The sequence below is a fragment of the Dermacentor silvarum genome, chromosome 1 (genome assembly GCF_013339745.2).
Source record: "Dermacentor silvarum isolate Dsil-2018 chromosome 1, BIME_Dsil_1.4, whole genome shotgun sequence".
Lineage (NCBI taxonomy): Eukaryota > Metazoa > Arthropoda > Arachnida > Ixodida > Ixodidae > Dermacentor > Dermacentor silvarum.
In genome coordinates, this window is record NC_051154.1 from 217,407,527 (window position 1) to 217,473,191 (window position 65,665).

Genomic DNA, 65,665 nt, shown 5'->3' on the forward strand with positions numbered 1-65,665 from the left:
ACCCCGACCCTATGTTATTGCTCTCCCTTCCTGAGTATGTTAGTACTGTGAAAAACTCACTGCTCCCAGGTTCATCCCGATGCCCGGAGATCGGGTGTATAACGGTCGAGCGGGGTGTAAGTTTAAGTGCATCAAAGATCAAAGCCACCGGCTCAGACAACGGCGCAGAGAGGGAAGGGGAGGGAGGGACATTTAGCGCACGCACACATGCATAGCCACGAGGCCGGCTCAGCCAGCCAACACATGGACTTCGAGATTTGCTTCTACTCGATCAGAACCAAATCTAGAGCGTGGATTAGGGCGCCACTTACAGCCCAAACAAAGCCAAGTCGCAGATTTTCAGTAGCCCAAATATAGCCACATAGCCAACTCGTCCAAGTCGACGCCAAAAATTTTTTTTTTCCTGTAGCCCAATTTGGCTATATATAGCCAAACCTGGCAACACTGTGTGCGCGCCGGAGACGGGGTTAACGGGGTCACGGTGCTTTCCTCCTCCCCTGTTTGTGCACAGTGATGTGCGTGAGTTTGGGACAAAGCTCTCTACGGAGAGATAGGGCTACCAACCGTCGGATTAGTGGGAGATGGTGACATCCCTCTCCTGTCGTCGTATTGGAGGAGGTATTGGAGGAGACAACGAAGGTGTTAAAAGGGGGTACAGACGCTTGGTGAAGGTCGTCGACAGCTTGAACTTGAACGCGAACCTCTTATGTTCCGTATTTCTTGAGAAACTCACGTAAATAATGCAATATAAACTTGTGTGTAAACGTCTCGGGTGTCGGGACTAGCCCCCCGTTCCCTTACTCCGCCTGCTGAATGGATAGCGCACATCTTCAGACCCCTGTCGCAACAGCGCCCAGACTCTACCCACCGCAGATCGCTTTCAAGATAAGGCGGGCGCGGCCGTGCTCAGCCGGAGCGCCGCCGGAGAAGAAGACCCCCTGCGCCTTGCGCGCGATCGAGCCACCATCCTTCACGGCTCCCTCTCTCACGCTTTCACTCGCACCTACAGCATACGGCGCACGGCCGCGATGTTATTGCACTTGAACATTATACGGAACATCACGGCGACGGCAGCGACGACGACAACGGCGGCACATCGCCTGGAGTGTCCATAAATTTGCTATCGCAATAAAATCCTTCTTTGCTCAGTCGAAACTAAAACGAACTTCTATAGAGATGAAATTAACTCCATATCGCTACTGGCAGACCTGTCCTACTGTTTATTTTGCAATAGAACTGACGAAGTTATTGAGGTACAATCATAGAAGGGGGGGGGGGGGGGGGGGGGGGGGGGACTTCTCTCATACCTGGCAAGCCGCTTTTATGCAGCACGTATCGAGCAACAGAAAGTTGCACCGGGAGTTTTTTCATGTTGCTCTACAATTTTCTCATTGCCACTTCTAATCTAATTCTGTTATTTGAGAAGTTGATTAATTAAGACTAATTATGTTATTAGGTGGAATGCAAAAAATTCTTTTACTATTTCCAAGCGACGGCAGAAAAACATTACCTTGGTTCTGTCCCAGCTACGTGGCATTTGCATATTTTCAAGTTTGGCTCAAGTTACGTGGGACACCCTCTATAGAGGCCATGTTGTGGGTGATGCACGATTGACGTTTAAACTGTGTTGGCTAACTGCAATTCCTGCTGAAAATTATCTAAGCGTTCCAGGGCATTAAAAACGTTATGAACCATGTACGAAGCTTGCTCAATGTCTTGAAATAACTGAACGCGCTGCATAGTTAACGTTTCGGAGGAATAAGTGGCATCTTACAGGCGATTTTCTGGAGAAGTTTCGAGAGTGTCAGTTAATTACACGATTCGTGAAAAGAAAATTACGCAAGTGCTCAAAAGTTCGCTCACTATAAACAGATAGCACTTGCACCGCGATTAGTCTCTTGGGTCTAGCGTGCCTCGATGAGTGTAGGGTCTAATGTGCCCGTAATGCGTCAGTGGAGGGGTTTTAGGCTATAGGGTGGCCTCGATGACCACCTCACTCGCTGCGGGGGAGGATGTATGCATTGACGCCTACTAGCCTAATCTAGTGTCCCTGTATAGGCCCTTTTCGCGGAGTAGTTTGCTCTAGAGGAACGAGATGGCGTTTGCGGTGGCGCACCCCACGCTTTATGTTAAGGGCATGGATGGATGGAAACAACTTTATTAAAATCCGGCGAAGTTTACGACCCGGGCTCAGGTCTCCCATGAGGGGACTTCGAGGCCTTGCCTCCTCGCCGCCTCCCGGGCCCGCTGGACTGCCCACTCTTGCGTCTTGAGGTTGGAGCTGCGCAGAGCGGCGGCCATGCACTTCGACGCAAGAGCCTCCGGAGCTACTGCCATTTTCGCTGCTATAACGGGACACTCCCACAACATGTGTGAGAGTGTCGCTCTAGTTGCCTGACATAACTTGCAAAGTTAGTCATTATTATCCACTGCCAATAATGACAAGCACGCGTCGTGAAGAACCCCGTTACCAACAAGTAATCTCCCTGCCATTGGCTCTCTCCCTGGGATTTTTTTTTTTCTGTTTGCTCTCTCGATCTCTCCTTTCTCACTTTTTTTGGCGTCTTCTTTCTCTACCTGAGGATATAAAAAGACTGTTGCGAGAATTCCCTGTATACCTTGAAAAAGGTCGGTCCACCGACCGAAACTGTTGGGTAAATAAACCTAAGATAACCGCGAAGTTGTGCTTCTGATTTCTCTCTCTCTTCTCTCTCTCTCTCTCTCTCTCTCTCTCTCTCTCTATATATATATATATATATATATATATATATATATATATATATATATATACATATATATTTATCAGTGAATAGTTTAATCACACACAGGATCCGACAGTGCAACAGGTCAAAGAATAGAAATACCTAGGAAAAGTTGAATTTAGTGCCGATTCAATCAAGCACTTAAACGAAATGGGCATTTTGGAAAAGTTTTTTTTTTCAAAAATAAATCGGGAAGTAAAGGATTAAATATATGTTAGCTCAGAGCAAATAAGTCTAGCTGCAACACAGAACATTAGTTGCCTTGCTTCATTGACAACCTCAGGCACTACAACAATATATTTTATGGTTCCACACCTACTTACCTACAAAAGTTGACAAAATTCATGCGTCTTTGGTATAACACAGCACTCATAATGCACAACTAAGCGAATGAAAATTAACTGGTACCCTAAAAAAACAAGGTTAACCTTCACTAACTCACCTGAGCATGAAGCTCAGGTGAAATACTAAAGGTTCACCTGAGGTTCATACTGTTTTATGAGCCACCTGAGCACCACCCTTGTTCGACTAAGATTCTTGGCACAGCATACTGTTTTATGAGCCACCTGAGCTCAGGTGGCTCATAAAAGAGTATGCTGTGCCAAGAATCTTAGTCGAACAAGGGTGGTGACCGTCATGTGTGGTTCCTCGGGGTAATGCATGCAGCAGTACAACAATACCTGTTTTCCTGTCTTTGCTCATGCCACATCTACCGATTAATCATGATTAAATTATTAATCGCAGAACTTGAGAATTAGAATTGCCCCGCACAAAGCACTTCTGGTAATAAAATCCCCTCCAGTGCTTGTCGAAGGGATGTCGCAGTGCTACAGTTGACCTGCCAAGGTCAACAGTTGAGCCCCTCCTTAACAAATGGAAGGGAGGCCGGGCCCCCCTGAGCCCCCCCTGACTTTAAGCACTTGGTAAGGTACACCTTCCAGAAGCGCTTGGATTTAAAGTGGATGGAAGCATCAACCGGTCAGCAGTCAAGATAAGCATGAGACATTTAGACAATTGGTGGAGAAAAAGCAGGGAAGAGATAGATACGACCAGATCCGTTACAGGCATAGGTGGCCGTACAAGGTTAGTGAAGTTTTGAGGAAAATAGATCAAGGAGATGTATATAAAAATGCTAGAATGTAAAGCATGCAGTATAGCATACGTGATTAACTCAAGCAGGCTAGGTGACTATTTGTCACCGCCCCGATTCAAAGGGGATGCCAAAAATCATCATCATCATCATCGCATGTTGCATCAGTGAAAGCGCACGGATATGAAACCATTACCGCTCCTGCTGCTACTGTGCGATCAGCTGTCGTAAATGCAGCTGGGTGTTCGCTAACGAACTTTTCGATGGGGTTGAAATGCAAAAAACGCCCGTGTACCATGCACTGCGTGCCTGTTAAAGAACTCCAGGTGGTCAAAATTAATCCAGAGTCCCTGACTACGGCGTGCCTCATATCAAATCGTGATTTTGGCACGTCGAACCCCAGAATCTAATTTTTTTTTTTTTTTTTGCTAATGGACTGTGTTTTATTCATGCAGCAAAATGTGGAACGGTAGAGGCAAGACGTGTATACAGTAGTTGGCTGTAAAAATAGGTACTGGTATATTAAGGAATGGAAAGAATCTGTGTGATCAAGTCCGCGGACCGCTGCTACTTAAGGACTGTCTGTGTTGCCGGTTCTTCACTATGCACGGCTTTTCTCGAGGATTAAAGAATTCACTCATCCGCCAGCTTTGTATCGCTAACTTCAAAAGACTTAACCCCGGAACACCGGAGTAGTGCCGCTGGCTGGCATATAGTAAGTTTTTCGCACGTTATGAACACACATCCACTCTAATTCACACGCAAACTTACACTCACTCTATCGCCAACGTATCACTATAAGAAGTGAATGGGTGCACAATTCAATCAATGCGCCGAAGTATGCATGGGTGACGGCGATTACACCGACACCACACGAATTTGATCGAAGCTGAACGTTTCGTGGCGGCCCACAGAGCAAGCGAGTGACTAGCTATAATACGTCTTTGCTACAAGCTATCACAAAGTACAGAACGTCTACGTCCCAAGCCCTATGCGCAGCAAGAACAAATCTATCGGATCTGAGCACACCCGGGAGCGATTAGGCAGAAAATAAACAATCAGATAGTGACCGCACCGAGGAACTTTACTGACTCAGAAACATGACAAGCCGCTGCGTCAAAGTGTTTGTCAAATAAAGAACGAAGAGCAAAACACACTGACACTGATGAATTTCATCAGCACAGAGTTTAGACAGTTTGGAATACATTTCTAGCGCCGCTTTTAGCACAAGCACATATACACGCTGCTCGGGACAATTGGACAAGGCGCAATGAGCTCCGCAAGCGTCTACATATCCTATGAAGCTGTGGCCAAAGCTTTGTGTCGTTCACCCAGTCACCATCCGCGATATCCGCCAAACCAGTTTGCTGAGCCACACCGGGCGTCATGCACATCCAGCGCTTAAGCACTCCCTTCAGTGTGGAAGAGGGGATATATATATATATATATATATATATATATATATATATATATATCCGCGCGCACACTCCACACACTTATATATATATATATATATATATATATATATATATAAACGAGAAGAAAGGGAACCGAGGGGCCCGATTTTTATTAATCATATCATAAGAAGCCAACAAACATTGACACCAAGAACAACATAGGGGAAATTACTTGCACACACTAATTGAATTAAAGAAATGATAAATTAATGGAAAATGAAAACGGATGAAAAAACAACTGTCCGCAGGTGGGGAACGAACCCAAGTCTTCGCATTACGCGTGCGATGCTCTCACCATTGAGGTACCGCGGAACCGTTTTCCCATCCGCTTTCTGGGGTATTTATGTTTTACAACTAGAACTCTGGGAGTGTTAGCCAGCGGTGACACGACGCTCAGTGGATGACACGCGGTATACCGCGTGTCATCCACTGAGCGTCGTGTCATTACTGAGAAAGTTGCGGACATGGTTGAACGTGGTGTTATCAGACCTTCATGTAGTCCTTGGTCGTCTCCCATGGTGCTAGTTAAGAAAAAAGATGGCTCGATTCGTTTCTGTGTGGACTACCGTCGCCTTAACAAGATTACACGCAAAGATGTCTACCCTCTACCGCGTATAGATGACGCCCTGGATTGTCTACATGGTGCCGAATTCTTTTCTTCTTTGGACTTGCGATCGGGTTATTGGCAAGTCCCAATGGATGAGTCCGACCGCTCGACGACAGCTTTCATTACGCCTGACGGCCTGTATGAATTTACGGTGATGCCATTCGGCCTATGCAATGCACCCGCGACATTCGAAAGAATGATGGACAATCTTTTGCAAGACCTCAAATGGAAGACGTGTTTGTGTTACTTAGACGACGTAGTAGTTTTCTCCCCTGATTTCACCACTCACCTCACTCGTCTACGCGAAGTTCTGACTTGCCTTGCCACCGCCGGCCTTCAACTTAACTTGAAAAAGTGCCGCTTCGCAGCCCGCCAGTTGACCACAGTGGCGCACCGACGGGGGGGGGGGGGGGGGGGGGGGGGATTCGGGGGTTGTAACCCCCCCTGAGGCCGACTTACCCCCCCCCCCTTTTTAATTAAGCCCTTTTCTTTCCTTACGCATTTGAGTACTGCAACTAAGATGTAAGACGCGCAATCGTCTGCACACTCGCAAAAAGCGCATTTTTTTTGACAATTTCCCGTTAAGCAATCGAAATTAGTGCTGTTTAGATGGTATTGGCAAACTGTCAACCCCCCCCCCCCCCCCCCCTGGCAGAGATCCTGGGTGCGCTACTGGTTGACCATACTTGGTCTCGTCGTTTCCAAAGACGGCGTCCGTCCCGACCCTGACAAGCTTCGTGCTGTCGCAGAATTTCCGCGGCCGACTACAGTGAAAGAGCTTAGAAGTTTTGTCGGTCTCTGCTCTTATTTTCGTCGCTTTGTGCGCAATTTCGCCTGCATCGTCGCACCTCTGACGAAGCTCCAGGCTGGGCCTGGTGACCTTCGTGATTGGACTCCGGCATGTGAACAAGCCTTCATCACTCTGCGTCGTCTACTTACCTCACCGCCCATTCTCCGTCACTACGACCCGAGTGCTCCGACCGAAGTTCACACGGACGCCAGCGGCGTTGGTCTTGGAGCCGTCCTTGCGCAACGCAAGCCTGGCTTCCCGGAATATGTGGTTGCCTACGCTAGTCGTGCCCTCACAAAGGCAGAAACCAATTACTCTGTCACAGAAAAAATGTCACAGTTTCGCCCTAACGGCGAAGCAATGAATGCGATAGCAACACAGCAATGTCATACGAAGTAAGGTGAGCGGCTTTGGTAACAATATGAATTGTAGTAAACATGAGCTGATTAAGTAAGCAGGTGTGCTGCGGCGTAAGTAGACCGACATGAAGAGAGACTCGATGACCACGAGAAGGCGCGTGTGAAACGGTGGTGTTGATGAGAAGCGCTTCCCGTGGGCAGCGCGCATGCGAAGGGACACACCTGTAGCGCTGCACTGCCGATCCGGGCAGCATTACATGTGTAGCGTGCGTTGGAAAATGTGACCCGACTATTACTAACTGAATGAACAAGCGTGGTGTGAGCGCGCACAAACAAACATGAAGAGATCACACTGAATGACTGCAGACAACGCCTGTCAAAACGCTGGCAGCAAGCATACGCCGCTGCGGGCGAAGGTACGTGCGGTCTATCGCTTCAACAGGAACTGAGCCGCGAATGCAAGGCTCATAAAGGTCAGAGCCGTGGTGGAGTAGTTGAAGATCAGATGGCGAAGCGAAGAGCGAAAACTTCTCGCGTCCTTTGCCATACCCAGATTTACAGCCGGGAACAAAACACTGTCCTGTTGCTCAGTCTCTTCACGCACAAGTATCAAGATACCTTGTTGCGTCAGACATGAATAAACATACTGCAGACATGGTAAACAAAGCGAGGAAGACGAAAATTTCCCACCTTCGCTTCCGTGCAGACGTAGAGGAGTGAAAAACAAGTACGTCTGTGTTGTGTCTTTTTGTACAGCATCATTTATCGTCTGTTCCCTCTAAAGACATCTAAAAATGTTTCGTATGCGTGCATAAAAGCGCTACCGCGTGTTTACTTGCGCTTTATTATTTGTGCGCATATATTTTTTGTGTTTGATTGCTGTCAAATTGAGACGGCCGACGGTCCACGTTTGCAGCAGACGACACGCTCAGCGGGTGCCGCGCTGCCCGTTCTGCGCCGCCGTCGCCGCCGGTCTCCGCCACTCGGCGCATGCGCACATGGAAGCAAGCTGATGAGTGTTTTCCACGCGCCTCGACAGATGGCGCTACGAGATGTATAATTTGCGTTGCACGTTTTGTCCCGAGCGAATGCGTTGCGCGGCGGCGGAGTCGGCGCTCCTGTCTATCTTACTCCGTGTCTTGGAGCCGTCCTTGCGCAACGCAAGCCTGGCTTCCCGGAATATGTGGTTGCCTACGCTAGTCGTGCCCTCACAAAGGCAGAAACCAATTACTCTGTCACAGAAAAAGAGTGTTTGGCTATAGTTTGGGCTTTAAGCAAATTTCGTCCTTACTTGTATGGCCATCCCTTTTACGTTGTGACAGACCACCACGCGCTGTGCTGGCTTGCGTCACTGAAAGACCCGTCGGGGCGTCTTGGACGTTGGGCTCTTCGACTCCAGGAATTTGACATTCGCGTCATCTATCGCTCCGGGCGTCAACATTCTGACGCGGATGCCCTCTCCCGGTCAACCATGCGATCCGACGACACGCCAATATATATATTGTAATGAGATTGAATTCAATATTTATCAGGCTACTCTAGGAGCAGCCTAGAAGCAGAGCGTACAGCCCGCGGACTCTCTGTCAATCACAGAACGGGTCGTTGTCGTCGTCTTCGAGCTGCTACCGAAAACACGAGGTGCGTCTGCTTCATTACACTGGCCCCGGTGTGAAACGGAGCTATCCTGGCGATTCAGGGAGCAGACAAGATGAGGGGGTCGTAATATGGCTTCAGCCGTTAACATGCATGCCGTCTCGCGACCCCGACAACGAAGGTCCGGCGATGGTGTGACGGGCTCAACGATATACGTAATTCACAGGTGACGAGGCGTCGATGATCCGGTACGGACCGTGGTATCGCCCAAGTAGTTTAGAATAAAGGCCAGGAGTGTGAGGCGGTATCCACAGCCAAACGAAGGAACCGGCAGGAAAGGTGGGCGTGGCCTCATGACTGTCACGGCTTGTCTTCTTACGCCCCTGATCCTCGCCGGTCAGCGAACCAGCCAGCTGGCGGCAACATTCAGCGTATATCGGGTGACTTCTAAAATAGTTGTGCACTCGGGAGGTGTCAGGTCGGTAGGGCAGGACTGTATCCAGAGGACACGAAGGCTCACGTCCATACAAGAGAAAAAAAGTGAAAAACCGGTGGATGCTTGCGTCGCGGTGTTATAAAAAAGTTAAATTATGGGGTTTTACGTGCCAAAACCAGTGCTGATTATGAGGCACGCCGTAGTGGGGGACTCCGGAATTTTGGACCACCTGGGGTTCTTTAACGTGCACCTAAATCTAAGTACACGGGTGTTTTCGCATTGCGGTGTTATAGGCGAAAGTAACGAACTCCCCGGGGAGTATGGTGTCCCAATTGGTGTTGTCGGACGAGACGTATACAGTCGGGCGCGATATGAAGGTGATCGCGCGAGCGTCGACCGGCCAAGCGTACCAGGGCCCTAGCGGCACGTTTAGGAAATATAAAAATCAAGATTTCACGCTCTTCTCTCCTTCGTTAGCTGTTCCATGCTGCGACAATCACTCCCATGGCGAACTCACCGCTCTTTCTCTCTATTTTTACCTTCCCAGTTGTTGCGATCAATCATAACTTGGTGGGCTCTTATCTTTCAGGATGATAACAACGTTGGTGGGAAAGTTCTACTAAAGGCGATCCTTGGCTTCGCTTCATTTATTTGATGTGCGATGTTTTACAAAAAATAGGCATTGCGTCATTTCACTGATTTCTACAACCAATGAAATTTCGTAAAGGGTTTACGCTGAAGAGTATAACTGCTGCGATGCTGATGCGACCCCGAATCTCATTTCGCAAGAAAATGGTCCCCGCCTTTGCTTGAAGCCAGTAAAGAAAAAAATGTCACAGTTTCGCCCTAACGGCGAAGCAATGAATGCGATAGCAACACAGCAATGTCATACGAAGTAAGGTGAGCGGCTTTGGTAACAATATGAATTGTAGTAAACATGAGCTGATTAAGTAAGCAGGTGTGCTGCGGCGTAAGTAGACCGACATGAAGAGAGACTCGATGACCACGAGAAGGCGCGTGTGAAACGGTGGTGTTGATGAGAAGCGCTTCCCGTGGGCAGCGCGCATGCGAAGGGACACACCTGTAGCGCTGCACTGCCGATCCGGGCAGCATTACATGTGTAGCGTGCGTTGGAAAATGTGACCCGACTATTACTAACTGAATGAACAAGCGTGGTGTGAGCGCGCACAAACAAACATGAAGAGATCACACTGAATGACTGCAGACAACGCCTGTCAAAACGCTGGCAGCAAGCATACGCCGCTGCGGGCGAAGGTACGTGCGGTCTATCGCTTCAACAGGAACTGAGCCGCGAATGCAAGGCTCATAAAGGTCAGAGCCGTGTGGAGATAAGAGACGGTGCGGCGAGCGACGAGCGCGGTTGTTGGCAAAAGAAAAGTGCGCCCCCCCCCCCCCCCCCCCCCCCCCCGCTGTAAGCGTATAAGTGCCTGCGAATTTGTGATGCGACCCCGAATAATCATTTCGCAAGAAAATGGTCCCCGCCTTTGCCTTGGAAGCCAGTAAAGAAAAAAAATCACTGAAAAAAGCACTTTCTCGGGCGGGAGTGACCGCTGCTAAGGAACAGCAAACAAGAGTGAGGGAGACATCCCTCTCCTCAAAACTGAATTCTGGGCCTTGGCGCTGTTCTCGCTCTTGGTCGACGCTCGCGCGATCACCTTCATATCGCGCCCGACTGTACATCCTGTCGTCTCGTCCCGTGTGTTCGGTTGAAGCGCTCCGTGAGACCGTTCGTTTGGGGGTGATACGCGGACGATTTCCGGTGAATGATCTGGCACTCGCGAAGGAGGAATTATATCGCTTCTGACAAGAAGACACGACCCTATCGCTGAGTAGCTCTCTAGGAGCACCGTGGCGAAGGACGAAGTTGCGAGAAATGAACATCGCAACATCGCAACGTCGCGGCGGGGAGAGCCGCGGTTTCGGAGTAGCGCGTCAGGTGATTGAACGCCAACAACAATCCAGCGGTTTCCACATCCGCTGTATGGGAACGGGCCATAGAGGTCGATGCCTACGCAGTCGAACGGGCGAGCAGGACACGGTAGCGGCTGTAGTGGGCCAGTAGGGCGCAGTGGGAGAGTTTTGCTTTGTTGGCAGGTGGTGCATGATCGAACGTACTGCTGGACAAACCGATACATTCCCCGCCAGTAATATCGTTGACGCAGCCTTGTGAAGGTTTTATTGCGATAGCAATTATATGGACACTTCAACCGGATTTCTGCCGTCGGCGTCGCCGTCGCCGTCGCCGTCGCCGTAGCCGTCGCCGTCGCCGTCGCCGTCGTCGTCGCCGTCGCCGTGAGGTTCCGTATAGATAAAATCTTCACCGCGCGCCGTATGCCCGAGCGCAAGCGTGCTGGGACGCACGCACTCAATCCCCCACGCGCAAGCAACGAAGCGGGAAGCCAGCGCCGGAGGGAGCGGGGGGGGGGGGGGGGGGGGGGAGCACTTCTACTGTGCCAACAACCGCGCTCGTCGCTCGGCCGCACGGTCTCTTATCTCTCCCGCGCGCAAGCAAGGAAGCGGGAAGCCAGCGCCGGAGGAAGCGGGGGGGGGGGGGGGGGGGCGCACTTTTCTTTTGCCAACAACCGCGCTCGTCGCTCGCCGCACCGTCTCTTATCTCCACACGGCTCTGACCTTTATGAGCCTTGCATTCGCGGCTCAGTTCCTGTTGAAGCGATAGACCGCACGTACCTTCGCCCGCAGCGGCGTATGCTTGCTGCCAGCGTTTTGACAGGCGTTGTCTGCAGTCATTCAGTGTGATCTCTTCATGTTTGTTTGTGCGCGCTCACACCACGCTTGTTCATTCAGTTAGTAATAGTCGGGTCACATTTTCCAACGCACGCTACACATGTAATGCTGCCCGGATCGGCAGTGCAGCGCTACAGGTGTGTCCCTTCGCATGCGCGCTGCCCACGGGAAGCGCTTCTCATCAACACCACCGTTTCACACGCGCCTTCTCGTGGTCATCGAGTCTCTCTTCATGTCGGTCTACTTACGCCGCAGCACACCTGCTTACTTAATCAGCTCATGTTTACTACAATTCATATTGTTACCAAAGCCGCTCACCTTACTTCGTATGACATTGCTGTGTTGCTATCGCATTCATTGCTTCGCCGTTAGGGCGAAACTGTGACATTTTTTAGGACGCCGGCGTGGGCGCTTCGAGGGTCGGCATGTAAATACGCGCAGATATCGGAGCGCATGTGACGAGGAATAGTCAGAAGCCATTTACGACCGTCAGGCCTATAATTGCGGCGGTAGAGGGTGTTGTCTCGCACGCTTGACGGCGTAGCGTCCGCGTTGAATGAACGACCGATGAAGCGGTAAGGTAGTCGAGCAGCAGGGCAAGTGATGGGTCCTTGCGTTGCTCGGAGGGCATATCAATAGGGGCCAGTAGTGACGGGTCTGAGGTCGTAGAGAGAACGAAAAGAGAAGCCACATCAGGTGTCATCGGTGTGCGGGAGAGCGCGTCAACGTCGGAATGCTTTCGACCAGAGCGGTATACGACACGAATGTCATATTCCTGCAAGCGAAGCGCCCAACGGCCCAGGCGACCCGACTGGTCTTTCAAGAAGGAGAGCCAACACAGGGCGTGATTATCAGTGATGAGGCTGAAAGGACGACCGTACAGGTAATGAGGAAACTTGCTCAACGCCCATCATATGGCTAAGCATTCCTTCTCGGTAACGGTGTAATTCAACTCAGCTTTCTTAAGGGTACGGCTCGCATAAGCCACGACGTATTCTTCATTCGTGGCTTTCCGTTGCATCAAGACCGCACCAAGGCCGACACCACTGTCGTCGGTGTGTGAACCTCTGTCGGCGCAGTTGGGTCGTAATGGCGAAGAATAGGCGGTGAAGTCAGCAGCCGGCGCAACTTTTCAAGGGCTTCATCGCATGCTGATGACCTATCGGAAATGCCTTTGCTTGTGATAAGTAGCTTCGTCAAGGATGTGATGATAAAGGCGAAGTATAGGAGCACAGGCCTAGCTATGAAACTTCGCAGGGCCTTAATATAGATGTGGGCTTTCGAAACTGGAAGACTGCGCGAAGCTTTTGGGGATCAGGAAGGATGCCGTCTTTCGAGACAACGTGACCCAAAACAGTTAATTTACGGACAGCGAAACGGCACTTCTTGAGGTTGAGCTGTAGGCAAGCTGAAGTGAGACAGGTCAGGATGTCATGCAGACGCGCGAGATCTGTCGGAAAATCCTTTGAGAAAACAACAATGCCATCCAGGTAACATAAACAACTCTTCCACTTGTGTCCGCGAAGGATGGTATCAATCATGCGTTCGAAGGTAGCGGGAGCATTGCAGAGCCCGAACGGCATAACGTTAAACTCGTACAGGCCATCGGGAGTGATGAAAGCTGTCTTTAAGTGGTCATCCTCAGCCATGGGCACCTGCCAATAGCCAGAGCGGAGATCAAAAGACGAGAAGTATTCGGCACCTTGCAGACAATCAACAGCATCGTCGATCCGAAGCAGCGCGGGTAGACGTCTTTTCTCGTAATCCTGTTTAGGCGGCAATAATCGATACAAAACCGGATGGAGCCATATTTTTTGCACACTAGAACGACAGGTGACTACCAAGGGCTTTGAGAAGGCTGAATGGCACCGCACTGCAGCATGTCGTCCACTTGTTCCGTGATAACTCGGCGCTCTTCTGCGGAAACGCGATACGCACGCTGTCGCAAGGGTGCATGGGAACCGGTGTCGATGGTATGAGAGATACTTGTGCGACCCAAGCCCCTCCTTAAACATTTATTGAGTACTTAGTTATGACAGGAATTTTGTTTTACATGGAGCATCAATCTTGTTATTTGGTGTCAACATTTTCATATAAATCAGTATGTTAGAATAGGATACTGCCTGCAAAGCTTTCATTGGGATTCTTATTGCTCCTGTGAGTTGTTCTACTCAAATGTGGGCACTGCAATAATGCGCAAAAGGAAGAGTTGCACACATTTTGTATGAACAAATTTGCTAATACTTTCACCGTTCTTGCAAATAGCCACACAGAAAAAAGCATTATTCATGGCTGCTAACACGCCTGCGCGTCATGTATGTATAGCAATCAACTGAAAGAAAGGTTTCGTGGTTAAGATCAAGAGCCAAACCATTACAAGCGATAGAATGTTTCATAGTGGCCTGCAGCGGCCTTTATCAACAACATGACAGACACCTCCGCTTATAGGCTGCCTGGAAGAGGAAAATCTAACTAGCGTCTGCACCATGATGTCTCGAATTACACTGGTGTTTAATTATACGAACTGCGAACTATTCGCTTCGTCAATACATAAAGTAGAGTCTCGTATACCCGCCTCATAAAGAAGACACTACATGCAAGCCTCATATGAATTTGCTTGATTTTTTACGTCCTTCGGTGGATGCTGATATCTTCAATGTGTCTCTTACCACTAATGAATGAAGTTTCGGCTTCTTGCTGGCTGCAGCCATGTGGTCTAAAAGGCATATTTCGCACAAAAAGTTGCCCCGAGCAGCTGTGTCAGTTTCGCAAAGCAGTTCCGTCGCAACGATTCCCCAATTAACAAGCACCCGTAAATTGCTGCACTGAGCAGAGCCTGTAACATTGAAAAGAGAATAAATATTGGTCCATGCCTTTTCGTCCGTGGCAAACAGCTTAAAGCCTCAATTAGCTTTACTTGAAATTGCCACCGCTTAAAAATTATCCGATGAAGAACGGCTTAATATTGAGGAGTAGTTCAAAAAGCAAACGGCACCGGCAGAATCTAGACTGTAGTTTTGTTTAGTCATCGTGTTACAGCCGAACGTTTCTGTGAATAAATGCGAAGCATCGATATTTCACCATGAACCACTCATCGTGAACAAACAAGTTCTAACGGGTTAAAATCAAGGTAAATGTATGAAAAAGTAGCGTCCATGCTTTTATCATACACGTGAGCTACCGCTGCAGGGTGTAGAACTGCGTATGAAAAACCCACACCGCTCTAAACTGAGCTCTGTCGGTCAACACTGTAAGTTGCCTTTGAGAACTATATGGTTGTCTAGGAAATGAGCTCTTTGAATAAATTTTGACGAAAGAAGACACCATAATAATATTTGAGAGAACCGCCGTAAGTGTACCAGCATAGGGAACGAGAGCGAACAGAACAAACTGCAGAACGCGCCTGGACACCGCCCGAACTGTAGCAGACGACAGGAGCGTCTCCTTGCCCTGACGTCATGCGAGCGGCGCTCAAAGCACCCCTGTAGGTCGTCCTGAGGCCCAATAAAGAAATGAAACTTATGGTAGAAACCTCGACTAGTTGGATTTCTGATAACTGATGCATCTCCAGCACTTCGGAAGTAACAGAAAAATTCAGAGAGTAAATGAGAACAGGACAGGGACGATGCGCAAGAAAGTGCCGCCTGCAGCGCCGTATTATAACCCACCGCTAGTAGCCGATCCTGTAGCCGATCGATTCGCCCACGTGAACATTGTCGTGACGTCGCCTATGACGCGTTACTTATATCCCACGTGATCACTGCGGTAGTTTCATTGGTGGCTTGTTTGGGTAGCTAGATGGGTAGGTAGGTATGCCGACCGGCGTAGTTCATTGCTTCCGCGCGTCATGACAGCACGAGTGGCGCTGCGGTCAGAGGCCTGGCGCGAAGCGCGCGTCGTCTGCTACTGGGTATATTGTTATTGCACGCATGTTATATTTAAAATAATTGCTTTCGCAGTAAAACATGAACGAAAATGGTTAAATTATGTTGAGGGAGTGCATAAAAGTGTGATGTTTCATGCTGCAATGAGTAATTTTCAAAAGCGCCTGTTAACACGCTGACGGCACGGTGCGCTGTGCTCGCAGTCACGATAGTTCTCCGAGTTCCTGCAATTTACTTAGAAATTTAAGGAGCCAAGTGAATACTGTGAGTCATGTTGGAGAATAATAAGTTTTTTAGGCTTCGATAAAGAGTGAAAGTGTTCCTGCATATAATAAAATTAGCCAGAGGGGCACCACTTACTTTGCGTCGAATCGTAAGTTCGGCTACAAACATGCAAGCCACGGGCTAGAATATCACTGATTTTGGCGCCACGAGACCCAGAACTTTCCGAGAAACGTGAGCTTGCACATGGCCGTGCTGAGAAAATGTTTCAACCGCATTAGTCGTGCGCGAGCGCCACTTCGAGAAGCATTTCATTGAGCGTATACTGTGCAGATTCCGAGGGTGCATCTGCAGCCAATGAGTGACACTGTTCCTTTGATGTTACGACGCTCCAGCTGAAGAAAACTCCCGCAGAAAGAACAAACAAGACTTCAACAGGATGCCGGTCGCGAAAATAATCCTGAAGAGACAGTGAGCCAAACTTGCACACCCCGCTTCAAGCAAGGAGGATGCGAATTAGAATAACGCCTCTTGAACAAGCGAAGAATGAGTATTTGTACACAAGTGAGGAAGTGAACCTGTCGAAAGACGGTCGACAAAATGATTCTGTGTGAGACGCTAGATGACGTTTTGGCAAGTTCGACGACACATATCAACAGCCACATTGCAGAATAAAATTCAGCTTCAAGTGCAGCGGCCGCAATTCACAAGAAAACGACTGCTGCAGCCATGCACTGCAGCTGGCGGATTTTAACGCGATAGCGTTAAGGACCCCGTGTCGCATAAAATCCGGCGTCGGCGTCGGCGCTGGCGCCCGCGGCCGAGAAAACCATCCCCAACCACGCAGGCCCTCCAAATATATTTACGTATTCTATCATTAATGTTGCTCACGCCTTGTCTTGCATTCTTGGCAAAGCTATTCCTCGGAATTTTGAGAATGACCAAAAAAAATTAAATTATGGGGTTTTACGTGCCAAAACCAGTTCTGATTATGAGGCACGCCGTAGTGGGGGACTCCGGAAATTTTGACCACCTGGGGTTCTTTAACGTGCACCTAAATCTAAGTACACGGGTGTTTTCGCATTTCGCCCCCATCGAAATGCGGCCGCCGTGGCCGGGATGACAATCCACACACAAATGTCATGAAACAAAACGTCCTGTTTAAGGAAATTATTTGCACTAATGATTTCAACGACCTCAGTACTAGTCTGGGTAATATACATGAATGGTGTAAACAATGGGGAATGTCACTAAACATAAGCAAATGCGTCTGCCTTCCAGTTACTCGGAAAAAGAATCCACTTTCATATACTTACTTCTTAGGGTCTTTACCATTACAGCAAGTAGCTACAAATATCTCGGTGTGATACTGACTTTTAACCTACATTGGAATCTTCATATTGATAATGTTTGCTCATCTGCCTTTCGCAAGCTATGTGTCCTGAAACATAAACTTAGAACTGCTACTACTAATGTTAAACTTCTCTGTTACACCGCTCTTGTCCGACCAAAACTAGAATATGCGTGCATTACATGGGATCCTTACACTAAACATAACATTGATAGTCTTGAGCGTATTCAGAGAAAGGCTGTAAGGTTTATATATAACAAATTTTCCGCGTCAGACTCGCCCTCTAATTTAATGGAAGCTAATGGCATATCACTTTTACAGGCACGAAGGCAAACATTTAGATTACAATTTCTTTTCGAACTTCTGAATAACAAGCTAGCTCTAGATCTATCACCGTATTTATCACCCTTAACTAGCATGCCCACCCGACACCACCAACAAATGCGCTGACGCCATGTTTTGCTCGCACTGACCTGTTTTAATTTTCTTATTTTCCAAGGACCATACATGATTGGAATTGCCTTACTGAGGCAAGTGATTGAGAGTTACCATTTTTTCCTGCATCGGTATTGGTCTTTTGTTGCTATTTGTTTTGGCTTTTGCTGCTTTGTTTGTATTTGTATTGTCCACCCTGCTTGGACCTTGAGTCCGCAGTATTGAATAAAAAAACAAGACAAAAAAAAAACACCCACAGCGCATGCCTTTTATGTTAAATCTTCTCAGACTGAAATATTAAAAGTACGAAACAAAAACGGAAACCTGAAAATTATGCAATTTTTTGGCGCGACTGCGCAATATCTCCGGGACAAGGAGGTTGCTCCGGGATCGCCCCACGCAAGAGGCCGCGTTTCTACCAGAAAGCTCGCCTTCGTGCAGCGTTCGCTGCCAGTGTTTCCCGGTAACTATTACGGTTGTCGGGAAGCGTGAGAAGCAGTCAGGGATCTTTGAATGCTATCGGGTTTCACTCTTAAAAGCGAAACTTAAGCGTCCTCCCATTTTTTTCTTCCTTTTTCCAGCTCAGGGCTTCTGGACTCTTCGCTTGTGAGCAGCACAAACTTGAACTTCTGAATAGCATTATAAAGCTAATCCATTGCTCGCCTGCACTTACTTGTGACAAGCAAGAGCTTGGCTCCTCAGCATACTCCAGAAAGGGAAAAGCACCTTGCGCTACGCTACATGTATTGTGAGCGCTGTGATGCAGTGCCGTGTTTCATTTAAGGCTATATGTTCCTGTAAAAGTTTGGCGTTGCTGGTTTAGGCGGGCGACCTAAGAATTACCCTATTGCATTCATTACATTCAAATATACGTATACGACTATAAAGAGTGCAAACTATTATTTTGCATGCTACAAGCTATTACTCTCATCATAGATAATATAGTTAATCGTAGACCATTGAACAAGGTAAGGGAGGAGGAGGAGGAGGAGGAGGAGGAGGAGGAGGAGGAGGAGGAGGAGGAGGAGGAGGAGGAGGAATAAACATTTATTGCGGAACCAGCACTTTAAGATGGCCGGGCCTAAGCCTCCCATGAGGGGACGTCGAGGGCTTGCCTCGCCGCTGCCTCACGGGCGTGCTGGGTCGCCCAGGTTTGGTCGTCGAGGGCGGAGCTCCGCAGAGCCTCACGCAACCTCGACGAGGGGGTCGCGGTGTTAATGTGTGTGTACTGTGCTGGGCACTACCACACCATATGCGGAAGCGTAGCCGGGTGAGTGCCACAGCACCGGCAGTTGGGGGTACTGTAAACTTCAGGGAATATAAGGTGGAGGCGGGCGGGTGAAGGGTACGTATTTGTTTGTAGCAGACGCAGGGTGGTAGCCTGCGCCCGGCTGAACTTGGGGTGAGGTGGGGGGAAGGTTCGGCGACTAAGGTAAAATGCCTTAACGAGATCGTTATAAGTAGTCAGATTGTCCCTGGTGTCCAACTCGTCTCCAGTGTCTCCGGCGCGGTTGACTATTCCCTGGACTGAACTATCCCTGGACATGAACAAGGTAAGAAATATTTTCTCTTTTTTTTTAGAAAGACGAGCTTATTTCTATTGGCAAGAATGATTCTTGATTTATATTGCAAACGTGTACAGCTCTACCCAAATTACCATACATATCTCGCTTAAAATAGCCCCCATACGAATAAGGAAATAGAGCCAGGGAGTTTAGTCGTGTGAATATCAATATTTATTCGATTCTATTTTACATTCCTTCAGACCAAGCCATTTTCATTACGCATTTAATGGTAAAAGAAAACTCCCTGCGCGAATTTCATTTGCAAACAGCACCTGCATACTGATTCGTAAAAAAAAAATGCTACTCTAGTTTAGAAGAACTGATGAAGGGCTATTTCGCTATGCAGAATTCGTGCGGCTCTTCGTTATAGGCGCCGACTACGGGGGGCCTCCGGGGCGTGAGCCCCCTCCGATGTTTTCCGGGGGGTGAGTAGAGCCTACCTCCCCTCCTAAAGTGTCCTTACGAGAGTTCTGTTGCCCACATCATTTAAGGTTTATTTCGAGTTGCCTCTACCTTTTCACTTAAAATGTTATTGTGACTAAAAGCTTACTGCATCATTGTTGGCGCGGACGTGCACGGCTTTTATTCATACTTCCGCTTTATTTCAGCAAATCGTGACACTATAGGAAGACAAGCGCATTAGAAGCCCCAGCCTACCTCATCCATATTTTTTCACTTCAACATTTTTTTTTTAATTTCCACTTTGAACACCATCCACAGACACAATATATTAACAGCGGAGCTGTTTATGCCGAGCGTAATCTGTCTGTCGTAGACAGAAAACTGTGGGCCGATCCTGGAGGTAGTGCAGAAAGGGTCCAAGCGCAATGGCACATACCCCTGTGAACTAGCGAAGCTGAGCCTAAGTCTAGCTAAGCATGGTTGGGACTACTTAAGCTTGGTCAGTTATCGATAGCCAATCAATAGCTAATCAATAATTAATCAATAATCAATAAATTCCGAGAAATGCTGGGGATGACTTGGTACTGCTTAGCCTAGCCCAAATACGCGGCCAATACCTTGTGATACCCAATCGATAACCAATCAATAGCTAATTAATAATTAATCAATAATCAATAAATTCCGGGAAATGCTGGGGATGATTTGGTAGTGCTTAGCTTAGCCCAAAAGCCAGGACTAGCTAGGTGCCCATCAGCTCTGCTGTCTCTTTAGCATTGCGCCTCCAGTGCAAGCTACGCAAAAATTTTTTTTTCAATCTATATACACAGGGCAAAGTTTATTATATTTTTAAAGAGAAGGAGGTAGCCATTAACAAATATTTCTAATGGTAGGGATAGCCTATGCCTAGGGAATGAATTTGTTGCTGTATGTTCACCTCGCTTCAAATTGCTTGGCGCGCTTTTGACACTGAAAAAAACCTGCAGACTTCAGGGACCCCTTCGGCAGAGTCTTTTATCAATGGCGTGTGAAATGCACGTGAATGATATGTGTCTCAGTATTGCTTCTTCCAGTAGGCAATGCTAACGACTCATGAAAGAAAAACTTTTTTTAATAATTTACAACATTTATTAGGGATGTAAATTTCGCCACTTGCACGTATAGGTCATAAGTATACATAAATCACTCAGTAACCGACATGAGGCCAAGCTGGATTCACTCGAAATCAGAAACAATAGCACTCATGCGCAGCAGCGCTTATACTCGGACTCACAATAATAATAATAATAATAATAATAATAATAATAATAATAATAATAATAATAATAATAATAATAATAATAATAAAGACGCTGCACTTTTGCCGGAAAGGCGAAGCGGTATAGTGATAACGAAGCATAGGACAATTACACGAAGAACGATTCTTACCATATGAGTCCGCGTAAAAGCCGCACCCCAAACTTGACGGTCAATATTTAAAAAAATCCAACCTATAGAAGCAATCCCGTTCGTTGCGCTGATTCTGACCGCACTCGATCAACAGAGAATTTTCCCGCGCAGCGTACTTTCGCGCGTCGCTACTAGATGGCGAGAGGAGGTGATCGCGGAGGTTTACGGCAGATTTCGTACTCGTAGTTCGAAAAATTATATAAATTGGTCCAGTCCCATGTAAGGCTTGCCAAGTCGCGACAAAAAAGTGCGGCCCTTACACGCGTCTGTACGTTAGTTATATCGCTCATATGAATAGTAAATTGTAGCAAACATTTACTTACTAATTAAAGGAACAAGCATCGTGTGATGCACGGACCATGTAAACCTGTAAATATCGCAGTAGATGACCACGAGCACTCGCTGTCACAATGCTGGAATTATGAAGAACAGCGGGGGCGAACGGTTCGTACCGCCGCGCAATTCACCACGACTCCGAAAATTAGATTCATCATCATCCTCTGCCTATTTGTATGTACACTACAGGACGGCCTCTGTCAGTGATCTCCAATTACCCCTGTCTCTCAGACTACGCGATCTGGGACACTATATACAGGGGCGCGGAAAGACTTCCCGGGAAGGAAGACAGCGCGCATGAAGCTATAGCAGCCATCCCTGCTCACCCGTTATCATTGCACCCACCAATGATTACCAACAATCAGATACAGCACGCGGGCCGCGTAAGCGTCAGCCGCGCAGTCATTCGCAGCTATACGGCAGGGCTAGAGGAGAAGACGCGCACTCTCCTTCCCAAGCCCGCGTTTGATCACGTGACCTCCAACCAACCCGAATATTGAGTGCGTGGGAAGATAATGCCCATCAAGCCGCCATCCTTTTCGATTCCCTGTTACGTGCTTTTCCTCTCACCCACAGGGTATGGGTCGCTCATTCATATGGCGTTTGAACTTTATATGGGACATCACGGCGACGGCGACAGCGAAAATTTGCCTGGAGTGTCTATACAAATACTATCGCAATAAAACGAGAAATAGAAACCATACGTCGAGTTCGCTTCTACCGCGGCTGCGGACGCCGCAATGTGCACCGGCGACAAGCACAGCATGAGCACGTACGACAAAGCCAGCAGCGGGCACGTCGCCAGAACCAGTCTGACGCTGAGAAGGAAGCGTATACTTTCCACCATATGTACGAGCGGAAACATAACACTAGGCGCGCGGGGAGACAGCGCACGCGAAGATATTGCCCAAGCTTGAATCCCGCGCAGATTACCTCCAAAATAGAGCGGACGACCCGCGTAAATGTATGGCAGAGGCAGGAAAAGTAGGAGTTGAGGACCAATGAGTTCCAGCTGCTAGGCGAAATAAAACTCCACGCCGCTATCAGGAAAGTTCCTCAGCTCACATGTTCCCATCAGCGAAGGACATGTACTGCCAGAGGTTCTACGAAGCATACACTCGACACCGTGCTGCCTTCGTAAAGCAACAGACATCCACCTGATATCTGACTGCATATGTCACACATTGAGCAGCTTGCCATATGGAGGGAAGACGAAGCACATATAACAAAGTTCTGCGGTGACGACCTTGAACCAGGACGCCTGATTTTGTACAGAGATATGCTGATCAACATTGTAAGCCAGCAAAAGACGGCACCATTATACACATTCGAGGACATCGTGCACATGTTTTCGGGGGGAAAAGGCGAACACCTGCGAAACCTTTTGCCGGAAATAGCCAAGCTAAATAAATTGCGTTGAACATACCGGTCTCGTCGAGAACATCCGAGAGGTCCTTTTCTTGTCTTCGGCGACTGAAAACGTACTTGCGGTCGACGAATGGACAAGCCCGTTTGAACCATCTGGCAATTTTGCAATTTTGCACGCCCACAGAGAACTCTCCCACAGAATCAATTTGAATAAGATTTCCGACGACTTCATTTCCAGATCAAGTGCCCGAATGAACACTTTTTCATTGATAGTGAAACCATCACATCAGACAACGAACTGATGTCTTTAATAGGAAAGAGAAAGGCGCCAACTTACAAGTCAAAGCAAACCACCTGGCTTATAAAACAATGCAAAAAGTTATACAAAGGAACGAAAATGGGCTACATAACAGCGTAAGCAGGGTGAGGCCTTTTGGGTACGCAAACACGCTTGGTAGCGCTAAATACGCTTGGTAGCGCTATTTGTAAAACTCCCTAGTCTATGCTGTGCATTTTCCTTATTAATTTTTATTCGTCATATGCTGTATTAGCTGCTCAATAACGCAATCCCCTTGCTCTCAAGTCCTTTCGCGCTATTGAGGTATCGCTGTGTGTTTTTTTTTTTTTTTTATTAATATGGTTGTTTATTTGAGCGCCTGATAATGTATTACTTATAATCCTTTATTCCGCCGCCGGCAAATAAATGAAACCAGTGACATATGGCATGTTTCGACAAGTAAATAAGCTAATGCGTTGTGGAGTCACATTGCTTTATGCCAATAATTATGGTCATAAGTTGCGTTCAAAAATTGTTATATATTGTGTAATTTTTATATATGTTATGTCTTGTCTTCACAACCGACCTTTCGTCAGGAAAGGATTTCTTGATTGTATCTTTGTGTATTAAAACGTTCGCAAGGCGTTACGTGGCTTTTTTCATTAATGTGCATTTGCGCGACTTGATACGCTCTAAACACATATATCTCCTTAATGTGTTTAACTGAAACCGCTTGTCGCATGGCTCATCCGAGAGACGCCAGTCTCTTGGTGGTGCGAAGGGACTCAGGCTGTGGAATTCGCAAGGCGAATGTGTGGTGTTTATGTGGTGAAAAGGCGTTTATGTGGTGTTAGGCGTTAGTTTGTTGTTTGCGTGGACACATCCACTGATCACGCATTCATGTCTGAGGACTTCGTGTGGGCAGCGGAAAAACCGATACAAACTGTTGTTTTGTGCTGTTGTTTTGAACTGAGATCGCTAAGACAGAACCGTGCAGTCTCTACTGGGCAATGATGCACTGGTCGCCCCTGTCCCTGAGCGAGAATTAAATTTTCTTTACAACTGCTTCCTCATGGTGCATGTAACCCGCAAACTGAGACCCCAGGAGTGCACCTGAGACTAATAAAGCGGGCGACGCACATTTCACAACTCAAAGCATCGCTGCTCAAAGGAACTGCGCGGCAGCGAAGCTGCACCGCTCGCTCTCTGTGTAGCAGACGACCCCTCTCTGTCAAGAAAGTTGCGACTGCAGCGCCACTAGTTCTATCGACCACCGCTCGAGACAGGTTTTCCGGTGTAGCTGTGAAACTGAGCTGCTTCTGTAACGTTTGGAGTTAGGATTAACCAGCAAAAACAGCGTCCCCCACGCATAGAGTTGTATGTAGGTGTTCTCTGGTACAACCGTACAACTCTGCCCCCACGTGACAGTGGGCCACCGCGTCTATAAAGGGAGCGTCGGCGGCGCGACGAGGCTCACTCACTGGTGTCACTCGCGTCAGTGAGAAAGCACGTTTTGTTTAGTGGGGAGTAAGAACTGCTCTGCTACCACCGCTACCAGACATGGTGAGTCCTAGCTGCGGGGCTGCGGCGCGAGCGATGCTTTTACGTTGCGGGCGTCGCATAGAGGCATCGGCTTCACCACTGCAGGGCGTGGGGTTCGGATCTGTGTACGCGGTCGTGTGAAATTTCCGCTGTCTCTTTTCCGTCGGCAACGCGGCGCGGGAGCGTATACTTCTTCATTCTTGTTTTCCTCCCTGAAGGAGGCAGATACGGTGAAATTTTCGAGCCATGATCGTTACTACCGCTAGCACTCATTCGTGTTAGATGGGCAGCTGTCATTCTGCGCGGGAGCCATAGCTTTCTTTTCAGGTTAACTTAGTACAGCCACAAGTTGCGGGGCTTATGTGATGCTGCATGCGGGAACTGCCAGTTTCAACGATGAAAGCGGCCGCCTCGCCCAGTCTGTCCGCCAGGCCGCATTGACTATCCGCAAGCACAAATAAGCCGAAATGGGCTCCCTCGCTTAAGGGGGGGATGAAAAAAAGGCGGGAGAACCTCGATACAGGTCCCCTTCACGTAAACGGTTTTTGTGTGTGTGGATATTGTACCGGCCGCCGCCATTTTACTGTCGCCAGATATTTTGCCGGCAGCCGAACCGTGCTTGTAATAACGTTGCAGCAACGTGTCCGTGGGTTAGGTCTCGCCGATACCTGCGCGTGTTAGGGGTGTAGTACAAGATTGGCTGTTGGTATGCGAACACTCCTTGGCACGCTCCGGCCTCGGCAGGCCACACCCACGGACCTGGGCCGGTGTTTTGTAGCGATGCGTTATGCTTTATTCTATACTAGTCTTATCATCCACCGCTCACGGCCGGCTGATCCCGTTGATAACGTGAGCGGACCGTCGCTCTGACCACTGACCAAGCGCGAAAAGGCATTAGCATCGGAAAGGCATCGCTACAAAATACCGGCCCTGTATGGGTTCCAGCTTTGTCCCCTTCGATGCCCCGGAGATCCTGCGCAGGTGCTCTGGACGTGCCAGCGGAATATCCGGCGACAGTAATAAAAGCCACTTTTTCGTTTTTTAAACTTTATATGCCTCGAACACAGCAGTGAGAATACACCTAGCTATGCGAAAAGTAAACAATCAATGAGATTTTGTCGCAATACTAATATATTTCGCGCAAAAGTGGACGCTTTCCAGGGTGCTTATGCAATTTTTAAACGCACTAATGCAATTTGTTCGTCCTGTCGTGCCGCAAGAACGCCGCCGGCAGCTCACTTTGCACCTTTGTACGCGGTCAGTGCAAGACGTATAACACAGAATAGCCTCGGTTCTGTTTGTTTTTCGTCAACTGAAACCGAAACTGAATGCGAAACGCCGGTGCTGTCGTCGGCACTGGTGACGGCACCCGTTTTGTTCGTTTTTTTTTTGTGTGTGTGTGTGTGTGTGTGTGTGTGCGTGTTTGCGCGTGTGTTTGCAAGAGAATTAGGGCGACTGTAGAAGAGTTCCTGATGGCGGCAGTTATTGCTATTGCCGCGAATACTCTGGCAGCTTCTTACCGCATCAAGCCTGCGCTGGTCCGCGCGAGCAAGGCGGGGATCGGCCGCCGCGGAGCCCTCGCCTTTTCGGGATGTAGTTGCCCGCCGTGCTCGGTGTGTGGGTGCGCAAGGTGGGCTTCTCGCGGCATTGTCCGGCGCGCCACGACATGCCAGCGCCATGTAGATTCTCGCCTACAGTAACTCAAGCCTCGCCCGGCGGAGCGCCCTGCTTCGACAACGGCTTTGGAAAATGTACGCTTCGGATTGCCACTTGCACAAATTGTTTTGTTGTTCTTACGCGTGGCTGTGGCTGTTTGTCCCCAAGAAAAATTCCAATAGAGAAATTTTATTGGGTTCATCTTACTGGGGCCGTATTCTGAAACGTTCGCCTAGGCGAAATCAGCATGCGCGCTGATTGGCTGGTTGAGCAAATTGAATGACGTCGGGCTCAACCACCCAATCAGCTCATCCAATTTTGCTGAAACAGCCAATCGGCGCACGCCTGAAAGCGAAAAAAGAAATTTCGCCTAGGCGAACGTTTCAGAATACGGCCCCTGGATTATGAAATAGACCTGATGCACTGGTCAAACTGATTGCCTGTATTGGTCTATTAGCTTACAAGTGTATTGGTGTAGCTATTACTGTGTACCCAAAGCAGTTTGTTCTACGAAGGTACATTAACTGTTCAGTTTAAAGCAAGGCTTTCTCTAGGTCAATCCTCCCGGTGTTTGTTGATCGGGGTTTCTGCTGCCGTCTTGTCAAATAGCTCGTACACAGGACTGCACTCGTATAACGAATCGTGGCCTATATATAGGCCCATCTGTACAACTGCTGCAGATGTGATGACAACCAGCTCTGTTCTCTACAAAATTACGCATTGAAACAACAAATGGCACCTAAATATCCTCAACGCAACAGATATACAGCTTAACATACATAATTCCTTTTATTTATTAAAGCGAAGCCTTCTGTGCCTTCATTCTCGATATTTGGTATCTGCTTGGTTGGCTTCTTGTCGAGCAATACTACCAGTACAAGTTGCATCATGATCACTACTTCTATTACATCTACTGAAACCTGTAAAGCTTTTGTCCAATACAACTTTATATCACTAATTCTCTTGCTGCAATAGGGACCAATAAAGTATTTTATTTCTCTATTAAACATTGTATCGTCCTGTACAAGCTACAGGACTGGCAGAAATTTTTGTTGGGATAATCTCTGTTTTGCTATCGGACCTATCATCCTTGTATAGTACCAATAGAACTTTCTATTGGAATTTTCTCTAGGGTGTGTACTGTGTGGACCCAATGCGCTATGCATGTAATGCTTGGGACTACGGTGTACTAGACTCGGTGTACTAGGCTCGAGCCCATATCGGTTCGTTGCAACATAGTATCCCCCTCAGATTGCTTTGCCTTGCGCCCTAAAGTAGCCTCCTGCCATCACTCGTGCATATAGGAGGATACAGAGCCCTTCAGCAGGACACATGGTAGCTTACATTTCACATCATAAATCATAGGTTTGATAGTGTCCCACCATATTGATAAAGGCCTTTGCATTGGCCTTCAGGCCACCTGGGAAGATGTAGGGCAGTCTGGATAGCATTAAATGAGCCTTGTTGTTCACAACTACCAAGACCATCATGAACAGCCTGATGTTGCCATGCCTTTTGGTGTATGTGAAGCCCTTGTCTAACTGTTCAGCCCCCTAATCAGATAAAATGGCACATACTATTGTATATACTACTATGGCTGCAGACTGCACCATGTATTAATGAAATAGCAACTTAATGCATTATAAGCCTTGAAGGATATTTCTTCCATTCAAGCAAGCTCGCTTAATGTGCACATACTAGGCACAATTATATATATTTGTGGCTGTATAATGCTTTAGTCTCCTCACCTGTAGGGGTGTCTGGTCACATCTATCAGCTCCAAAAGGAGCATGTGGCTTATCATAACATGGTTGAGAAACACTGCAATGTGTTTATAATGTTTTATTAAAATTTATATTGTCATAGTTAGATTGGAGACCATAACCAACTGTCATGGCTACACTGAGCTTAAAACTGCAACTGGGTTAGTATTTCATATTTTTAGCTAGACATTCAAATCACGGAGCCACTGTGGTTTCATTCATGCATTACTTGTCCGTGTGCTTTATGATGTTTGTAAAACATGTTGGCCACAGATCTCCTGAAGAACAGCATAGGGATATACTGCATTCATGCAGACTGTATGCAAATACATGTTCTGAATGTGATCACTTGACAGGTATATATTAATGCTGTAATGCATTTTCTAGTAAAGCAGTCGGCGAACTTCACACATAAAAATGAATCTGATAGCTTCAGCTGTACAAAACTATTTGTTAGGAATATGCAATGTTCAGAAAGATAAACTTGCAATCATAGTAAGTAGCTTCAGTCACAAACCTCACAGCATAACAGGAACTTAATAGGGCTCCAAATTTCGAGTGAGCAATCGCAGCATGTAAAGGACAAAACTGTAATGTTATCGCTAAGTGCTGTGTTGCGGGGAGCGCATAAAATTAAAGAAAAAATAAAAGGGACATCTTCAGAATCTTAATCTTCGACGTTGGCACCATTATCCTTAGTCGCTCAGGTGATGCCAGATCTGTTTCCGAACGCTGCAGTTTTCCGCGCTCCCATTGACCAATTGTGCCATAGTAGCATATATACAGTTAATTAAGCAAACTTTCATCGAAGCAGCGCAAATAGTCTTTAAAAGTGCAGCTTATGTCTTGCACCGTGCAGGCTCTTTCTGCAATGGAAAACTGCCTTCCTCCATTCTCCTCAAGACAGTTGGTGCCACCCGTACCACTACTAAGAATGAACAGTGCGTACTTGCCAGTGTTTTCAAAAGCTACTGCACAGCAGCTGTATACACGATTGCATGACAGTTTGTGCGCCCAGCTTGCGCTAGGGCTAGCCAAGGCCCATACGAAATTTCAGCCTGTGATCTTTTTAATATGGTAGCCACGGTACATTTTCAGTGCAGGGAAGCTTTACTAATGCTGATCGCACACTCATTTCCACCACGAGTGGCGACCGCGTGTGACAGCAAGCATAATAAAATTATACATCAGCGAGGCGCCTGAAGACCAGGAGTGGGCCGTCCAACGGCCCAGGGCCATTGCCGGGGACTTCGGAAGATTTTCCTCCAGTGATGGACCCCTGGCAGCCTAGCCCCGGGCACCAACAGCAATAACCGTTGGACAAATAGTTTATTCCTATACTATCCTAGAAATGAGCTGTGAAGCTTCATTTGTAGTTGCACTGTGTTCTTAACTACTGTCCTTGTGTCCCATGTTTGTGCTCCATTTTATACTTGTCTTGAGCATATTACAAGTCAACATTAGGATTAACAAGCCGCATTACCTTTTTTTTTATTTTCCATTTTGTTGTCAGAGCTGCATGTATGGCCAGTTTAACGCAAAATTATTCCCATCTTTTTTTATTCCAAATCGGCCACTAGCCCTCCGTGATAGGTCAGAATGGTTTGGGTCCAGCCTATATAGGTGGGCACCACATCCATACAGGCCTAGACTGCTCTGTACTGTAGTTCGTACCTGATTATTCCGGCTCTTTTTCTTTCTTTCTGCCGTTTTTATAATAGAGATTAGTGGTTTCAACTGATTCCAGCAGCTGGAAATGTGTAAATTGCTAATGCAAAGAGAACACACAACGGACTTTTTTTTTTTTTTTTGCCAAATATCTTGGACAGAATGCAACATTCTGAAAAGGAATAGGTTTTAATTAGGTTAAAAATAAAAAAAGCACTTAAATCGTGCAAATTTAGAGCGATAAGTTGGAGCATCCACATGTAAATGCCTTTAGATGGCACCGCGAGGACTAGCGCCGACACAAATTTATTTGTGTGCAGGAAACCGTGGCATATTTTGGAGGTGCACAGCATGTACTAGCATCTTGCTGCTCTCAAGGCGCTGTGATTTGCTGAAAAATGGAATCGCTTTGGTGCTTCGTATGTATCTTTAATGCCTGCACATGAAGGCAATGATAAACAGCGCAATCTGTCCTGTAATGTTGGAGGCCAACCACGAAGAGTCGCTGCCTGCTGCCATCGGGAAAAAGAGTTTGGTAAGCTTCTTTCCTTTATTTTATTTGTTTGCTGTGTCTGTTGCAAGTAGAGCAATCTGGTTCACTAACCGATTCGCCGTTAGCTTACATTTGTTTATGTAATTTTTTAAAACTAAGTTCAGCCAACTAAGGGTGGAGGGGGGGAATATGGTGGGGGGATAGATGGATGGATGCTATGAGCGTCCCCTTTGGAACAAGGCAGTGGGTTGGGTTTTTTTTTTTTTTTTTTTAAACTAGTGCTAGTTAGATTGCAAATATATATATATATATATATATATATATATATATATATATAATTTTCCCCATTATACCAATAGTTTCGAGTCGGTGTTTGTCTGTCTGCCTTTCTCACGTCCTTTATTCTTGCAGGTCAAACCACAAGCAAACACCGGCCAACTAGCCCAATTTGCTGCATTACTGCATATGCAGGGACTCTTGTGCTGGTTGGGCGGAGGATGACTACGTGGGTCGCAGCAGCCATATAGCTGTAAGTCATTATTTTGGTTAGCATGTAGACGTATGCTATAGGAGGGAGCCGTAAAGTCAGCCTTGTAAGAGCAGTATTGACACATTCATTGTAAAACTAACAGCAACAATTGTTGCGTGACCTTGTACACTCCATTTTAGACTTAAGTTGGTCAAAGCATAATTAAAATTTAGGGTAAAACATTCATAACAGTCTGTGCTTCATATAGCAGCCATCATACAAAGGAACCTCAAAAAGTAAAATTGCCTGCATGTGGCCTTGTTTTTGCGTAATAAATATTTTATACAGTTGAGTGCTATAATCAAGATGCCGTTACGTTGCTTAAATATACCCTGTGAAATGCCCTCAGCCGATTTTCCTGCACAAGTAGTCCTTCCTCGGCTGCCGCAGCTAACAAAGTGAAACATTAGGTTCAGCACTGCCTTGTTTTCGAATACCCCTGCTGGTTAATCTTCACGTAAAGGAACTTGATGAAATGGCACATCCTTCTGCCTAAGTAGTGCTTCCTTATTCACAAAGTGGCTTTGGGACGGCCTGTTCCACATTTTCATATGCTGATTACAGCACACTCAGTAGCAGAAAAGCAAGTTTCACTGGGTGGATAGAATTTTCATCAGCAAGTTGATCTGGTTGTTCATAAGAGTTAGTTTCTCACGCAGCCCCTTGATCTAAGTTCTTGCTTGATAATGAGCTGCACTATCACAATGAATAAGATTTTCTCGTGGTAGAAAAGAAGAAAGAAGAAGTTCAAAAGGGCAATGAATTGGACTAGTTGGGGGCTGTTCAGTTTCTTCTTGCACAGTGTACCTAATGACGAAGATTGGAACAAAAACAATGGCTGTCCTCTTTGTTCCCGTCCTCGTCATTAAGTACACAGCGCAAGAGAAAACTGTGAAAGGAAAACAGAAGAAAGGCACTTTTAGAAATTGGTCCAGGCAATTTGCTTTTGACTTCAATTGCTTTTATCTTCGTTACTACTTTGCCCTTTAAAAAAGTTTTGTGGGAGAACTTTCTGGACAGTGCCTACAACTGCCAGTGAATAATATTTTGGGTGGGTTGGGTGAAGGGGGCCTTTAACAATTATATTCCTTAGTGCATTGGATGCTACTATGCCATGATATAATCTCGACCGAGTGAGGTGGGTCGTCACCGCAAGAATCGGGAGACGGTGGTGAAGGCGGGCATCGAGATGGTGAAAAATACAAAAGGTTGTATTCACTTCATTGGTACATGGTTTTGACTCTCTCCGAGTCTCGAGCGGTTCTGCCTAACATGGAAGCCAGGACATCCTTAAATAACCACTCGCGGTCTTGTAGTAGCCGATGTCCCCCTTGTGGACGTGAGCTTGTGGAATCGGTGCCTTTGACAGGTTATCAAGTCGATGACCTCTTCCCCTTCATGCCTTCTCCCTTGTGTGTTCGCCTTTGCGTCTGCTCTGAGCGTAAAAGGGGCGACGCTTTCTTAGGGATGAAAGCAATATCTCGTCGCGGGAAAACGCGTGGGCATGGTTTCCACACTTGCGGGAGCCGAGTTTCCAGGAAGACGATAGCGCGCGGCGATGTTTCCCACACTTACGGGAGCCGAGTTTCCAGGAAGACAATAACCGCCTCTCGTCATGAATGCGCGTGGCGATGTTTTCCCCACTTGACCTGTCGAATTCCTTGCCGATCATAACAGCCATCAGCTATACCAATTGGCCAGGCAGCCCTGCGGCCAAGTTGCTTGGATTGCTTGTAGAACTGAAACATAAATTCTTAGATCTGCTGAAACATTTGTTTTCGTTAACAGTATTTGCTTGTAGGAAAAATGTGCTTTTCTTTATAGCAAATTGCTTAAAAACTGAAATGTTGATTTGCTGATGCCGAAATGGCTCTATTGTTTTAACTAAAGAATAGTTTGCTCGGTTAGTTGGTATTCTATTCTTGAGTAGAGCAGCACAAAAATAAAAAACATACAAAAAAAAAGGGGGAGACAGCCACAAATCAAGGGATTGTTTGTTTTTCCATACTGCTTTTCTCAAGACTCTTTTAGCTAATTTATTAGAGCTTTTCATTCTTTACAGAACTACAACCTCTCTGTGTGCACAGCACTGCAGAGGCCATGCATGGATGGATGCCATTGGCTCCTGATGGTGGGCTCGTGACAGTACAAACAGTCCTCAACACTACCAGACATTGATGCCCTTCATCTTTGCAGCAGATGTATTGGTATGCTCTATCAATATCTCATATACTGTGAATCGCCCCATTCCTTCAAGTGTCCCAGATTTAGCACAGGTCTGCTCCAGATGACAGCCACACCCAAGTCATGAGTGCCATCTTACCAAGGGATGCTAAATGTGTCTTTAAGAGACGGGAAGATGTCGGTATGGATTAGAAAGCAAATGGGTGTAGCTGACATTGTAGTTGTCATTAAGAGAAGCTTAGCTTGGGCCCCGCAGGGGCGTCTGCGTAAGCAGGCATTTGTTGTGTTGCGACACCACAAACCCAAGCACGTGGGCGTTGGACCTTCCTGTATGTAGCCGTGCACGCATTAACCATGTCTGGGGGAAAGGGGGATATTGATGCCAGGTGGGGGGTTCAGACCTTTATGGCCTCTCGACGGAGGTAACGCACGTCTTTGGCCTCCGCTTCACGTAGACAGCACCCCCGGACTGACCCACCTGGGGGAAATCGGTAGTAGTTGCCTTTTCTTGCACTTCTCTCCAATCTTCGTCTTTCTCCCTCACTTTCAATCTTACCTGTCCTCTCTTTATTTCCTTTTACTTCCAATTTCCCAGGCAGCAAAGATTAACCTTGTATGAGTAGCCAACCTCGGGTATGCCTTATTTGGTTATAGTAGTGTCGTACAGCTGGCGTATGCAGGGCCTGTCCTATTAAGGTCCTGCAGCATAGCCTCGTTGGGCTTCATGGTGGGTGGCTGGCGCGGCTGCCGAAAATTCGATGTGTATCTATGGCAAGTCTTTTTCCTTCCACTTCATGATCGCTCTCGGAAACGAGGGCGCACCGAAGAAGTCTGCTTTTTTTGTTGTCTAAATGAGAATTTTCCTCGATTTCATGTCATACATTCCAAGAAAACGGAAAAGTTAGCGAGAATGATCCCTCCTTTTCTGGTTTCGAAATTGCTAACTGAAGCTCTTGGCACAGGTTATAAAATTTCCAAGTTAACAAGCGGAGATCTCCTTCTGGAACTTCGCAATAAGAAGCAATATGAAAGGCTGCCTAACCTTATCTTTCAAGGATGTTCTAGTGAATGTGACCCCGCATCGTACCATGAACACCACCCGTGGTGTCGTATCCGATCGTGATTTGATCGATCTAACAGAGTGTAACGAATTAGGTTCGTGTCTTATTTAACCGGCCGAGGTGTTGCCCCGGGGCAGAAAGAAACAAAGCCAGCTGCAAATTAACAAGCACAAAAACCACACTTTATATAAAAAACAACATCAAACAATACAGAGCAGGGACAAGATATTAATTCACTGAATCTCAACGTGAGTTGGCTGATACTATGATAACCAACCTAAAGTGCAACCCTGTGCACGCAACAAACAGCGCGAGGTTCAGCACAATGCTCTCAAGCTGAACGCGGTGGACGCGAAGGCTATGCAAAGTCCAGTTCTGCTCACTCAAGTCGTGAAAGAAAGTTCACCGGTGTTAAGTTCCTGCTCGAAATGGTCTGGCTGACAAGGTATAGGAGCGACACTCACAGACGCTCGAGGACGGCCGAGCCGTGCAGCTGTCTGGTCGTAGCAACGCCGCCCCGTCTTCGCAAACCAAGAGAGACGCCACAGGTCACCGGGAAAGCGCTTTGCGTCTGGGTGGAGGCCTCTGTGAGCCCGGGTCCAGGAGCCCGTCAAGCCCGTACCTCCGCACCCCAGCAGCCTTCCTCGAACCGTCCCTGCTTAAGACGTGCCCGGTAGACACCAGGCCATCGGGGAAACATCGATGCGGTTGGGTGAAGGCCTCGTACGCTCGGGTCCTTCTGGCCCTACGCGCGTACACCTCCGCACCCCAGCAGCCATTCTCGAACCGCCCCGCTGACGTGTCTCTTCCGGACTTTTTCTTCTTCAGATTCCTTTTTTTTTCTTGCGCCGCTCAGCGCGCTTGCGCCAAAGCCACATCGCAAGTCGTCGTCGTCGTCTTCATTGCACACACAGCTCGCGCGGCGCCGTAAATTTGCAACTCCTTGATCATCTGTCGATGACGACTAAGCGCACATCATGACACAGAGGCTGAATTACTAGAGGGCTGGAGTGAGCAGAATGTGATCAGTGTAAAACGAATCAAAATGAGTCGTGATGGTAAAAAAAAAATGCAAACCAAGCATCTTCTGACATTTGGTTAAGGTGTGCTGCTCGGGACAATCAAGGCAGGCTATGTGAAGATCAGGGTCGGGCCATGTATTCCAAATCCCCTCCCATGCTTGAAATGCCAAAGGTTCGGCCACAGTTCCCAGAACTGCCAAGGCCGACTAACCTGTGCCAAATGTAGCAACCATGAACATACATCTGAATCGTGAGAGAATGCTACACACTGTGTGAATTGTTATGGGGGCCACGCCAAGTGCGCGCAGACGTGCCCATCACGGAAAAAAAAAGAAATAGTGGCAATCAAAGTCAAGAGAATATTTTAAGGAGGCATGAAGGCGGGAATGCTTCCTGACAAATAGCTTTGCCAAAGTGGGGTGCCAGGGGGCAGAGTCGCAACGGCCTGCGGCAGCTGTCCGGCCTACACGCAGCGAGCCAACGGTGACGCCATCTGCCCCCTGAGTGGCAGCCACTGCTGCTTTGCCGACCCAGAAGGGGCCTTCCTCTAGCCCCTTCTGGCTGCTGTCCTCGAGGGTCTCGTTCCTTGAGATGAGGCCCTCTCGTCAAACAAACCGCTTGCAAGAGTTGGCGCCCAGCGCCTAAGGAGCGGCGAGAGTCTTTCGACCGCTACCAATAAAATGAAACCCCGCATTGCAGGGCCCGAAAAGGCTCTGTAAGCTAACTTCTCTTAAGCACACAGCCCAACTTTTTAAAAATGTGCACTCAAGTAGCTCAATGGAATGTCAGATGTCTTCACAATCTTGATGACGTTGAACTCTTTTGCAAATTTAGTCTGATGAGCTGTGTCCAAAAAAAAAAAAAAAAACACCTCGAAGGTACGCAAATTTTCTCCAACAATATGCCATTTTTCGTGAAGATCGCAATGATACTATCGCGTCATCCAGTGGTGTGGCTATCATAGTCAACAGAGGCATTGCTTGTCGGGAACTAAAACTGTGTGCGCCCCTAGAGCCACTTGCTGTCTGAGGGATGTTGTTTGATTAGCTAGTCGCTATTAGCTCTATATACATCGCTCCCAATTATCAATTCCATAAAACCAAATTTCAAAACTACATTGATGAACTTTCGGAGCAATACATAGTTGTTGGAGATTTAAAAGCATGTATCACTTTGCAGGGAGGCTACCGTTGCGATGGAAGAGGGCATTTAATAGAAAATATTTTTTTACCTCTGGTGCATGCTTACTCAATGAAAAGGAGCTGACATACTATAGCGTTGCAAACAAAACCTATTCCTCAATGGACTTGAGTATAGTATCCAACACACTCATGCCATACCTCGATTGGAATGTTATTAAGAACCCCTACAGAAGTGACCACTTCCCACATGTTCCCCTATGGAAGGTTGAATCAGTGAACTGGGTATTTTCGGGAAATAGCATGTTTATGGGGGGATGACATTGCTGGTCCTATATAGACGATGCTGTGGCTTACCTAACAGGTTTCATAATAGAGGCTGCCACAAAATGCATCCAACAAACTAATGGGCTAGCCAATAAACGTTGCATCTCATGGTGGAATGACGAATGTAAAAAAGCACGGAAAAGAGAAAACGGATTGCTTTGCGACTCACCAACTGCCGAAAATGTCATTAATTTTAAACAAGCAAAGTCTCAATGCAGAACACGTAGACGTGCTTAGAGAGATACCGTATAGACTCGTGTTAGGGCTGCACTTCTTTTTCACAATTTTGACAAGGTGCAGCCCTTGCACGGGACTGAACCAAAAGGTTTGGTCCCATGTAAGGGCGTTCAGTCTTGTGTAAGGGTCGCTACTAGATTGCTTTCCAGTATCGGCACGCAGAAGTACGCAGCTAGCAAAACTTCCCTGATGCACGCGCGCAGCATGGGGCTCCGAACGCGATTGTTTTGTCGTTGGAAACTTTTTTTTCCCAAATTTTCGCCTGCCAAGTTGGGGGTGCAGCCCTTACCCGAGTTTATAACCAAGAAAGAACGGAGCAAAAGAACAGGGATGAGACAGAAAACAGCCAACAAGCACAGTGTCTATACGGCAGTTGGGAGAAGTACCTTTGTAGTATAAATTCTTGGAGACAATACAAAAATGTGGAACAGAGTAAATAAATTAAAGCCATCGCACACACCCTTTGCCCTTAGTAAATACACAAGGTGATAGCTTGTAAGATCAGGCAGACTTTCTGGGCGAATATTTTGAATATATATCTCTAGTGCATCGCACTACACAAAACCCTTCAAGTTTAAAAAACGCGCAGAGCGACAGCCCCTTGAACACAAATGTATGCGAAATACGGCGTACAATTGACCATTTAGTCTCGCTGAACTTCAGGCATCTCTAAACTGTTGCAACAACTCGGCACCGGGTGGCGACCGTGTCGTGTCGCATACAAAATTATTGCACATACACTCTGAAACTGTAAAAACTCTATTAATCTTTTCAATGCCATGTGGGTGGCTGATTGTATTCCATCCTCTTTCTTGGAAGGAAAGTACTATCATCCCCATACATAAAAAAAAAAAAGACAAGTACCCATCTTTAGCCAGTAGTAATAGGCCAATAGCATTGACAAGGTGTCGGCAAATTATTAGGAAAAAAAAATTATAAACCGGCACTTGATTTGTGTTCTGGAAAGCAACAAAATCCTAGACCCCTCCAGTGTGGTTTCAAGGAAGGTATGTCCACAATAGACCACCTTGTTCGCATTGAGGCATATGTTGGAGATGATTTTATACATAAGCAGTTCTGTCTGTCAGCATTTCTAGACCTAGAGAAAGCTTACGATATGACATGGTGTTTCGGAATTCTCTGAGATCTTTAGGCGATGGTTGTCCATGGCAACATCGTAAACACAACTTGGTTATCTCTCTAATCGCGCATTGTGCGAAAGAGTGGGTAGAGCTTTGTCCGGGCCATACGCCCAAGAGACTGGTGTGCCGCAAGGGGGTGTGTTTAGGTGCACACTACTTATTGTAAAAATGAATTCTCTGCATACAGTCATTCCACACGCAATGTTTTATTGTTTCTGTCGATGATGTGCGGATAGGCTTCAAATCATGCACATCTGGGGGCAGGGACGTAGCCAGAAATGTTTTGCGGGGGGGGGGGGCCAAGCTTCTGCTTTCCGCTACGTCACGTGATCGATAATAAATATTGGTAGTTGAAGCAGACTCTATACATGTATATCAAAGACATGGGACCGCCCCCCCCCCCCCTCGCGTGTGCGTGTGCTTGTGAAAAAATTAAGTCAAAAGTAAAGTAAGCTCAGTAAATACAGTAAGTACGACAGGTACAGTGGGCGTTTGGAGCAACGGTCTCTCATCGCGCCACTGAATCGACCAGTCTTCGAAAACGCATCATTGAGACGACCCATGCGATCGAAGCGTAGATGGCGTCGTCCTCGTCGGGGCGAAGTTCGTTTCAAAAGTCAAGGACGGCTATACGCGTGAAAATGCACGTGTGACCAGGCTTTACCTACTCCCATAGCAATAGCTTGTTCGCTGCGTCTTTGCGCTAGAAAACTTAAATGCATGCAAAAACTCGCAAGACTTTTTTTTTTTTTTTCGAAGCTTTCGTCGCCCTGCTCCCTCATACGAGAGGGTTGCATTTCCTGCGGCAAGTGCATGGGCCGCTGTGTCTTCCGCTGTGTGCGAGCGTGCAGCCGTCATTTGCCTTTACGTCAACAGATTCAGAATTGTACAGAATATTTCACCGCACAGCATAGATATGGCATATGTACGCATTTTAAGTAGTGCGTGCAACTCATTTCTCCTTCACTTATGCCGGTGTAAACAGGAAGTGGCCTTGTACCTCACAGAATCTCGACTGATTGGTGTACTAGTGATGCAGGAATGAACTCCGGTCTTGTTCAGTGCATAGTGCGCATAATCAATTTCTCAGGTCGCTTGAACTCCGACGAGAACTCTCAGCGCCTGCAACAAGAGTTTACTTACGCTGTACTGCGCACAGCAGTAATTCATGCTTGTCGGCTGTCTGTTTCGTGCATTCTGTTGCGAGTCTGTGGAATTTCGCTGCTGTCATCAACCCCTTCGTGTCTACATTGCTGGTTTGGGATTCCACAACAAAACAGCAACTACCAGCCTTCCGTAATTGCTGGTTTGGCATTCAACAACACAACATTAACTGCCAGCCTTCCGTAGGGGCGCAATCGCAAACAAGAGACGTTTCTCGCGCAGACTAGATCCTGCGCGAGTGCGGCCTAACCAGCACCTGAAGCGGCGGAAATGTATACCGGAGATTTCGACCACCTCGGGTCTTTAATGTGTACCTAAATCTAAGTAAACGGGCCTCGAGCGTTTTTGCCATCATCTAAAATGCGGCTGCCACATTTGTTGTGCATTTGTTGCTTCAGAATGCGGCCCGCCACATTCTCGCCCAAAACTTCACAGAGTGTCAAAGCCTTGACAAACACCGTGACAGTGTTTTTCCATATGCAGACATGATTCGCTGTAAATTACCAACCCAAACGGAAGCGCCCAGGAATGAAATTGTGATAGTAGCACCAGTTTCATGAATTAAGTCAGCGCGAAGCGACGAGAACAAAGGGTGGGTAAGTGGGGGGGGGGGGGGTTGCAGGAAAAATTTAGGGGGGGGTGAACCCCCCCCCGGCTACGCCCCTGTCTGGGGGTAGTGATCGGAAATGCCATCTGAACTTGCACAGAAGCCTTGTCCACTCTCGCCTTGACTATGGTGCTATAATATATCATTCTACCATGCCAAGTGCACTAAAAATCCTAGACCCTGTTAACCATTTATGTATCTGCCTCGTAACTGGTGCTTTTTCAGGACAAGCATTGTGGAAAGCTTTCACGTAGAATCAAACGAGTGGGGACTCCATCTGCAGAGGTCACATTTCAGCTTCACATATTATCTAAAGGTACATTTGAATCCTGGACATCCTTGTTACAAAATTGTAAATGATGTGTTGCGTGTAAGGAAGCTTAGTGCAGAAATGAGTCCTAAAAAAGCCCACTTCTAAAACATCATCTAATGCCTCCAGCAAAGCTAGTACCAGTGTGGCAGTTGCAGCTGGTAGAATGTGACACGTTGTTATCAAGGTCACAAAGCACGCACCAGAGGCGCACATTCGAATGCACTTTCTTGAACTTCAGACGAAGTATACATGGCCAGAGTTATTACACTGGCACATCAAGGTCACAGGCCAGTGTGTCCTCTGCATCACTCGGACCATCCTTTTCTGAATCCGATGTGCTGCACCTGGAAATGAGTATATTTACTGCTGAAGCACACGCAGTACTATTGGCTGTTAAACATATTGGGAACACAAATATACAAAGAGCCATTATAATCACCGACTCTAAGTATTGTAAGATCTTTAAAGTGTTTCTGTAAAAGTAAAAATGCCGTACTAAATTCTCTTTATTCCTTTCTGTGTACAGTATACATGTCTAGCCAGCATGTCACAATGTGCTAGGTTCCTGGGCATAGAGGCATCGAGGGTAATATGCTGGCAGATAAAGCCACATCAGTAGCAACAAAAGCCTCCAACTCTATAGCTGTTCTTGCTGTAGACTTGAAGCTTTTCTTATGAAAAACGCTTAAAAGCTATTGGCAGCGCTCATGGGACACTGAAACATATAATACGCTTCATCTTATTAAGCCATAGTAAAGGGAATTGGTCACCCATAACAAAAACGTGAATTGAGGTGACGATGTGTTGACTAAGAATCAGGCACACATATAGCACACATTCATACCTGTTGACCGGCGATGACCCACCTATCTGTGGTGAATGTGGCGAGACTGTGCTTCTAAAAAATTTTGCAAGAAAAATTCTTTAATTTCTCAAAATAAACAGTGCAAACGACTGGACAAGTGAGTGCAAACATACACACAGAGCACACTGACTTCCAACTGAGTTTATGGGTGCCAGGTGACTTCTTTTTAAAACTTCACAATGAACAATTCAGCCACTGTACACATATACATTTCAATTAATTGCTTCCACTATTTGATTTTTTATTATTATTATTTTGTGTACCAGTGGAGATGACAGTTCTACTTGGGTTGTTTTATTCAGAACAGAAAGGCCCTTGAATAAGCGCAGAAGATATCAAGGTAATAGCAAGATGAAAGGAAATGGTTATGCGCAAAACAAAAAAACACGGACACAGAAATAGACGGGGATGAGCGCAAACTTTCAACTGACTTTATTTTTTCCTGCGTTGTCAATATATACTCTGAATGACGTAGGTACAACAATGGTTATCACATGACACACCTCAAAGATTACAATGTGCCGCGCAAGAACATCATCTCGGTTTCTTTTAAAGAAATTGATGTATCACTTATACAGCCATCTCCTTTTGACGAAATATGAAAGGCTTCCAACAGTTCACGGGCAGTAGTATCGCGGCTTTTGCCCAAAATTTTGATGCCTCGGAAATTTGGTACACACATGCAATGCCGGACGTGCACAGGCAAATGCGCATTCTCATTATTTTTAATCGACAGCTCATGTTCCCTTGCATGAACGTTGACGCACCGCCCAGTTTGCCCTACGTATGTCTTTCCACATGATAGCGGAATTTCGTACACGCCAACCGCACATTTTACGTAGGGCGGCTCGTGCTTTTTGCCGCATCCTCCAGGATTCTTCTTGTTAGCAGCAGAAATCCTCGGGCAGAGACAAGCGAACTTGCGCGGGGCTGAAAAAACAATTGGCACAGCGTGCCTACTCGCAACCTTCTTCAAATTGTGAGAGGTACGATGTATGTTGGGCAACACTTCAGGACGGCTCCAGCACTGCAGCCCAGTTTTTGCACCAGCGCGGGCTGCTTTCGACTCTCGCAGAAGAACCTCTGCAACTGCCGTAACTACGTTCGTGCAAGGGAACATGAGCTGTCGATTAAAAATAATGAGAATACGCATTTGCCTGCGCACGTCCGGCATTGCATGTGTGTACGAAATTTCCGAGGCATCAAAATTTTGGGCAAAAGCCGTGATACTACTGCCCGTGAACTGTTGGACGCCTTTCATATTTCATCAAAAGGAGATGGAAGAAACTGAGATGATGTTCTTGCATGGCACGTTGTAATCTTTGAAGTGTGTCATGTGATCACCGCTGTTGTACCTACGTCATTCAGAGTATATATTGACAACGCAGGAAAAAATAAAGTTGAAAGTTTGCGCATAACCATTTCCTTTGCAAGTATGAACCAACTCGCCCAGCAGAAAGCTTTACTGAGTAATAGCAACAACATAAACACTGAGTAGCTCAAAACAGAGATCATCAAAGGATAAAAAGTAACAATGAATAATGCGGTAAAAATTAACGTCAGTGAGAAAAATGACAGTGGAACGGTAGCTTCCTGGGGAATAAAATATTAAAAGAAGTTGCACTCTAAATTGAACCAGCATACAGCGCCAAGGAAAACTTGAGCAGCTGAGCATGTCACATCGACATAGAGAAAGGTCGAAGTGCTGACTCAATCAGCGTTGCAGATACTCCACCTCTTTTCTAGAAAGGGAAACGGACGCAACACTGACACAGGAAGGATATAGCGTGCAATGGATAATGCCTCGAAATCTCATGTGCCCATTGATATCGCTAATTTGCAATTGCAAGCATCTGGAGAAGCGTCTTGCATCCACATGTGGCACAGTGTAAAGCCGAATTGGTACTAGGTGTGGACTTTCAACTGGTTGCATGCTCCCGCAGGCATTTTTTGCATCTTCTGGTTTGAATAATGTATATACATGCACATGAAAATTAAATCTTGTGCATAACACCTCATATGCAGGGCACAAGCTGCATGGCATCTCTTGCTGCAGGCATTGAGTCGGTCACCACTCACATTCACATGTTAACAAAGGCCACCGAGCTTGTTTGGGGCAGAGAAGACTACCCTTACACTGGCGCATCCTGCAGCCTTCTTGATCCTGTGCGAAACCTTGTGCATAACGTATGGGATCGTGGCAGTTCTTATATTATCAGCTCTAGTTTGCAACATTGCCCTTTTTGTGTGCAATTCATGCGGAAGCGTCTTGGCCAGGTTGCAGAGGAAGAATTCAAAGATGCCGGCATCTTTTAGTTGATTGATTTGCGAGGCAAAGCTGCGCACATCATTCTTGATCCTCATCCTTTCTTGATGGAAATAAGATTGGACCTCCTACAGAGGCTGCCTAGCTTATTGGGCGCTGAAAAAAAGAAAACGCACTAACATTTAGTGGCAGGGCTGTTTTTCTTAAATTATGTGATAAGCGATGAATATAGGGAATCGCCGCTGCCTTGTCCACATTGACATTCGCAGCAATTACAAACTGGGCTTCTGTGGATGTAGTACCTTGTCTGAGCAGTCCTTCCGCTACTGATACCAGGACATGATTGAGATATCCTGCTCATGAAATCGACAAAAACAAGTCACCTTGTTCCTTCAGGAGCTCATACTTCTTTCAATCCGTGACCGCTTCCTATAAAAAAAAAAAAAAAAAAAAAAAAAAAAAATGGTGAAGCTTTCGAATTTGTGAAATGTAATGCTGACAAGGGCCTGAAGGTGTCCTCAATTGACCTGGAGGACTCGTGTTATTCCCTTCCCCAGTGATGCCTAATGAAGTGCATATAAATAACTATTCATGAATGTGGTGCTTGGCTTTTATTTATCATCTACTTATATTCAATGACATGACAGCTACCTTCTGCAAAAGGAAGGCATGGTACATGGGCATTCTTGCATTTCTCCCCCATCAAAATGTGGCCGCTGCGGCTAGGATTTCATCCCACGCCCTCGGGCTTAGCAGCGCAATGGCAAAGGCACTAAGCCACCACGGCAGGCACCATTAGGCAGTCAATGTTTCTTAGTCCTCTTCTGAGTGGATGAATTATGTGAGCATGTTAGACACAGCCATGTGAAGGAAGTTGCTGGCAATTGTGAGCAAGGAGCATCTGATTGTGAAGATCTATAGTGCATGTGACAAACAAAAGAAACGGGACTTGTGTTGGCATCAGAAGATTTAATGATGTGTGAGGGCATGACAAACAGCATCACCATTAAGAATAATAAAAATGCGCAAGAACACGGGACACAGAGGTGGACACGGGATGTGCACCCATCCTACATCCAGCTCTGTTCTGTGTTTCGTGCGCTGTTTTATTATTTTTAATGAATCCTTACCAACTAGTCTGTTGTACTACAGTTCTTCAATGCATTGTCATGCCACTTGATGCAGACATCTAGTGTCAAAACCATGTTTGGATGCTTTCATGCTCACAGGCCTGCTAATTTGATCACCTCGAGGAAGCATGCACATAGAATTGAAAGAACGGCAGATGTCGCTCAGTGGTCAGCGTGCCACATGGTGTTTTAGCAGTACCAAGTAATCATTCACACTGCACCATGGGCTGATCTCTACAGCTACTTACTTGGCATACACTAGTGTTGATTTTGAACCTTAAGTGTGAAGCATTTTAGGGGCCCGGGCTGTTAGCGTCTGTCGTGTGATCACACTCAAAAAACAAGTGCTCAAAACAGGGTCAAAACAAGTGCAGAATTGATCAAAACCGGTTCAAAATAAACTAACATGATTCAGAATAAATTAAAAGACAAAAATAATAATCAAGCATAAAGCACATTAACAGAAATTCGTTAAAATGCTTCTATCAGCAAAGGCTTTGGCTCCATGTGCGTGGTGGTTTGGCTCCATGTGAGTGGTGGTTTCCCACCAGTTGTGCCTTGGCACAACTGGTGGGAAACATGTTTTGTTTCCAAACCTGCATTTTCACAAAACTGTTTCATAGATATTTCGAAAGATCAAAATTTATCAGTGTTCATATGGGGGACTTGTGCTCTCTTTAGAATGAATAGGTGTGACCACTGCAGAATATTGTAAAATATAGTCTTAAATTTCTTGTTGCATTTGTGGTTTGCATAGATGAATGCATGGTTCAAAGCAGCTCTAAAGAGGCGGGACAACGAGGATTAGACAAATTGCTGTCTTGTATCAGGCATTTTGTAAATGAACCCCAGATGACTTACTGGTCAATTCTAAATCAATTCGACAAAGCATTTCTTTTATTATTATTGTTGTTGTTGTTGTTGAAGTTGTCAGTTGTTGAGGCATAATTTTTTACCCTCCAAGATGCCAAGGGAATTGGCGATACACGTGAAGCATATTTTTTATAGTATTCAGTTGTATCTCACTACACTCAATGGATGTAAAGAAATAGAATAATCTATTTTACTTTGTCTCCGAATGGTCAGTCCCTTTTTCAGAGAGTGCGTAGGCCCAACCCTCCTGGTAGATTCTGCACTTTTCGAGAAACAAAATAGTCTTGGCAAAAAGCCAATCGCTGCCGGCCACATTTTGATTGGTGCGAAATACAAAAACAGCCATGTCCTGTGCATTCGAAGCACTTTAAAGATCCCCTGGTGGTCAAAATTAATCCGGGTTCCCTCACTATGGCGCATGCCTTATAATCAAGTCGTGGTTTTGGCACGTAAAGCCCGAGAATTCAATTAAATTCAACGTGGCCTGAATACAGCAACTTGTAATAAAAGATGTACTTTTTTAACAGAATGTTAAATGGTAATAGGAAAAGTTAAACTGGCTATTGTGAACCCAGTAGCATTATTGGAGAACAACTTGTAATTCATGTATATAGTCACGCGTCATGACCGCATATATATTTTTGCCATTCCAAAGAGCAAGTTCGCTGAGGTGCTTTGAAGTGGCGAGCCTACATCCATGAAAGGCAGCTTACACTGAGCAAGGTCTTGGCGGCAAGAATGCCTGCTTTGTCTGGTAGCGTAGTTATACGATTTACTGTGTTCCTGCCCATCACGAAAGCTCCTGGTGCTGACAACCCCCTTTTCTGTGATTAACGTTATGGTCTCAATACCACATGAATACAGCACATAAATGGTAGGACAATAAACATTTTTACTGACTCTCTGGAGGCCTTGAAATCGCTTCTGCCATTCCTTGTTAGCGATTGGAAGTACCATATAAAACAAGCTGTGCGAGATCTTCATCTATCACATGGGGCCAAGGTGCACATGAACTGGGACCTAGGGCAAGCGAGCTGCTACAATCCTGCTCATCTGCTCCAATGGACGATGTCCCTATCGTGCCAAAGCTCATGGAACCGGAAGATGTAGGAGACCAGGGCAAATTAGAAGCAAAAAATAGAGCTTCCGGCAAGACTGCCACACAACACCCACCTGGTCCACAAAGCCAGAATTGGGAGTATCCCTTACGGACGATGTCCTGGCCTGGTGGTGGACCACCTTCAGGGGAACATGAAACTCCCGAGGCAGCGCTGAGGAGGATGTGGTCACCATGGGACGAAGCACGTTCCTCCATTGCACTTGCTATCACTTCTGGGACATGCAGCATGGGAGCGCACACCAGTCTGCACTACTTGCCGTGGGAATGCCCCGGCCTCAAAGAAATACGAAAGCAGCACAGAGGGCCAACCATCTGGTTAGATAAATGGATTAAACTGGCTGCTTAGGCTGACACCCAGTGCATGTTGATGTCACTGTGGCACTTTGCATGTGAAGCCAGACTGCAAGGTCGCTACTAGTTTTTACCTATCCAATTGTTATTCCCCCTCCCTCTACCTTGGCCAGAGAGCCATCCATACAAAAAAGCTTTACTCACTCAGTCCTCAAATTGTCAGTGCATGCAGAAACTGGCATTTTCAATATAATAAAAAAAAAAGCATCCACAGTTCCCCCGATTGTTATCGCAGGCAAAATGTTACTGCACTTGCTAATATGCTGTACACAAATTTTGTACAAAGTGGCTTAATGTACGAGCTACATTTCCAGCATTCGAAATAAAATTTTCATTAGGGTAGTTGAGAGTTTCCAGTTTTATGCTGTGAGCTTACCTACTCTAGATAACCCACAAGTGATGGCGCCTGTTGAAGCACTTGCTCAATGGTCATGTTTACGATAAGAATGCATGCCTGAAAAACTTCACAGTTCAGAAAATTTGTCCTAGTTAAGGTATCTAACTTTGAACTGTCTTTCTAGGGCTGTCACTCTAGCTAAGCAGGAAGCTGGGAGGCGGCAGTGCAAGGCCCGATTCTTTTGACAACTCCGAGCATGAAAGTACTGAATGAGCGAATCAATTCTGCAGAAATCTGCGAGGTAGAGCATGTTTCTTGAAAGGAGGAAAGTTGTTAGTTAGTCTTAAGTGGATGGCAATTTTCTCGTTTCCCGAAACTTCCACTTGATGTGTTGAGTAAATCGGATCTGCACAAATACTCACACTTGCACATATTGATGAATTTGGCTCTTCACTGCCATCGGTAACTCTCCTGGCTAGCTCGGGCAGTCTTCTATGACTGCCCTGGTGAAGGCCCTGGTCTCAGGTTTGATACCTGTACCAAGACAGATTTTTCTTGTGCTGCAGCAAAGGGTATTTTTGTTTTACGTTTTGCTACTCTCATGTGGATGACCATTTTCATCAGGCGCTGTCATGTGAAGAGCTTGTTCTGAAATTTTTTACTAAGACTAACTACATAGTACATGTCGGAGCCATGCATCTTGCACACATCTCTGATTAGCTGCTAATTAGCAGTGGCGGACTTAGCAATGGGACATAATTGCTTTTCAAGTTGGTACGTATTAGACTAGCATGTTATGAACATGAAAACCCATTTTTTGTTTAGCCCGCTTAGATTCTGAAGGCAGCATCTTCATGGAAGTTGAGCAAGTAATAGTCTCCATGAAACTTGTCATAAAATTTGTTTTTAGTGGCCTAAACACAAGAGACGAAGATGTAACATTGCATGGTAGGTTGCATATTAATGCTGCATTCTGTTTTTTTTTTTTTGTTTTTTTTGTATTCTGAAGGCACCCCATGGGTGCTTTTCGTTGTCTCTGGCGAAACAATGGTGTAAGCCAAGTTGGTGTGAATTTTTACAAAAACTGATGGCAGTGCACTTAAACCATTTCCACTCGGTTCCACATACATTCGATTATATGTCTGGGATGAATGTTACGTAATGGCTTTTGAGTTGGTTTTGAAAAGGGTTAAAGGCCGGGTACCAAATTGGGCAACCAAGGAGTGAAGGGGTTAAATTGAAACCCCTTGATAAGCCAGTGTATCTGATGCATTTGTGCATCAGGATGACGAGGTAATACCGTGCTAAAGTGACTAGCTTTTCAGAGACAGTCCTATTTTTGAAACTCAAAAGGCTGCCCCAACTTTTTTTTTTAACATAGTGGAATGTTCCATTTTTACCAGAAGTGTGACGCAGGCTTATAAATTTGTAGTGTACAAGTTATGTCTGTCGAAAAGTTCACCTTGTAAGGCCTGCTATTTGTAATATGCTGCGAACTGTTCTTTTGGTAACAATTGTAGCCTCCCCCCCCCCTTTTTTTTTCATAAATACTTATGTTTCGATATCAAATTACACTGAAGATACCTTCCCAATCTTTCCAATAAAGGATTCTATGTCCTGTCCGCATTCCTATCTTATGTATTGTGAACGCCTCTTAGCACGAAGACAACTACAACGAATTTGCCTGTACAATGAAGGAATGACGGTGATTGCTTGCATTACAACAAACGCTTGGAGGGACCGGCGCCGCCACTGCGCTGCCCTTTATCTGTGGCGGCCCTCATCCCTGACTCAAAAAGAAAAGCCCAGCAGCCCGAACAGCTGAGCACTTTGAAGAGGGGCACCGTGTTTATAATCGTGTAATAAGTGCTATGGCGATAACACGGTCAGCAAAAAGCAACACTAGAGTTGTGAAAATCTGCTTGCTCCGGCTCAGTGGCGGTGATGTGAAGTATACAGAGCTCAAAGAGCTGGCCATGGAAACCGACATTGGCATTCACTACTACACATCGATGAAGTGTGCTGTTGCAGAGAGCGTTTTAACCTATCCGATCAGGAGTTCACTAACTTCAAGCGCCTGCCAGCACTTCCCTTCTTTACATTCCATTAGCCGAAGTGTGCATTAGAAAATTAACTCTATTAAAATATCTTTTAAGTTCAATATTCTTTACTTTCGCCCTATGCATACAACATGCATCAAATTCATGCCAAATAAGGATTTCCTATTGCTGGACATGCTTGGCCAGCACTATTGAAAGTGGTACAGTGCGGAATTTGACAACGAAGTTACCTTTATAATGGAGGATTTTAGAGGTCCCAAGTGGTTTGTTACAAATGTGTATTATTGTAACCTGCATCAGTAAATTAAGCTTCTGCACTATCAAAATCGGTAGTCTTACTGTGAAAGGAATACAGAAATATGCATGCATGCATGTCTCTTGCAATGCAACATATGCCACGTGTTTCACATTAACTAGAACCAAACTTTAGAGGTGCACATTTGATGAATGAGGCCAGCGGCATATTGTTCACTGGCGTCTTGAGTTACTCGTACAATTTTTGAAATGGGATTAGTAAGCTAATTAGGATAGGTTTAATTATGGGAAATTTTAAATACTTGTTTTAGAACATGTCATATTTGAAAAGTTGGTGTGCTTCATAAACACCTAATGAGGTTGTTTCCGTGACATTATATTTCAAATGTGTGTTTTTTATAGGCTCTGAAGGAAGCCTGTGAGATATGAAAAGATTGTCAGTGCACGCTTACCATGTCTGGATAGCAGTGTTCTCAATAATGACAAAAAAAAAAAAGCCTGCATGCTTGTCGAAAGCATACGAATGTTTGCATCCATGTTCAGTGGTGGCCTGTCACTTATCATTTAGGACCGTGATGGATTTCAATCTTCACAATGATTGTAGGGACGTATTCTGAACTCCATTGCTCGTTGCTTTCTTTTGCGATTGGCATGCAGGCTTTGTTCTTTCGAAACACAATTGACATTGCTGCCGTTCATAAGTGCAAGCATGCAGCGATATCCTCTTTTCTCATATTTCATGGGCTTTCTTCCGAGCTCGAAAAAATAACTATGTGAAAGATAACATCATTGAAACAACTTTATTAGGTGTTTCTGAGCATGCTGTACAACTTTTCAAATGTGAATTATGCCTTATAACAAGTGTATGTTGAATTTTTCATAATGAATAGCTTGAGTAACGCAAGATTGCAAACAATATATGGTTGGTCTCATTTGTCTAAGGTATACCACTCTATTATTAAAGTTAGATTCTAGTTACAAGAAACACACAGTAGAACAGGTCACCTTATGAATGCAGTGTTCTCCAAGCCCAATTTTCTTTGATTTTGCAGGATGCTGTACCCATACTAGTACTGCCATCTCGGCGGAATGCCGTTGCTATTCTGGACGGATACCACCTAGTATCAAAGCCATCGCTAGTTTCAGTGGTCTGTCATCCTGGCTTGCTCCTGACATTTCAGGCGGTGGAAGAAACTAGAGAATACTTCTGAAATGTGTGCTAGTTTGTGTGCGCAAAAGCTCATTTCAATGTTAGTTTCATTCTGGGTGTTGGGAATTTAACGCTGGTGCAAGCTGTAGACAATGCCCATTTTTTAAATGATAAACTGTTGGACATTCTGTTCAAAATCTTGCAATAAGGTGCTAGAAAAACTCATTTTTTAGATGTACTGTGCCACTGCTGCAATGGCCATTATTATGCAAACTTTGGCTGGTGGCTGAAAGGGCTTGGCAATCTTATGTCACTGCCAGTGAAAAATAGAAATGGTGTCTTTAAAGAAACACCTTCTGTCACTTGGTTGCTGGTGCCTGCATGCTATAGAGTTGTATTGCCTACCTTGCAGCAGGTTTGTTTTATCTGCATCTGGTGTATATGTAAAAATATAATCCAGGGATGGGGGGGGGGGGGGGGGGTGCACGGCGTTTCCCAATGGCACATCAGCTCTTACAGCCACGTTTCTGTGTCTCAAGTTATAAGTGCAAGGAATCTTGTGGACCACTGTAATGTTAACTGTCATGTGATATTGCTTTTGTAGTTATTTTACTTTCATTGTGCCAATGCTTTTGATTTTATTGTAAATGTACTGTTGAAATAAATTTTTGTTCAAGTGATAGCTTCGTTATGTTCTCTTGGGCCCCCCTCCAAAGTCACCACTTGCAAAGTATTGCACTTAAAAAGCTGCGAGGCCTCCATAAGTCAACCCAAATAAAAAAAATTAAAAAAAGCTCCTTCAAGGTGCAATACAAAACTGCCAAAGCTACCCATAAAAGCTCTCAAAGGAAGTAAAATGAAAAACCTCAAATGCCTCTGCAAGTACTCCCTCCAGAGACAAAACAAAGCTCCCAAAATGTGTCAACAAGAACTTCCTAGTCATTATCCTATGTGCTTCCAAAAGTAGCTCAATGAGGATACCCAAAGCTCGCCTTACGGCCTTCCAACTATGCGCATTGTGCTTATAAGATGAGCATGCCTACTGCAGTGCGTGCAATGCTGATGTCTGACCATTACAACAGCGGCATTATACCATACACGTTCCGGCGTAATTGTTGCCACAAGTAGTGCTCATGTAGAAATATCTCCGTATAGAGGTGTCCTTTCCGCATGATTATCTTTTTATTGTTTACACAAGTCTCGTTTTGGCCACCTGCGAAGTACTAGTTGCCAATTTCTTCAAAACTAGCATGCTATTATCGGCTGTCTTTGGTCATAGTTCGCTACTATGAGTGATGACTTTTTGGCAGGGCAATTAGTTGAAATTCAAGGCATCAGGGACACCTTGATGTCAGCAAGCATGAAAAATTCACATGTTGCATTGGTGACTCGTATGCTTTAATTGTTACCGTGTAAGGATCTCCTAACTTGTTTCTTTACTTTTCCGTTTTCAGTGCAGCCAAGCCGTGTTCAGTTTGTTGCATTTAATTATGAACCATTGTCAGTTACTGCGGTCACTAACAGTGCTGTAATTTAATTCTGAGGTTTCAAATGCCAAAACCACAATCGGATTATGAGACGTCGTGGTGGGGGACTCCGGATTAATTTTGAACACCTTGGTTTCTTAATGCATTTGCAGGTTGCATGAACTCAGCAGGCCGATTCTTGCCTGACAAGCTGACTCGACCTGCGGGTTCATGTAAAGGCCCTGATAGTTACACTGTAAATATAAGCATTCATTTCAACCGCTTAGACCTGTGCAGAACTCTGGAACTAGGCATTCTGGGTGGGCCATCAGTATCGCATACTGCATTAGGATACAATGCTTTGTGAAACAGATAAAAATGCTCTCGAGAGCTGAGACAGAAAGCGAGTGCTGAATCTCGCAAGATCCCAAAATCCTCTCGACACAGATGTGTCCTCAGTTCTTTGGGTGAGGGAAATGCACACAAACACTGACCAATCGACACACAAGACCGTTCATCGAAGGTTCCACCCTTTTTCACCTCATAAAGGAAAGGGTGTCATAGTATGCTGCGTTGCGGTATGTCGTGACCCTTTGGTGTCACGGTATATTCTGTGCTGTCAGCCTCGCTGTCATGTCAACACCCAGTAAAGCTTTTGCCCGTAGTTATCTTCGAAAGATGACTCGCCATCTCGGGAATGGCACTGAGGAATCCACTGAGAGAAGAGTTGAGTTCACATGCTGTTGAAAGGCAGGTGCATTTTAGGGGACATAGCATGACAACACACCCACTTCACGAGGACACATGCACAGGTTCCTTGATAATCCATAGTGTGCAGTGCGACCGGGCCAACAATAACTGCCGTTCCACACAAAATCCCCGGAATTAAAGGGTTTTACGTGCCAAAACCACGATCTGATTATGAGGCACGCCGTAGTGGGGGACTCCAGAAATTTGAACGACCTGGGGTTCTTTAATGTGCACCTAAATCTAAGTACACGGGTGTTTTCGCATTTCGCCCCCATCGAAATGCGGCCGCCATGGCCGGCATTCGATCCCGCGACCTCATGCTCAGCAGCCCAACACCATAGCCACTGAGCAACCACGGCGGGTTTTGGGTGCGGCGGCGAATTCTTCCTTGAACTGAAGCATGGGCAGCAGGCACGTTGTTTGGCCAGATCTGCCAACAATGTGCATGCATCGTTCAACTGCAGTCAAGGGAGGCTTTCACCCATCACGTCTTGCAGCTCCCGTAATGATTTCTTTTCTTTACTGCACACATGAACCTCCTAACTGATAATGCACATGTTGTGTGTCATTCATATTCCTGTGCACGAATATCCTGGTGCTGAGCAGGAAATCATGGGTTCAAATCCCCAACCGTGGCGGCCGCCATCCCATAGGGATGGAATGTGGAAATGATAATGTATTCTGCAGGTTCACGTTGACAAACCCCAGGTGGTCAAAATTAAGCTGCAGCTACCAACTATGGCATCTCTCAGAGCCCCAGTGTTGCTTTAAACCTCTTAGTTACCCCTCCTCGCCTTTTCATGGAACCCACATCCATGGACATTGTACCTCCTTAGTTCCAACTTCGTAGATTTCGATGTCATTAAAGCCGTGAAGACAATAGAAGGGTTTATTGCATCAATTTGTTCTTCCACGTGCCCTGCTGCCTCTTAGTCATGCTTGCTGTTTATTTTGCAGAGGGAGTGCATCAGCATTCACATTGGCCAGGCTGGCGTGCAGATTGGCAATGCCTGCTGGGAACTCTACTGCCTGGAGCATGGCATCCAGCAGGATGGCCAGATGCCCAGCGACAAGCTGTCCGGCGGGATCGATGATTCTTTCAACACATTTTTCGCCGATACTGGCGCTGGCCATTATGTCCCGCGTGCTGTGTTTGTCGATCTCGAGCCAACGGTTGTCGACGAGGTGCGCAATGGTGCGTACAGGCAGCTCTACCACCCGGAGCAGTTAATCTCTGGCAAGGAGGACGCTGCCAACAACTACGCGCGTGGCCATTACACCATTGGCAAGGAGATTGTTGACCTCGTGCTTGACCGCATCCGCAAGCTGGCCGACATGTGCACAGGTCTACAGGGCTTCCTCGTGTTCCACAGCTTTGGCGGAGGCACTGGCTCTGGATTCACCTCGCTCCTCATGGAGCGCCTTTCGGTCGACTACGGGAAGAAGTCCAAGCTCCAGTTCTCCATCTACCCAGCACCCCAGGTGTGCATTTGCTAATGGTATCTAGTCACCAGAGGTGATGAGCGTTTTGTAAACCCCGGGAGCAGCAAATGGTGAAAATGCCAGGAGTAGCAATCAGCTGCAGATTAACAAATTAGCTGAGCTTGCATTTTCATTCATAATCGAATATTGCACTAGAATTTGGTGTACATGATTGGGCAGAAAGCCATTGCTAAAATGGTAAACCTTTGGGTGCATGTTGCTAACATTTCCAAGATCTGGACAACGAGCCTAGAAAAGTGTCTTCAGTTAAGGACGCAAGTGTCTTCTCCCTGGGACAGCGAATAACATCCAACATCGTCGAGTGAAGGCCATCAGCACTATCAACGAGCTTTTAAACGCTTGGGCTTAGGCCGCCCAGTATGCACGTCAACTCATGCTTGTTGACAACACCAGTGGTTATCATTGGACACCACCATAGTGCAAAAAGCTCATTGTTACCATGAGGTGGGGTTCAAAGTTTGCTGTCAGGCTAGTTGGTACATTGTATTTAGAACGGCAACAGCGCAAGGAACCGCGGTATAAGAGACAGCGCTGTCTCTTTAATTCTTGGCCCGTTTCTTATGCTGTTTCTGTCCAGACTGCAGTGGTGATCTGCATATTATACCCCTGTCATGCAGGCAAACTTAAGTGCACTTCGCCACTAGTGTCATTTGCAGGCTGCTTAGTGAAACTTGCTGCAGAGCACACTTGTTGGCAAGTGTGTTCGGCGAACACAACATCGCGGTGGCAAAGTGTGTAGCCTCGTTAGCAATGAGTAAAAAATAAGTAAAGTAATATTAAAAGCAGAGTCGGCAGTAGTTTTTAATAACATTTCTTTTTTAAATTGCTAACATTACAAAATAATAAAATGGGGCACACTGCGAAAAAAAAAAACTGCAGAAAACTACTCTTGTTCTTGGGCCGCTTACGGGCACGCCGGGTAATGACCGCACAGTTGTTTGGCGGAATGCGTCATTTGGACCATAGTTTCCTAGAATAACTCTGTGGTTTGGACTGGTACTGGTCGAGCTACAACAGAATCCACCATTTTTTCTCAGCTCACCTTGGATGCGATGTCTTGTCTTGGCTCGTGATGATTAATCTTGTTATTGTGGCTGCAATGGATTAGTTCACTTGCACTTAAATTTATTGTAAATGATGTTTCTAACAATAACAAACTGTTTTATTTATGCATTTTTAAGTTAACAAATACATGCTTTGCCTTCCGACTCCTGATCGCCATCGCCACCAATTTGAAAGAACACTTTTTCTTTCTCGTGTAGCAGCGGGCCGCCAAAATGAAGTGCACCTTAGTTTGCCCGTGTGACAGGGGTATTAGGCATCGAATAGGTTCACTTAACCAGAGGCAAGTTACTCTTTGTCACTTTATTCTGCGCTTTGTGCACGCAATCCACTGCCCTTGTAGTAGCATTTCTAGCGTGGCAGTGGCATTTCGTTTTCAAAAGGTTTAAGCAGTGGCGTTAAACCTTTCAGGACATATTGCTAACTTTCCAAAATCTACACGAGCCAAGGAAAGCCTTGTCAGTTGAAGGCGCAAATGTCTCCTCGTTGGGTCAACGAATAACACCGAACGTAGTCAAGCGAAGTTTTGCGCTGTTTCGTTTCTGAATTGGGTGGGGGTCTTTATACTATGCGTTGAATGGAAAGTTTACTACTTACCAGCAGCAAATTACTGTTTGCCGCTTCATTCTGCGCTTTGTACGCATAATCCACTCTCCTTGTAGCATTTCTAACGTGAGAATGACACTGCAACTGCAACACTCCGATATTGAACATGTGCAGGTCTCTACTGCTGTTGTTGAACCATACAACTCCATCTTGACCACGCACACGACCCTGGAACACTCTGACTGCGCCTTCATGGTTGATAATGAGGCCATCTTCGAGATCTGCCGGCGCAATTTGGATATTGAACGACCCTCATACACCAGCCTGAACCGGCTCATCAGTCAGATTGTCTCCTCCATCACTGCTTCCCTCCGCTTCGATGGTGCTCTCAACGTCGACTTGACAGAGTTCCAGACCAACTTGGTACCTTATCCTAGGTTTGTTCCATTGTTTTATTGCTCTCTTTCTCACATGTGTTCTAAAATCACTGGCACCTTAGATTTTCGAGACTACTATGCCACACTCACATGTATAAATCATGCAAAATATTGTGCGTGCAATGCAAAGATCTCTACAGTACGATGTGCTTAATTCGTCTCATCATCCTGATGCTGTTAAGATTTGTAGCATGAAATACGTTCAGCCAAAATCCAACTAGCTTGCCCCCTCCCCCCTTCACTTTTCTTCTCGGCAAAGCATATTGGTACAATTCGCTTACCTTTCCTGGACGCAGGATCCACTTCCCGCTGGTGACATATGCTCCCGTCATCACCGCCGAGAAGGCCTACCATGAGCAGCTCACCGTGGCTGAAATTACCAACGCATGTTTCGAGCCGGCCAACCAGATGGTCAAGTGCGATCCGCGCCACGGCAAGTACATGGCCTGCTGTATGCTGTACCGAGGCGATGTGGTGCCTAAGGACGTCAACGCTGCCATCGCGGCCATCAAGACCAAGCGCAGCATCCAGTTTGTGGACTGGTGTCCCACAGGGTTCAAGGTGGGCATCAACTACCAGCCGCCTACCGTTGTGCCCGGTGGAGACCAGGCCAAGGTTCCGCGAGCTGTCTGCATGTTGTCCAACACGACAGCCATCGCCGAGGCCTGGGGCCGACTGGACCACAAGTTTGACCTCATGTACGCCAAGCGCGCCTTCGTCCACTGGTACGTGGGCGAAGGCATGGAGGAGGGCGAGTTCTCCGAGGCCCGGGAGGACATGGCTGCCCTCGAGAAGGACTACGAGGAGGTTGGCATGGACTCAAATGAGGAAATCGATGAGGGCGAGGAGTACTAGGCATTCCCTTGGCGGGAACAAGGGGCTTTTCAATCCAAGCAAGAATAGGCGTTTTCGTTCAAAATGTCGTAATAAAGAATTTGATCGTTCCACTGCCTCTTCAGTTCTGCAATTATTTGATAAAAAACGCACTGAAAATTCGTCTCTAGAGACAAACTGCATTTAGACACAAAAACGACAAAGCGAAGTAGACGCACTGCCAATGCTCAGTGCTCAATCGGCTCGGTGGCAGAGCCAGCTTGGGCAGCGTCCTGCCTTCTGCTGCTATATAGCCACACTAGCGTTCCTGCTGAGCTGCTGTGTGTATGTACTGGTTGGAGTGGAAAAGAGAGCAAATTTCAAGGTAATGTTATCTAATATTTCACTGGGTGCTGACTAAGCGAAACGGTTTCCCATTCGTCTCTTACTCGCCGTGGTGGCTTAGCTGCTAAGCACGAGGTCGCAGTATCGAATCCCGGCTGCGGCGGCCGCATTTTGATGGGGGCGATAAGCAAAAAAGCGCATGTCCCGTGCATTGGTGGCACGTTAAATATTCCCTGGTAGTCAAAATTAATCCAGAGTCCCCCACTACAGCGTGCCTCATAATCAAATTGTGGTTTTGGCACGTAAAACCCCAGAATTCATTCGTTCATTCCCATCGGAATGTATGGTATCAAAACGTACAGTGAACGGGGGGAGGGGCAGTGCAATCAATTTTGTAAGCACGGTAGTTGCCAGCAGGCCTCTGAAAGGGAGAGTGGGAAGCCCCCCTTTCTGTTTCCACCAGTGGCCATTGCGCGCTTGAGCCACTCATAGGGTCGGGCCTCCGTGTCACCTTGTAGAGGGCCAGGCATGCTGCAGGAGCCTTACAACATATTCCAGCGATAGATCTTAATTGTTAACCGAACAGTAGCTTCCAAACTTTGGACCAAGACTATGTTCACTGGCCGGTAAATAACATTTCGAGTACCACTAATTATATTTAGATTTCACGTACACGGGCAGTAAGGTGGCTTGCAATGTCTGGTATCTTTCCGCCTGTATTGGCCGTAGCTTGTCTTCAGGTGCCTTTCGGTCTAGCGATGCAGTATACGTGAAGTTTCATTTTATCGTCAACAGAATTTTTAAATGTCACCTGTGACATATATCCTCCTAAGACCCCTTGTACAATACATTGCACATTGCCTTCTACATTTTTTATAAATTCACTTGGAAGCGATTACACAAAATATTCATTCTGGGTATAAAGTATGATGCATGTGTAACTGTAAAGAAGTGGTTTACTCACGTTCTTGTCATCCGATTTCGAAGAATTTGACACTCAATTGATCGAGACCTCTGTGTCATCCCAGGCGACCGAAAGCAACCTTGAGGTGTGTTTTGAAATCACGGTTTAAGCAATGAAATGCAGTTTTTGCCATAGCAAACATGAGATGTTCATGTACATGCAGGCGCAGTTTTTGTGGTATTAAAATTGTGGAATTAAAATTTTTTAAATTGTTTTTCAAGTTCATAACAGTAGACAATAAAAACCATCTTGAAGAGCGATTATATTACATAGTTTTGTTCGGGTTTCAGGAGAATATAGCATAATATATTATGCTAAATGAGCTAGATACTCTCCAAGGCAGACATTACTGGCACATAAAATGAATTTGAATGTTTGACTAATTAAACATTTTTGCTAATTAACTTCCAAACTAACTTAAGCCACAAAATGCAATTTACAAATTGTAGCCGGTGACTTTTAATGTCATATCCACTTATAACGACTTCTGAGGATGACAGAATTAGTTTCAAGGTATGCATTCCCAAAATTTGCCTTGAAATGTATTGGTGTTCAAGTAACGTTTCAGCTTGAATGCATAAAAAGGTGTTTTGTCAAAGAAGTAAGTAGGACAGTGCACTTTTAAGGCGTTTGAGTGCGTCTAACTCAAAACTGGTGCTAATTCCAAAATTTATTCCAAGTGGAAGTGCCTTGTGAAATCACTGGCTTCAATTCGTGTATTGTAATATGTGCACTAAAGTAATTAGTTAAAATGTTAATTAGTAACTTTTTAATTAGTCAATTACGTGTATTGATTTTTACCATAAGTAGTGAATACCCTTTAGAGTATTCCAGCTCGATAAGTAAATTTGTGCTGAATGCCACAGGGGATTTTTTAAAATTCTGTTAACCTTAAAACACCTGGCATATATGCCCAGAACTTGCTTGCACCATTTCTTGTGCATATCCACAACGACTGCAGTCACTTCGTCGTCACTCGCTATTTCTCGCTTCCGGCACAGGTATGCTGACCTTCCTCAGGTCCCGGTAGAGCCGATTTGCTGCCTTTCGTGCTTCGAGAGCAAATTTCGCTTTATAATATACGAGAAAAAAAAAAGGCAGCACTGAAAGGGAACTGCGGTAGTCAAAATTAATTCGGGGACCCCACTACGGCATGCCTCATAACGAGATTGTCGTTCCTTCACTGACCCCCCCCCCCCCCCCCAAAAAAAATGTCAAAAACAGCTTGTGCGATATCCACATACCACCATATTATTATGCGATATAGGATTATAGGCGGATCCCTTTTGTCGGAAAATATAGTCAGCAGTTTCGGCCAAGATTTATAGATACGTTTTGTTTGTTTAGGCACCATTTTGGCATAAACCTTTAGAGTGAGAGCGCCCCGTTCCTGGTGCGAACGTCAGCGGCGGCGTAACCGAGCGAACAATTACAACAGCGAAAGATAACAGAAAGATGTCAGCTGCAAATGGCGGAGACCAATGAGAGCGGCCCATTGAGTGACGTGCGCGCGGGAAACTGGTTTCATGCGGACCTGCCTGACAGCTAGATGCCTACTTGTATCTGGTCTCAGCCGGACCGCTAGTATCGTACTATCGTGTGCTCGCGTCAGCTCTCACTAACGCTTGTTTGGTTTGCTTGGTCTGGTCTCGTTCACGCTTGTTTCGATTGTCGTGGTTTGCGATTGTTTTGTATCCGATTGTATGCGCGACGCGAATTGTGTAGTTCATTCTGGAAGCCAAGCGGCACCAGCGATTACACTGGAACCTTCGACGAGTCATGTATAAAAGCCGACGCACTTGACTTGCAGATCAGATATACGACGATTGCCGACTCGGCGACATGTCTCTCTTAAACTCTTTGCCTCAATATATCGCGAAATGAAAACACGTGTAGAGCTGTGCACAAATTTCGCATTAGGGAGCATCGTAATTGTCGCTGAATTAATTATTAATTTCTATATTCTCAATCAAAATGCAATGAACGGACGACTTTCCCAGACCAATTGAGTGCTCCCTATATAATTCCAAGTCATTCGGCGGTCACTGAGCACAAGAGAACGCTCATGATCGATGTTTTTATTTTAGCATGAGGTGGAGGGGTGTTCAGATCTGCATCGTCCTTGGGATCTTCACGGCCTTCCGGAAACTGCTTGGCCCACAATTCAGGCAACTCGCAAGGTTTGGTGAACTTTTGTACCATTCTTACCTAGTGCTTAAAGTCGGGGGGGGGGGCAAGCAAGGGGCTCGACCTGGCGAAAAGGCCAATGGCCATATGCATGAGCAGACCTTGGCCCTCGCTTGTCTGGCCGACTAAATCATAGACTAAATCGGCCACCGACTATTTCCCGCCTTGTTATGAACCGTCTGCCAGCGGCCATGTCCCATTAGGTGGTTACCTTCAAAATACTCCCCATTAGACACTATACACTGTTTCCACCTTTTCCATTGCTAGAAGTATCTGTGTCGTCTTAAGACAACGAGCTTCATAAATATCACATTAGGGCTCACGAAATGCCACTAAGCAGCGATGTCGTTTCCTTTTGAATTAATACCTGCATAAATAAAGCTAAATTCCTCAAAATTAATTCGGAGCGCTCCACTACATAGCATTGCGCCATAGCTTGCTAGCCGTAATAAACAAAGTCAGGATGTCAGGATTAAAGACTCACAGCGGTAGTAGTATGGAGGGGCTTTAGTCAGGATATGCAAGCATCTTGTTTATACGCTGTCCAAAAAGCTCTGCATTTCCCATTTCCATTAACATTGAGATTATCAACAGTGCGATTATAATCTCAAGGGCCATGCTTTCGGCGTACTCTGATGTAGCCGCTTGTGCTTAGACAAGCGGAACGCACTTCGTACAAACTAATGCGCAGAAAAATCCGAGTTAGTTTCATGAACTAAATACGTCAAAGATCTGGAAAGTCAAGAGCCAACTATAGAGCCAACTGACAAAATGTTAGTTGGGGTCCGCGTGTCAGCTCAATCTGGCTCAGTCAGCTTACCAGGGCATTCACCGCCAGGGGGACATATAGAATAAAGACGCGTCATAAAATGGTAGCGGGTAGCTGCTGCGTACAACGTTTTAGATACTTTTTCAAAGTATGTATATAAACGTTTGTTGGCTGCGTAGAACTAGTAGAACTATTGACCCTTTTCGCGGAGCAGTTTGTTCTAGTGAAACGAGATGGCGCTTACGGCGGCGCGCCACTGTCGGGGAAGTGCATAGTTGACGCAATGGCAAAGCTCAAGGTGGTATGGGACAACATGGAGCACGAAAATGTGGTCATTATCCATGCTGGTCTCAACGATGTGCTGAAGGGAAGGAGCCAGAACCTAAAGAGACAGTTAGAGGTTGGGTTGCGTAAACTCAGAGAAGCCTCTGCGAAGGTGCATGTGACCATATGCACAATCCCAGAGGTCCAGGGCCAGGCTAGCGGGATGGAATGGAGTGTGGTTGAGGCTAACCGGGTCATTAGGGGTCTGAGCCGACCACTTGGGTACGGCGTAATGGACATAAACCGGGACGTGTACGAGTCTGGCTCCCACCCTTTTGTACAGGATGGCATTCACTAGAGTGATGCCACAGGCAGGAGGGTAGGTAGTAGGATAGGGCACCAAGCTATGGCTTTTTTGGGGGGACCCAGAGCCCTGAGGCCACCAGTGTAGACAAAGACAGACTCGGAGAGGCCCCAAGATTCAAGAAACGTAGAGTCTGTAGGAGAAGAAATAGACGTAAGCACCAGTGCCAAGGTTATTCGGACATAGGGTATATTAACATGCAAGGTGGCAGGAATAGGCTGAAGTGGGAGGAGATAGACGAGCAACTAAGGCAGGAAAAGCCGATGGTATACGGGTTTGTGGCGACACATCTTAGTGACATAGAGCAACCACCCTGTAATCCTGACTATGCATGGGAATATTGCAATAGAACAGAGGGAAGCAGAAAAGGGGGTGGAACAGGGGCTGCTCATAATTGCCAATTCATACTCATAAAAGTATGAATTGGCAAAGGGTCAAACAGGAATGCAAGGAGCATTTATGGCTAAAAGGGAAAGTGGCAGGAGAGCAGACACTCCCTGGCTTTGTATACCTGTGGACAGGAGCAAATGCCAAAAAGGAAAACAAACAAATGCTGGAATGCATATCAAGTGACATTAATGAGCTAGGAGGAGGGTGCGAGATTATTTTACTAGGAGACATGAACGCACACATAGAAGACATGGACGGGTACACAGACTCAGCAAGCAACATGATGCTGGATATGAGTGAAAGGCATGACTTAGTTGTATGCAACAGTACTGAGAAGCGTGAAGGGCACATAACATGGGAGGTAGGGAGCCTGCAGTTGATGATAGATTATGCACTAATGCCACATAGGATGCATGATAGGCTAAAGGTAATGAACATAGATGAATATGGCTGCAGAAGTCTAGGTAGTGATCACAAACGTATTAAGGTGAGATTTCGAAGAGAAATGAAAGTAGGTTGAAAGCAAGATGAACAACCAGGTGGGATATTTTACTCGAAAAAGCAGCTGGAAATAGCAACCCAACAAATTGAGGAAGTAGTTTCAAAGGATACTAAAACAGAATGGACATATGCAAATTTAACAGGGCTATTTGAGCTAGAGCTTGCTAAGGTATGAGTCAGGCTCAAAGGGAACAGAAGACGTAAACCCAAGAGCTGGTGAGATGAGGAGGTTAAGAAGGCCATAAAGAAACATTGGGAAACATAGAGGGACCACAGATATTCAAAGCAGAGGGGTGAACCAGAAGCTGATGTAGACAGAAAATGGGATAACTTCTTAAACTGTAGAAGGGAAGCATCCCATTTGATCAATGAGAAGATTAAAAGAAAGGGGACCCAATGGTTGTCAGAAGTAAACAAAAAGGATTGAAAAGCAGCGAAGAAATTTTGGAAACATCTCAACTCCTTGAGTAATAAGACTAGCCTAGAGCAGAGGTTTATAGTTACAGCTCAAGGTGTTCGGCTAGAAGGAGGTGAGGCAATGGAACATATAAGAACAATGTTGGCAGAAAAATTTTAAGAATGAAACATAGCATGTGCTCAATCAGGTGAGGATAGACTGGTTAGTGCAGTGGCTCCACTTGAACAAAGCGAGTGGGAAAGGGCAGAGAAGAGGGTTCCTAGTAGCACGTCAACAGGTCCTGATGGCATCTCAATTATGTTAACAAAGACATTGGGCCCAAAATCTAAGAAAGCATTAAGAGAGGCAGTGAGCAAAATGATAATGGAAGGTAAAGCCCCCGACGGGTGGAGACTGAGCAGGATGAGCATGATATATAAGGGAAAGGGGGACAAAGCCGACATAAACAACTACCGTCCCATACCAGTGACGTCAGTGGTTTAATTACAGGGTGGTGATGCAGATTATAAAGGACAGACTGCGGGCATGGGTGGAGGGCGAGGAGGTGCTGGGGGAACTACAAAATGGGTTCCAGAAACAAAGAAGGTTAGAAAATCTGTTCTCATTGACGCAGTGTATTGAAATGCCAGAAAAGGAACACAGGTCCCTATGGCTCGCATTTCTGGATATCAAGGGAGCCTATGACAGTGTAATCCAAAAGGATTTGTGGGACCTACTGGGCACTCTAGATGTGGAAGATGGAGTAAGTAATCTTTTAAAAGATATCTATAAAAGTAACAAGGTACTTATAAAATGGGGAAACAAGGTATCTGAGCCTATAGAGGTACAGCAGGGCTTAGGCAGGGGTGCCCTCTGTCAACTTTGTTGTTCATGCTGTATTTATTTACAATTAAGGATTAGAGAAAAAATTAGAGAGGAGCGAACTTGGCTTCAACCTTTCCTTTTTCAAGCAAGGAGAATGGATTAAACAGTCATTACCAGGACTGATGTATGCAGATGACATTGTACTTATGGCTGACAGCAAGGAAGACTTGCAGGGATTAATGGACATCTGTGGTAAAGAGGGAGATAGCTTAGGTTTGAAGTTTAGTAAAGAAAAATTGGCAGTCATGATTTTTAATGATAATCAGGGCAGCGAGCATAGGATACAGGAGATTACGCTGGAGGTAGTGGATAAGTACAAATTATCTTGGAGTGTGGATTAACAATGGGGCTGAGTACCTAACAGAACATGAAAAATATGTAACGACTAAAGGTAGCAGGAATGCAGCTGTGATGAAAAATAGGACACTGTGGAATTACAATAGGTACGAAGTGGTGATAGGGATTTGGAAAGGCATGATGGTCCCTAGTTTGACTTTCGGCAATGTGGACCTGTGCATGAGATCAGAGGTTCGAGCAAGGTTGGAAGTTAAGCAGCGAGGGGTAGGTAGGCTTGCTTTGGGAGCACACGGAAATGCACCAAATCAGGGGGTACAGGGTCACATGGGATGGACGTCATTCAAGGGCAGGGAAGCTAGCACTAAGATAGAATTTGAGGAGATTGAGAAAAACGGCAGAAAAGCGGTGGGCAAGGAGAGTTTTCAGTTATTTGTACATGAGGAATGTTGACACAAATGGAGGAAGCTGACCAGAAAATTGTCAATAAATTTTGGACTGCAGGAGGGGTGCAAACCAGGAAACAGTGGTTAAGAAAAAGGTTAAAGAAACAGAGAGGGCTCTATGGAAAACAGGGATGCAGACGAAATCAGCACTGGGAACATATACAGAACTTTCAAGCAAGAAACTGCCAAAGAAAATATCTATGATAATTCTAGGGGAAGCTCTTTGTTGTTTGAATCCAGGACGGGAGTATTGAGGAAAAAGATGTACCGAGTCAAGTACCAAGGTATAGACACGTTGTGTGGTGCGTGTGCAGAGGAAGAGGAAACGGCGGTACGGTGGCTAGATGGGCGTGATAGGATCTAGCCACCGTAACGGCGGAGCACCTCATACTTTTCTGTAAGGGCTTAACCCTACAGTGCAAAGAAACGGGGCTGATTTTTCAAAGCATTAGGGTTTAGGGACAGTGGAGGCAAAATAGACTTTAAGCGGGTAGAAATAACCATACGGAGGTTATCTGATTGGTGGCTAAAATCAAGGCAGGGGGGATTTCACCCTCCACAAAGTCAGACAAAGTACAAAATGTGGTAATAGTCACGGCTAGGTGGCGTTGTTGCCACCGCCCGATTTAAAGGATTTAGCGTCATCCATTCATCCATCCATTATACGCCCCCTCGGCGACCGCGCACGAATACAAAACCATTACCGCGGTTTGCTGAGGTTTTCTCCTCACTGTCCTATGTTACCGCTCCTACCTTGCTTCTGTGCGATCAGCTGTCGGAAATGCAACTGAGTTTTCGCTAACGCACTGTGCTCCAATCACGCTCGATTGAATCATGTGGATTGAAGATGTGTGCAGTAGTTGGCCGCAAAAATAGTGACTT

The 65,665-nt window shown here is 46.1% G+C and overlaps 1 protein-coding gene across 2 annotated transcripts; it reads left to right on the forward strand.

Moving 5' to 3' along the window:
* The first annotated feature begins 24,454 nt into the window (after positions 1-24,454).
* LOC119436771 (tubulin alpha-1C chain) lies at positions 24,455-57,109 on the forward strand. 2 transcript variants are annotated; one of them, XM_037703760.2, is made up of 6 exons: positions 30,171-30,310; positions 30,680-30,797; positions 32,860-33,004; positions 53,574-54,098; positions 55,902-56,164; positions 56,461-57,109. In XM_037703760.2, exons 3-6 carry the CDS (start codon positions 32,975-32,977, stop codon positions 57,017-57,019), a joined length of 1,377 nt encoding a protein of 458 aa, XP_037559688.1. In that variant the 5' UTR covers positions 30,171-30,310; positions 30,680-30,797; positions 32,860-32,974; the 3' UTR covers positions 57,020-57,109. The 2 variants fall into 2 exon arrangements, with proteins under 2 accessions (XP_037559689.1, XP_037559688.1); XM_037703761.2 differs by lacking the exons at positions 30,171-30,310; positions 30,680-30,797; positions 32,860-33,004 and adding an exon at positions 24,455-24,709.
* The last annotated feature ends 8,556 nt before the right edge of the window (positions 57,110-65,665 follow it).

Coding starts and splice junctions, on each gene's coding strand:
- LOC119436771 (XM_037703760.2), top strand. CDS start 32,975: ATGCCCTTCATCTTTGCAGCAGATGTATTG. Junction 33,005..53,573: donor TCTTTGCAGCAGATGTATTG/GTATGCTCTATC, acceptor TTTATTTTGCAG/AGGGAGTGCATCAGCATTCA. Junction 56,165..56,460: donor AACTTGGTACCTTATCCTAG/GTTTGTTCCATT, acceptor TCCTGGACGCAG/GATCCACTTCCCGCTGGTGA.